Source organism: Protopterus annectens, chromosome 6.part1, assembly GCF_019279795.1.
Source record: "Protopterus annectens isolate FY-2018-M chromosome 6.part1, PAN1.0, whole genome shotgun sequence".
Classification (NCBI taxonomy): Eukaryota; Metazoa; Chordata; order Ceratodontiformes; family Protopteridae; genus Protopterus; species Protopterus annectens.
In genome coordinates this window covers 100,184,172-100,256,260 of record NC_056738.1, presented here as the reverse complement: position 1 = coordinate 100,256,260, position 72,089 = coordinate 100,184,172, and positions in this window count along the sequence as shown.

Sequence of the window (72,089 nt, the reverse complement as noted above, 5' to 3'; positions counted from 1 at the left end):
AATAGATGTAACACTAGCCTGATGGACAAACTTCTAAAAAATGTTGGTAGAATTCATATTTAAATAAACTCATCCAACCTATCAAGTCCATATCGCAAATAAAAATATATCATCCAAATATCTGAGGTAGGTTTTCATATACATATTGCATAGACTGGAAAAATAAATACATTTTCCCTCCACCACAAAATAATGTTTGCATAAACTGCAGCACATCTGAGTCCCATTGCTACTCCTTGTTTCTGGTGAAAATTAATCACCTTCAAAAAAAATTTTGTTCATAACAATATCCATAAAATTCATCATTAATGCCATCTTATCTTTAGAAAATGTGTTCCTTGTTGAAACTGTCAGTCCAAAACATTGTATTTCCACAGAAAGTGAAATATAAGAAAATAAATTACATATGTCAAACTTATCTTTCTTATAATGTAACGACCTTAAGTCCTTCCCACATAATGTCTCAAGAACTTCTAGTAAGTGATGCAGGGGTGGATTATATTCACTCCTCTTTTTTAACTGAACCCCAGAATCATTATTTAAGTATTGTTGATGTATTAACCTCAAATTACGCTTCCTAGTATTACTTCTCAATTTGATTAAACTATTTACAATATCAAACTGCGAAGTCAGGATGAAAGTCAATCCTTTTGAAAACAATTCCAAAAAAGCAGAAGTAACATCATAATCACAATAAGTAAATACTTTAAATTTGTTCTAAAAAAAATTATCTAATCACTTGTAATTCCTGTTGCTCTGCCTACTTCCTCTTCACTGGCTATTTCCATAGGCTTTCCCATTGGTTGGAGCTCATTGGGGAACCTTATTCCAATTGATCACTTTCCCTGTCAGTCTTTTGGACCTCCTCAGGTGCCGTGTGTGTAAAATAAAATCACTTTCATCATCATTTTCAATACTACTGTCCCCAAATAAACGAGTTTCTGATAATCTCCTATGATTTGCTAAAAAGCATCCTGTTTACCACACTTTGAAAATTTTGGCATCAGATATTCTGTTCTTTTCATAATCATTTTTGCTGCATAATAACTTTTAGACATTGTTTTTTCATCAATATTCATATCCCTATCAACACATTCAAAAATGTTATTATATTGTTGTTTATATGTATCAAAACTTAGATCAGAAATGATGGATTTATCCAATTCATTAATTTCTTTCTTAAGCTTGTTCATAGTTCTGTTATTTGCTCAAATCAGGATTTCCATCATCTCAAGTCCTGTATGGTCACATTAATTAATTAATTTATTGACACTTGATTACCGGGAAAGTCCGAATGGGTAGGAGCCCATTTCCAGCAGAGGCCCTGGGAGAAAAGCTCCAAAGTATTACAAAACACTTTAAGAATATTAATTTTATAATCTTTAGAAATAACACAACAAACAAACACAAGTTAAATAATTCTACCAAATGAAACATTGGTTAAGAATAGATACAATTTATATGACAAAGATTTAATAGTTAGAGAAATTTCAGCCAGTTTATAGAGAAATTAAAGGTAAGTCAGTCTAATACAAACCAGAACTTCAATACAAACTAAGAGAAAAGCAGGCTTACAGTATATTTAGAGAGAAAGCCAAGGAAGAGAGATTGATAGAAGAAAGGAAGTGCGTGAAGAAGGGAAAATAAGAAGATGTAAGGTATGAATAGGTATTTGTCCAAATTTTAGGATATAGTTTATCCTAATGTTGAGTAAGAACACAGCCAGCCTTTGGCTAGGAAGCCTTTCAGAATGTTTGTGAAGGATGGGAGGGAGGATAATGACCTGAGGGATAGAGATAAGGAGTTCTAGGCCTTAGCAACATGGTATGAATACAGACAAGGCCTGGCAGATTTGATAGGTTTGTGGACAGACAGGAGTTTGTGGTCACTGGATCATAATGACCGAAAGGGAACATAGTTGTATAGAATTTTATTTAGTGCTGGACAAGCAGATGGATTCTGGATAATTTTATAGGTGATAAAAATCTATGTATATGTTGGCTGATGGAGTAGTTCTAACCAATTTAGGCTTTTTAGTGCTATACAGTGGTATGTTCTGAAAGGAGTATTTGCTTTAAATTTAGCAACTTTGTTATGGCATTGTTCAAGTTTTGATTTTTATGATGCCTGAAGGTTAGTAAGGATGGGAGCATCATAAAGAAGTGTGGGGAGGAAATAAGTAGTGGCAAGTTTAGCTTTAGTTGCATCAGTGAGACAGTCTTTGGCTTTATAAAACATCCCTAGTTTTTGAAGAGTTCTTATGCAATGTTTGTATATGCAGATCAAATTTAAGGTTATCATCCACTATCTTCCCTAATAATTTGCTATGAGAAGTGATTTTAAAGATTGTATTATCAAGAGAGAGGACTTTATTTTATTTTTTTTTTTTTTAATAGGAGAGGGATTTGGGGGGGGAAGTATTTTTTAGGGCTGATATTTCTATAAATATTTCTGTATCATTTTTAGGGTTGATATTTCAAATAATTCTGATAGCTCATTATGGAAAATAGAGCGAGGTTCTAAATTATTTGGATATTTCCAAATACAGAGTCTCTTAGGGACTCTTTTAAATCTTAAACACTCATTGAAAAAAGTGTTATCAAGTTGTAATACTTGAAATTTAGTTAGTTTATTTTTAAACAATTCTAATTGCTAACCTAGTGTTAATGTCAAGTTCTTAGAATTACTGACCTGTTTATTGTTTAGTATCGCAGTTTGATTTAACCATTTCACTAAGGATGGACTCTTGTTGTCGACAGTCTTATGGCAGGTTGATCCATTGTTGATCATGTCATTATCACCCCGTTGTAAATTCAGCTCAATCCGATCCATGTTCAGGATATGTGAGGAGAACAAGGATGCAGCTGTGGCATCATACTGCTGCTGGAAGTGTGCCCTAACCTTTCCCACCCCATGACAGCCTAGCAAGCTAAATAACTGCTGCCTAGAGGTGCAGATTGAGACTATTGGGGTTTGCATAATGGTTAAGGTGTTTACCTTATATATACAAGGTACAGGGTTAGATTCTCACAGAGGGTAGTTGGCTAGGTTTTGAGACTAGAGAGATTTGTTACCCTGCTTGTGCAACCTCTTAACCAAGTGGTATATGTCTTATAGCAAACAGCACACCCAGCTGTTAATGCTGGCATTTCAGGAGACTAGGCAGCATCCATTCCCCCAAGAAGGGTGAAATGGTACCAGCTGCTGAAGCCCCTCCTCTCCCATCCAATGTCTTTATTGTCCATGCTACTACTTGAACCCAAGTTGTCTGTGGTGCAGTAAGGGTTTCAACCCTTCTAACCAAGGGGCCAGACTGGTCTAAGAATACATTTTGATCAAAATAAATGCAATCTCTTTTTTTTTCAAACAAGAACATCTTTATTTGATATTAACAACAACAATTAAAAAAATTTAAAAAATAAAGATTAATAAGAAGCCAGCATACTCAATCAATCAAAGCACTGCACAAGTAGAACTATATACTGTCACATTCATGGTGGATCTGATCTATAGGAATACTTAAATAATGATATTTAAACTTCCACTCTAAGTAATTCAGCCAGGGCAACCATATGCTAACAAACTACTGCATACTTCCTACTATAGTTATTTTCTTTGAACTCTATAATGTTATTTATGATTTTTATCTGTTCCTGGTCAGTTGGAATGGCCAAAAGTTTCCCATTTCTGGTTATTGTTTTTTTTAGCACCTCGCTTTATCACTACGGGATTTCTGTTTGACCACTTGCCAATTATAGGTTGGACCAGCATATTTTCCTGAATGAGATCTACCTCTTCCTGCAAAATATCATTTATAATGTCACTTAGTGAATCTTCAAAGCCTGTCAGGGCCAAGCAAGTCAAAAGTTCTGCTTCCAATCTCCCAGTGCTCCTGAGTTGCATCTCCCACAAGCCCCAATCCCTGAAGGAGACATCCTACGAAACCTAATCAGAGTGTAAAAATATTTGTGAAGGCATTTCCATGTGAGGATTGTAAATGTTCTTAATCTCAAGCCTTCCCTGAGATGAAATAGATCACTTTACACTGTTGAGATGAGGTATTCTAATAGTTATTCCCATCTTGGCTTAGTTGTGTCTTCTTCCTTCAAATCTTCATCCATTAATTGTTTGTAGAGATAAGACATTTGACCCCTTTTAACTTCCCTATCTTGACTAACATCTACAATCCATTGGATAGCTACTGGTCAGGCACCATATTTGCTGTCCCATTGACTTTGCCTCTAGATGAGTTTGTCAGAGGTCATAAAACAAACTTAATAAACTATGTGTGTGTGTGTGTGTGTGTGTGTGTGTGTGTGTGTGTGTGTGTGTGTGTGTGTGTGTGTGTGTGTGTGTGTGTGAGTTGGGGGAGGGCATTTCTAATTTTTTCTTCATCTATTCCAGCCTAGTACATCTTGGTCTTCTAACATCTGTCTCCATTTCCCAGCAGTTGTCTGACCCAGCCTTGTCTTGGTGTCTATCTCATATTGGTAGGATGTCCTAATCCAAATTTCTTAATTCCCCCTTCTGTAATAGTTTCTTCATATCTTTTCCTAACTCCAAAAGAATACAGCATGTCCATGTGACCCTAGCTTATTCCCCATTCCATAGGACGTTTCTCGTTCAGTTCTATAAGCTGACCATATCTGGCCCCTAGGATAACACTAGAAAGCCTGCCCCAAATACAATATATGAGGTAGTACTTGCCAATTTAAAACTTGAATTTGATGAACAAATTCTTGGTTTAATGCTTTCCACTTGAGCAAGTTGTTCTTAATTTGGTTTAACATACCTGAATTTGTTTCATTAATAAACTACCAGTATTTCTTACCAGACCCCACAATATTTAAATCTGTCTTAGCATTTAATGTGTTACTGGGATCCCAAGACTCATTCTGGCTGTGGATTATTTACAACTAGTGCTTTTGGGGTTTTTTTGTGTTGATCTTGTATCCTGATATTTCACCAAATGCTTAAGCAATGGCATTAAAGTGCTTATACATTCTTCCTGGATTTGTTAAAGTAAGAATTATGCCATCCATATACAAAGATAGTTTAATATCTAACTGTCCCCATTTAAATCCTCTGAAACCTAATTTCCTCAGCAAATGTTTCTGATTGTAAATATATCACAAATTGCAATGGGGAAAGGGAACAACCCAGTTATGTCCCTCTTGAAATTATGAGTGTATCAGAAAGGATGGCCATAGTTTTCACATAAGTCAAGGAACCCTTGTATATAGATCACATCAAGGAGCCTCACTGTTCTAGTACACCAGCTTTTTTTTCATGACTGCAAAAAGGTAAGCCCATTCAACCTGGTCAAAAACGTTCTCCACATCCAGGTTAAGAATTAATGTCAGAACTCTCATCTTGTTTGCTTTCTGGATGACAAGTAAAGTGTGGATAATATCCCTCTTCTCTGTATGAAACCACATTAGTCTAGGTGTATTATTTTTGGCATGATATTATTTAGACACCTAGCTAATATAGTTGTAAATAATTTATAATCATAGTTTAAAATTATTATTGGTTGATATGAGCTAGCTAACAATGGCTCTACCTTCTTTACTGATAGTTACTCACTTTAATTTCTCCAAATCTTTTGGGTTTCTAATACTATGACAGAAATGGACCCCATTTCTAAGTCAAAGTACGATTAAAGTTCATGAAATTAGTATTGTTTCAGTCTTTGTTGTCAGCCAAAAGTGCTCCTTGCAGCACTCGCAATGTGCCCAGTAATGACTCCTTCTGTAATTCATATGGGGTTACATGGATTGGTAACATACCTAAATATGATTGTAAACCTTTTTATATAAGTCCCATTGCTCCACCTACTACTGGAACTGTCTGGGTATCTTTCTTCCACATTGCTCTCATTTCTGCCTCCAGATCCTGATATTTTATGACTTTGTGTCTCTCTGTATGCAAGACACTGCAGTCACTGGGTGTAGCAATTTCAATGACCAATGCTACTTTTGTCTTCTTTTCTTGGACCACTATATCCAGTTTTCTAGCATCTATCTTTTGAACTGTTGGTAATGGGTGAGCCCATGTGATATAAACTTCATTACTTTCTATGATGCTTTGTGGCTCATGTTTTCAGTGTTTTTCAGCCACTTCAATACCATAATAAAGTGTTGGCAGTTGAAAAGTGTTTTCTAGCTGAAGGCCCGTTCCACCCCCTATTGTCTATCCAAACTAAGCCTGTGACCCCTACTATAGCCCCCCTAGTTGCTTGCTCCCTATCTGCCCCCCCATCTCACTCCAGTACTCAAACTTTTACAGTCTGACCTCTTCTACTTGACCAACTGGAAAGTTACCTATAGTCACCAAGCCTCTGGCAAGACTACCTGTTCCATTGTTTGAACACCAGCCTATCTTTGTTCCCTCCATAAAACACAGTCTGCTGCCAAAAAGCTTATAGATTGTATCTGTAAGTCACCTACCTGTACGTCTTGGTGCAACCTCGCTCCATTCACCCTCGCTAATCATCGGGCTCACTCCACTCCCCTACCCTGCCCTCATTTGCCACTCGCCCCCACTACTCGTATATTTATCCTTACCCCACATCACCTGACTCACCTGCTACACCCACCACCCAAATGCAGAAATACAACTCTGCAACAGTTAGTCACACCCACCCTCCACTAAGCCACCATCCCCTTGTCCTCCAACCAACCAATTTCTAAGCACACTCTACTACTCCTGTAAACCAACACTTCTCATACCCCTTCTCTCCTCCCCCGTCCACATCTCTGCACTACATAGACCTCACTGACACCATGACACCAACCCCCCACTCCAATTACCATAGCATCCCATACTTCTGCTTTCCCTATCCATCTGTCTCTGCTTAATCTCCATTAGTAGCACTTATCACTACCCACTCATATGCTCTGTAACAAATCCCCCAACTTTCCCCATACCATAAGTAACCCCTCCATACTTACAAACACACACCCAGTTACCCATCACCCTTTCCTCTTTCAACTCACCTCCCCAATGCATTACACCTCACAATCCAAAAAACACCCCAACCTCAAACATCACTTCTTAATGGTACTCTGCCTTAAAACCATTACCAACATTGTAGCTCAACTACTACTAGTTGGGGGCATCCACCCCAACCCCAGTCCAACAACTAGCTCCAATGGCACACCCAACCCCAACCTCCCTTTCAAGCACAGACCCACTGACATGCTTATACTAAACCTAAGCATTCATAGTATCTTGAACAAAATAGAAGAGTTACATTAAGCTATCTCTCCATATAACCCAGATATAATGGTTATTACAGAAACATGGCTTAAACCCCATATTAAAGACAACTCTATAACCCCACCTGGCTTTAACATATTAAGTGTAGATAGAGCACAAAGAAGAGGAGGTGGCATCATCCTTCTTTAATGTCCAGCTTCTTCAAAAAGAAATACAAATTTCAACAATGCTGAGACCCTATTCACCAAACTCCTACTAAACCAGCACAAACAACTAAACTTACTCACTATCTATATTCCACCAGGAAACACCCTTAATACCCTAGAATCTATACTCCATTGGGCATCCCACTCCCTCTCCCAAGAAACTATAGTCCTAGACAACACCAACATCGACTGGAACAGCACACACTCACCAACAGCCACCAACCACATAAACCTATATAACTTCACTCAACTCATATACTCACCCACAAGAACTGACAAGACCACCAAAAGAGAATCCACCTTGGATTTGGATCCTCACTAACCAACCCAACACTGTCCACCAATGTGGGACACTACCCAACTCCCTCAGTGACAACAATCCAACTTTTCTCCTTTGACACAAACTTAGATGTACCAACCCACCCTTCCTGCTACAAACCCGCTCCCGAAAAAACATCCCCCTAAAATCCTGCAACTGGGATCCCCTAAAAACCCTCCCACTGGATAATGTAGTAGAATACTTTAATTCCACATTCTTAGAGATTCTAAACCAATTATCCCCACTCAAAACAATTAGGGTACACAGTAACCCTAACCCTGGCTAGAGAAAGACAGAAAGATCTTAGGGATAGGGACAAAGCTTGGAAAACCTGGCAACAACACAAAACTCCTGAAACTGGGGAAAACTTTTCTGAACTTATAAATAAAGCAAAAAAGCAGGTCAAGATAGACAAATAAAAAACATTATATTTCCTTACAAAGAAAATACAGTAACAACCCACAAAAAGTCTGGGCTGCAGTGAACAACATCCTCCAGCTCGGAAAAGCCACTACACCGCCGCCAAACATCAAAGGTACTGACCTTAACATATCTTCAAACTTCAATAATTACTTTACCTCGTCCATACTGAAACTAGTGAATGATATATCACCCATAACCCAACCACAATCCCCAAAATGCCAAAATAACTCCACCCCTTCTGACTCAAACCAGTACCACCATCAACCGTTCAAAAACTCTTAGCAAAACTCAAACCAACCACCCCCACTGCCGACCATCTACCAGCCGAATATCTCCAAATTGCATCCAAGGACATTGCCTACCCCATCTCCCTACTAATTAATAGGTCTTTTTCTACATGCACCATTCCATCTTTGTGGAAAACCTCATATATCATCCCCCTCCACAAGGGTGGCCCCTCTACTGACCTCTCCAACTACTGCCCCATTGCGATCCTATCCCCCTTATCTATGATCTTAGAAAGATTTATCCAACACCAACTTCTTACCCGCCTACTAACCAACAACCTACTATCTAAAACCCAACATGTATTCAGACCATCCAATAGCACCAACACTGCCCTAATTAACTTCTCCAGTACCATAAACTCATACAGGAACCAAGGGAAACTGGTTTCCGACACCTTCCTAGGCTTGTCCAAGGTGTTTGACACAGTTTCCCATAACAAACTCCTTACCTGCCTCTCCGAACTTAACCTTGATAACCCCACTCTACACTGGTTCAACAGTCATCTAAGCAACCGCTCACAATATGTCCAATGGGCCAACTCCCTATCCCCCTCACTCCCCATCACATGCAGCATCCCTCAAGGCTCAGTCCTAGGCCCCCTTCTCTTTAACATATTTACAAACAATTTCCACCTAGCAACCACTACAGCTGATATTATTCAGTATGCAGATGACACAACCCTAATCTGCTCAGCACCCATCCATCTACTACAAAGTAAAGCCCAAGCATTCTTCACTGAGATAGAGAACTGGCTATATAACTACCAACTGATACTAAACCCAAAAAAACACAGCTAATATTATTCCACCCAACTAAACACTGTGACCCCACCTTCACCATCCTGTCAGCCAATAGCAGCCTCATCACCCCAGTAGCTTAGGCTAAACTACTGAGTCAATATTGATCAACAACTGGAATACAATAAGCACATATCCCAAACTATCTGTAAAGTCCATAAAAAGCTAGGATGTCTGTATCGTAGCAAACAGTTCCTAACCCCCAAATCTAGAACTACCATAGCCAGAACTAATCTCTTATCAACGTTACTCTATGCCTCCCCAGTTCTAACCAACATCAATAAAACCAACTTGAACAAACTCTCAACTAGCTACAACAAAGTAGTTAGGTTCTCTGCCAATGCTAAATCAGACTTCCACCACTGTCGATCCCTACTTAAGCTACACTGGTTAGAATTTCCAAACCTACTATGCTACCACCAACTCATCATAGCTCACCAAATTCTATACCATCCAGAGAGAACCCCTGCCCTAGCTGGCATAGTAAACTTCCACAACTCCATCAGAGAACTATGATCAAATAAGTCCCTGATTTAAGTAAATTCATGCAAGAACAGCTCTGTAGAAGCCCTATTCTCCCATGAGGTTGCAAAAGCATGGAACGCCCTCCTACCTGAACTCAGGATACAAAATCAAACAAGCACATTTAAGGACCTCTTTAAATCCCACTTCTATGCTAACCCTCTTTGCAACTACAAAGACTCCCCACCCAAAATACTCATCGCATTGTAGACAGGCTACCCCCTGAAGCCTCAGATGCTTACAATATACTACCATCTATGTGCATTCTACATTTTGTAAATATTGTAAATATGTACCTGCTTCTGGGTACCTCATGTTCACATATTGTACTACTATTGTAAGACTTGTGAACTCCTGACTGTACTATGAGTTTGTTTTTGCATTTAACTGTTTTCTGCCTCGTATGTTAGCATTTTACCACTTGTTATCCAGCTACTATTATTGAAGTCTACTGTCACTCTTTATTAACCTATGTATTTCACCTTGTAACTTCTTGGAGCTTTTCTCCCCAGGACTCTGCAGTAAACAGACACCTGTTGTCAAGTCAGATTTATCCTGGTAAAACAAATGTTAAATACATAAATGTTAAATAAATAATGTTTGCACAATCCCCAGTGCAACAGTCTTGCCACATTATTATGCCTTTCAGTATACAGTCCTTCTGCCATTAGTATGTCACACCCAGCAATGAGGTGTGCGACTGTTTCCAATTCGGTTTTACAAAACCTACATTTGTCTTTTTCTCCCACATGTTCAATGGACTTTGTAAATCAGTGCGTACATAGCCCACTATCTTGGGCTGCCAGTATTAACCTTTCATCTCTTGGTTTGAATTCACCTCATTCCTGTGTGTGTTCCTGATCAACCTGAGGTTCTTCCAGAAGTTTTCTATACTTGCAACTATATTTATGCTTTTTCCACATTTCTTGCCTTCTCATCTGGTCCTTCCCCTTATATTCTTTCTTTTGTTTTTTGGCACATTCATTTGCTGCCTGATTTTTATCTACTTCTGGTTTGATTTCCATTCCTGCTTGATGCCAATATGCTTCTGCTAGATTAAGCAGAGAAGTCATCTTAGATTTATTCTCCTCATGTTTCAAGACTTTCATTACATTTGGGTCTTGTGAGGTCAGCAGCTATGTGTGGAGTCCCACGATTGCAGATCTATACATGTAATCAATTTCAAGGAGACACATTCTTCCTTCAGAACTGAGAATATATAATCTTGGCATATACTGATTTTTGTAAATAAGCAAGAAGCATCCTTCTTGTTTTCCTGTCTATTCTATCCAACACATTTTGGGGCCAGTCAATCACTCCAAAACTGTAAGTTAGGACAGGAAGAGCAAATTGGTTTATAGCCTGGATTTTGTTTCTAGATGTCAACACTGTTTTCAGAATTAATTTAAGTCTTTTAAAGTATTCCTTACTAAGTTTTATTCACATTTGTTCGTGTTTTATTGTTGATCCTTCATCAATCCTCAAATATTTATACACTCCCTCTTGCTCAAGTTTTTTTATATCACATTCTTGTCCCAAACTGATGTTTTCCTGGGGCTGCAGTTTTCCTGCTTTAATGGCTGCTTTTGCACACTTATCAAGACCAAATGACATTCTTATATCATCTGAAAAAGTTTTGCCAACCTGTAGCTGTGCTTTCAGTTCCTCATCTGATGAGCTATACAGTTTTAAATCATTGACAAAGAGAAGATGAGAAGTCTTTACACTGTTGTTTTTTAGGAGCCAAATTGTAGCCATGGCCTAAGTTAAGTAAACATCTTAATGGGTTAATGGCATGGCAGAATAGCAATGGCGACAGAGAGTCACCCTGGAATATCCCCCTTTGAATTTTTATCCCTGGGATAATAATCTGTCCTTTATCATGGCTTAATTGCAAAGTGGTCTGCCACTGTTTTATGGTCACTGTAATGTAGTTGATCAGTGTAGGGTGTATCTTATACATTTTTAAGCACTCTTTTATCCATGAATGTGGGATACTATCGAATGCTTTTTTATAGTCAATCCATGCCATACTTAAATTCTTCCCCTTTTTACAGTTCTCCAGTATGACTTTATCTAATCCTTTGTCCTTTGTTCCATATGACTTTCTTTTATTGCCCTTTTATTCTACAGCCATAATTGCGTTTTATTCTAAATGACTATAAACTCAGTTGGCATCAATTCCCGTGTATAGTTTATATGTCGTCAGAAGGCAAGTTATTGGTCGATAATTTTTAGGGTAGCTTGCAGGTTCATTCTTAAGAAGGAGCATTGTTTTGCCTGTTGTTAGCCAGGTTGGTGTCTGTTCGGGGTTCGCATATAAATAGTTCTTACTCATGGCTAAATCCTCATGCAAAGAAGTTAATACTTTTAACCAAACGTTAGGTACTGTATCTGGGCCTGGGGTTTTCCAGTTAGAGGCTTTTCTTAACTTTGTTCATAGGTTCATACTAGGCTATCTGCCCTAGGGCATTTATAAGCCTAGCCAGAGTGTGTTTGGCTTTCGCCACCCATTTTAAATGAATTTTGCTATGCCCTTTTTCGAGGTTAGTATACTGTGCCTCTGTCTAACAGTGACACAGAAGTGATACCCGGGGTAAACCTACTATCTCCCATCCACTCATCAAGATTCCTCTTGAAGAGAGTCAATGAGTGACTCTGCCTAACCTGGATTGGGATTTTATTCCAGAGTGAAGGGAGCCTCTGGGTTATGAATCTGTCCCTCCAGTATGTCCTATTTATTTCAGTTCTGAGGTTCAAGTCTCTCGAGCGCGTAGCTCGATGGGATTTGGATTTTCTGAGGTGCAGCATGTCCATTAATTCCGGGTTGCACATGGCTTTATATGTCAGGCACAGATCGCCTCTGAGCAGGCGGTATGCCACTGAGTAGAGCTGGAGTTTCTTTAACCGGGCAGCATATGGCATCTGTTTGAGCCCTTTGATCCTCTTGGTGAGGTACTTTTGGGGTCTTTCCAGTTGCTGCAGGTGTCTGGTAAGGTACATCCCAAAGGGGCATTGTACTCAATTATGGGCCTGATGAGGGATGAGTAAAGAGGCACGATGACCTCCCCTGATCTAGATGTGAATCCCTTCATGATTAGGTGGGCTATATAAAATGTTTTTCTAACCACTTTGGCCACATGGTTGTCAAATGAGAGATTGCTATCAACTTGGGTCCCCAGGTCCCTAATTACTTCTTCCGTACTTAATGGATTACCACCTATGTGGTAATTTGTGGGCACTTTGTTTTTGCCAAAGGGGATGACTATATACTTTTTGGCATTTAGCTTGAAGCCATGGCTCTGGCACCAGTTGTCTGTTTCTATGAGGCCCTTTTGTAGGATGCTTGTGTCAGCTGGAGAGTCGATTATGGCGCCCAGTTTGCAGTCATCTGCGAACTTGGTCAGCCACAGTCCTTCCATGTTAGCCTGTATCACCGAGAAATATATACCGAACAAGAGAGGTCCCAGGACTGAGCCTTGTGAGACGCCACTTGTAACTGGTTTGGAGTCTGACATGGCTCCAGCAATTCTAACCATGTGGGTTCTGTCCTTGAGCCAGTTTGCAACCCATCTAGTGACATAGGGGTTTATATTTAAGCTGGTGAGCTTATCTATAATGCCCAAGTGGGGTATTGTATTGAAGGCTTTTGCAAGGTCCAGGTAGGCTGTGTGGACCACCTTCCCCTCGTCAATGGCCTTGGTGACTGTTTCAAAGAAATCAACCAGGTTTAGGAGGCAGGATCTGCCCTTAACAAAGCCGAACTGGGTAGGATCCAGTGTCTGTAGGTCCCCAATATCTTTATTTATGAGGTCCATGATGATCCTTTCCATAGCTTTGCAGACCAAGCTAGTCAGGCTTATGGGGCGATAGTTTCCAGGATCCGTTGAGGCACCACCTTTGTGGAGAGCGACCACTGTTGCTGTACGCCACTCTTTGGGTACATATCCTGTAGTAAGGCTGAGATTGCACAGTAGTTTTATGTTTGGGTTTAGTTCTTCTTGGAGTTCATGTAGGATGCAGCCCGGGACACCGTCTGGTCCCATTGATGCTGTGTTTTTTGCTTTGGAGAGGGCGGCTCTTACCTGAGCATCTGAGATGTCAGGGGGGCAGCACTCTGCTGGGATAGATATTTGCCCTTTTAGTGGGGAAGGGGGGGAGAAGTTTGCGCTGAACCTGTCAGCTAGGATGTTAGCAATGTCTGTGGGTTTGGTGTATTTTTTGTCATTTTGGACTAATTCTGAGCATATCTGGGAATTCCCACCCAGGTTCCTAACATAACTAAAGAAAGCCTTGTGATTATCCTTAGTGTCCTGTGCAATTTTTCTCTGGAAGCTGGCCTTAGACGATTTTATGAGTTTTTTTATTTTTTGTCTCAATCTCTCTGGCTGTTATTTTATCCCATTTCATATCCTGCACATTTAAACTTCTTATTCTTTCTTTTATCCATTCTTCATATCTTCTATCCATTTAGCATATTTTGTTATGTTCCACAGGATCTTCATAGATACTTCTCCAAAATGTATCTACTTCCTCTTTTTTTGGCAGTCTTTCAATTCCTTTTATCTTATTTCCCAATAAATTGCTTATTTTGTACTTTTCCTTTATATTTATCTGTGTATCTTCTAAGTTTTTCCTCTTGTGCTGAAATTTTTAGTTTATTTGCAGAAATGCATGATAGATCCTGGTGTGTTCTAATACTGTGCATTACTTTAATCACATCTATCTTTCTCAGTATTTTTGTTGATGTATTCTCTCTTCTATAGTCTTCTAAGAGTGACACTTCTTGTCTTAATTGCTTTATAGGTTTCTCTATTCGATACTTCCATGATGGTATTTGATTTCTCCCCTTCCTTTCCCTCACTACCCTGTGTTCTTGTGGTAGAACTTTATCAGTTATTAATTTAGCAGCACAGTAATATATCTTGTTTACTTCTGTTATATCGCATGGATCTCTATGGACAGTTCTAATTACTGCATTCATTTGTTTTATCAGACTTCTGACTTTTGGGATTATATTGACCTTCTGCAGTCTATTTCTGTCATTGATCTTAATATATGTATCCGTGTCTATTAAATCAAGGAAGTCTTCTCTTAGCTCATTTTCTTCCAAAATGAGGGCACATCCCTTGTTTTCCATTTTCTGTGGACATTCTATAGAAAGTTCTATATCATCTTCCTGTGGCACCTTCTCTTCATTTTCATCCTGTGCCATCTGTTGCTCTGTTATATGGGAACTCACTGACCTATCACTTCTCAACATTGACTGCATCAGAGTTTCCACAGTCTCCTGTTCCTTTCCTAGTTGTTTACCTTCAAGTGAATGTTTATACTGATTCCCTGTGGAAGGCTCCAAAATATCTTGATATGGCAACTCACTGGCCTATCACTTCTCAACATTGACTGCATCAGAGTTTCCACAGTCTCATGTTCCTTTCCTAATTGACTACCTTCAAGTGAATGCTTCTACTGATTTCCTGTAGAAGGCTCCAAAATATCTTGATATGGCAACTGACCAATTGCTTCCTCTTCCACTGGTTTCACCTTAATTTGGCTATCCATTGCTCTATCCTGTTGTGGTGCTTTCTGCATTCGATTTTCTACACTGAATCCTTCACTTTGCAGGTTCTCCATAATCTCACTTTATATTTCTTTAACTTCTCCATTACTAATCTCCTTTTCTACTTTTCCTCTTTGTCTTCTTATTTTTTGTATTGTAAAGTTTTCCATGTCCGTATTCCTTTGCCTGTATTTCTCTTCAAATATCTTTGGTGCTGCTCTTTTTGTATTGGTTAGTTTTGCTTTCCCCTTTGCATAAATATTACACCTTATTAAATCTCTTTTTCTTTCTCATGTCCATATTTCCTCTTCAGATGTTTCCTGATCTTCCTGTTTCTCCTTACTTTGGGGACTCACTCCATCATGCTGTGATGTAACCTGTATTAGACCTTCTACACCAAATCCTTCACTTCACAGGCACTCCATAACTTCAACTTCTATTTTTTAACTTCTGCTTTACTAATCTTCTTTTCTATGTTCCATCTTTGTGATATTATTTTTTAATTGTAAAATTTTCCATATCCAGATGCCTTTGGCTGTATTTCTCTTCAAATATCTTTGGGGCTGCCTTCTTTATATTGATTAATGTGGCTTTCTCCTTTGCATAAATATTACACCATATCAAATCTCTCTTTCTTTCCCATGCCCATATTTCTTTTTTATATTGTTCAAATATTTCTGGGTTTTGTTGTTTATATTTTCACACTTCCTCAGATATTTATTTTTCCAAACAGATCAACGTTTCTTGATCTATATACTGTTTATCATAAATCTGTTGTATTAATGAACGCAACTATTCATTTGAAGCTTCTGACAGTTTTTCTTGCATAAGTGTTTTTCTTTCCTCTAATTTGTCTCTTAATCATTTTGTATATCTTGTGTCTGGAAATTCTGGGCTTTTTGCATACTAGTAACAATACATAATTTCTTTCTTATCCCCAACAGTCCACTCTATCGTCTTTATGGCTCTTCTTTGTCCTATCAGTTTTTGTGGACTGCTACTTCCTTCTACAACAGGGGGGCCATCCTCCCCCTGAGCATGGCCTGGCCCCATTGTAGAAATGTTTCCATATTTTGAGGATTCTACACTGTCATTTTTTCTAGTCCTGGCACCAGTGCGCCTGCCAGGATTGGACACTTTTTTATCCTGGGTCTTGTGCACCCAGCTAGCTCTTTTAATTTTTGACCTACTTCTGTCCATTTTATATGTTCTATAAATACAGTCTATATATCAGTGTCGCCTTGGTGAGATTTTGTGAAAATAGGATCCATCTTGCAAAGGTACTCACCAAGACTTGAGGATGAATTAAATTTCAGCACTACTCCTCTCCTCTGCTTGCTGACTTTTCATCTCTCCATTCGGACCCTGTTAATGTTAGACCTTCCTTCTGTCTGTTAAGATCTAGACTCTTTTGAGTTAGATTTGTCCATATTGTGACTAGTTTATTACCCCTAACTTCCAAACTTATACAGAGATTCCATCTGTGCCGGAGGATTTGCCTGAAGCTTCACTGTTAAGAGCTCCACGAACCTCCTCCTCCTCCTCCTCAGCAATCTCCTTTGTTAAGAATTTTTGTTGATACCCCAACAAACTTGGCATTATTAATGAATTGAAATACTTTCTAACTGAAGCCAATATTTCTTCCCCCTTCTGACTGAGTAGCGTATAATTCTTCAAAGTAATCCCTAAATATGTCGGCTACATGTGACATTGTGGACCCCAGTTAATTTTATTTTATTTATTAATTTTATTTATTTTATTTTTATTTTACATTTGTGTACCGGGATAGTCAGACTGGACACAGGTCCGTTTTCAGCGGAGGCCCGGGGAGAAAAGCTCCACAAATAATTACTTTACATTCTCTTGGTTAACATTACCAGTAAGACAGAACCTTAGTTAACCTTAGTATGATATAAGACAGTATTCATGGAGACAGTTACAAAGTTAGTTACATTACAATAGTAATATTTGCAGATAGTTACAAAGTTAGTTACATTACAATAGTAATATTTGCAAGGTACAGGATATTTTGGCTCAGAGTACAGTATGTTTGTTGAATATGGATAAAAACAGTAGTTTAATATGAGATTTGTAGAAGTATTTGCTAAAATTGGTGCAAAAAGGGGTAAGATGGTAGAGCATAATTGGTGTTATAGCTTTGTGTCACTAAGCTATTAGTGGTTGAGGACAATGGTGTTTGTTTAAGTGAGTACTAATAGTCGTGACTTGTTTGGTCTAGCCTGGGGGAAGACATGGACATTGCCAGTTTTGCATAAAATGTGATTTGATGCTTTTTTTGAAAAGGGAAGGTGAGGATATTGAGGTTAGGTGATTGGGTAGTTGGTTCCATGTTTTAGCAATACAGCAGGCATACAGGGATTTGCCAGCTTCATTTTTGTGCTTGGTGACCTTTATGTGGTTTTGTTGAGTTGATCTTAGGTTTCTGGAGGGAATATAGTGTTGAATTAATTGCTGCAAGGCTGGGGTTTTCATAGGAAGGTAGTAGAACTTATGGACAGTGGTGAGTTGGTTGAGTAGAAGGATTTGGGGTAACTCAAGCCAGTTGAGTTGCTTGAAGGATTGGCAATGATGGGACCTATATGTGGCTTCATTAGCAAATTTGGCAATTTTGTTGTAGCATGATTCAATTTTTGAAAGTTCTGCTTGGTGAAGGTTTGTTAAGATTGGGGAGGCATACAGAAGTATACATAACAGATGAGTTCTGGCTATGGTGGCTTTTGTGTGTCTGGTCATGTAGCTGTGGTTTCTATAAAGGAGTCTGATCTTTTTATTGACTTTCTTAATTGTTTGAGAGATATGGATGTCATATTTAAGTTTATTATCAATTACTACTCCTAAGAGCTTGGTGTGAGGTGTAGGTGTAATGGTAGTGTTGTTTTTGGATATTATTGAAAATTTATTGTTTATGGGGGGGGGTCTACTTGGGCTAAAAAGAATAAGTTTTCTTTGGGTTAAGTAACAATTTGGTGTTGGTGAACCATTCTTCGGCAAGGGTAAAGTTATTTTGGGTTATAATTTGGAGTTTATCAAGGGTGTTAGCTGCACTTATTATAGTGGTATCATTTGCGTATTGGACTTTTGAGGCGGAGGGTAGGGATGGTGCTATGTCATTAGTAAATAATGAGAATAATAGTGGGCCAAGGATGGATCCTTGTGGTACACCAATGGTTATTGGGAGTAGGGGTGACAGGTGGTTTTCCCAGAGAACAGCTTGTTGTCGGTTAGATAAGTAGCTACTGAACCAGGATAAGGTGGAAGAGTTTATGTTAAAAGTAGCAAGTTTTTCTAGTAGTAGACTGTGGTTCACCATATCAAAGGCTTTTGATAGGTCTAGGAATACTGAGGATACAAACAGGCTGTTGTTTCTGTAGGTATTAATATTATTTGAGAAGGATAGCAAAGCTGTGGTAGAACTGTGTGATGGTCTGAATCCATGTTGGGATTGTGATAATAGATTGTTGTGAAGCAGAAATTTCATTAGTTGTGAGTGGACTACTCTCTCTAGAATCTTTGATAGGGGTGATAGTATTGCAATAGAGCGGTAGTTAGTAAGTTCAAGGGATTGTCCCCCTTTATGTAATGGTATTATGTGTGATATTTTCCATGATTTAGGTACTTTGGATTCAGTTATAGATCTGTTGATGAGAATGGATACAGGATAGGCTATGGCCTCTGCAGTGATTTGTAGGAATTCTGCTGGTAATTTGTCTACTGCTGGGGTTGTTGGCTTCAGTTTTTTGAGGAGTTTGGTAATAGTTGTAGTTTTGACTGGTTCTAGGGAAAACTTAGGTGTATTATCATCTGAGTTGGAGGGGGTGGGGGTTGTAGTTGATGTTGTGTGAGAGCTAGTTGTTTGGGTATTGGCTAGGGCTTGGATGGTTTCAGTAAAGTATTTGTTAAAGTGGGTGGAGATGTTATGTAGATTGTTTGGTAGTATGGGGCAGGAGTGGTAGGTTTTCCAGGGTGTAATAGGTTGTTAATTGATGCCCAACATTTTTGAGGGTTGTGAGAGTGTTTTTCCTGTAGTTTTTTATAGTATGTAGTTTTGTCAATTTTTATGTGTTTTTTTGGCTTGATTCTGTAGTTCATGATATTTTTGTTTTAGTCTTGGGGTATTTTAATCGGTATTACCAGCTTGTAATTGGTGAACCTTCCTCTCAGTAATGTATTGCTTGAGTCTGCCAGTCAGTGCCCTCATAGTCCTTGGGGTATTCACTAAGTACTCATCTCTAAGAGAATTCTGTTGCATAAGCACCCTGCTGTCTTCTGCCGCTTGCATGTCAGCCAGTAGAAACTGCATTGCACCTCTTCTTCTGGTGATAGGTTTGGCTTTTTTTCTGTAAACCATTTATTTTGTGGAAAATAATATCTCTTTTTGCTCAGTTTCTTAACAGTAAAATAATCTTGGAACTCATTCTTTAGAACCCCTTTGAAACTATTCCAGCACTGCAGTAGATCTGAGTCCAGCTGTTGCAGTTTCTGAGCTAATGTGCCCTGCACCCATTTTCTAAAGTGATCAAGTTTTAAAAAGTATGTTGGAAATCTCCAGTGTATCTCTAAGTAAATGACCAATAACCTAATATAGGCACATGATCTGAGATAATGACAGAGATCTCCTTCATTTTCTCCACATGTTCCTGAGAGATCACTGCTTTATCAGTCCTAGACTATCGCTGATAATGATCTGAATAAAAGGTATACTCTGAGTTAGGGTTAAGCTTCTTAAGGCTGGATACATCTAATAGACTCATTTCATCTAGAAACTTCTTACGTTTCTTTTCTGTGCTAGTTAGTTGCCTTTCTTACCCCCCTCCGATGCATCCTTCTCAAGAAAAATCATGCTCAAGTCAGCAACAGTTAATAGTAAGCCCAGACAAAAATAAAGTATATCCAACGTCAACTGCCTGAAAGACAAAAGAGAGGCTCTAGAAGGGAGATAAATGATGCTATATTATATTCCCAAGTGCATCTCCTTTCACTGCAACAAGCCTAGCATGGTCATCTTGTAATTGGTTAATTATTTTAAAGGGGAGATTTTTTTTATTTTCAGTATTATGACCTGCCTTTTCCTGAAGCATTCACAACTTGCCCCTCATAATATCTCAAACCCCTTAATTACTAACTTTTCATGCCCTTGGGTTCCTAGATGTGTCTGTTGCAAAGCAGCAAAATTAACCTTTTCTATCTTCAAAGTACTAATAATTTGCACTGATTAGTCAAGCCGTCATTCCATGTTATAAAGCTGCAATTGTGCATCACAGGTAAACTGTAAGTGGATAGTATCCAGTCTAATAAGTGTTCTCTTCTGGAAGCATGCCCTGATCTAATAACCAAGGTTTTACATTACTTTCCTCCGCTTCTTACACCAATCTCTTGATTACTGTAAATGAGTCAGTTAAATTCAGAGAAATATCACTATAGCAAATTCCCTGGCATTCCCTTAAAAACATGCTGCTGGCATATAAGACCATATCCAATTAAAAAAGGGCAACAAATAAGTATAACAAACAATGATAACAGAAATTCAGTCAACCATCTGCTATAACTTGATTTCAATCCCTTTGTCTTCCAGGGTAAGAGCATCTGTTTGAGAAATGGTATAATCACAGGCTCCCTTCCCATCTCCTAAGTAAGCACCACCATTCAGTTGCAAGACTCTGTCTGATCCACCTCAGCATATCAGGAAGCACTATCAAAAATAAAGGAAAAGGATATGCTCTTGTCTCTATTGTCACTGACTAAATATAGGACAAGTTAATATAACACTGAGTTAAATCATATGCTGAGTTATACTCTAAAATGAGACCCACAATATAACTTTATTCTGGGAGAGTATTCATGATCATTAAATTTAGCTGATAAATTATTGGAGTAGTCACCAGTATCATCTTTTCCAGCCTCATCCAATAACTAGGGACTGACTAATCATCTGATCTGTACAGTGAATGAATAATTGTACCCAATGTTCACCTAATAAGTTCTAAAATCTGTGATATACAAAACTATACTTAACTGATAATAATGAGGATTAAGAACAGAGACAGAAACCAACAAAAAGTATGTTGGCTTTGTAGGTACTGCCCCCTATTCTGGGCTATACTATGTGTCACATTTGTTTATAGAGAAAAAGTGCACTTCTAGGAAATTTAAGCATGCACAAAACCACAGTTTACACAATTGCAACTAAGACTGGTAAGTCAGAATATTTCCATATGGGAATAATAAACTAAGAAATGATTTAGAGATCATTAATGTTGACTGCCACAACATATCAGAAATTCAACACCTTCTGTAGTGACAGCTGATGTATAACATATGTAGCAAGCAGATATCAAGTCTGCTTATGGCATCATTTTTGTGCAAGATCTCATTTGGGACTTGCTGTGTTGATTTTTGCACAGCTTCCGCTCTTGGGTTAAGTGCTCCATATTTTTTAAAGAAGAGAAACAGTGTGCCTAGGAGCTTCTGGACCCCTGTAGACAGATCTGCAGTCCCATCTTGCTCTACCTGTAGACAGATCTGCAGTCCCAGCTTCCTCTGACTCCTTTTCTGTTCCAGTTTGCATGTTCCCATTCCGGATTGTAAACAATTTAAAGCCTCCTAAACCAAGGCAAACATTTAGAAGGTTCCCAGTAAAAAAAAAATGTTTACGGAGGCAGGGTAGTTGAATTTAAATCTAAAACCTTGTTGCCTGCTCCTGCTTAGAATGGGAGTGAATTCTGTACATCTCTTCTAGTAGCAGAAGAAAAGTCCTGATCTACAAATGCCATTGCACTCTCACATAAAAGTTCCTGTACCAGTTTCTATAATAAGGAAAGAACATTTTCCCTAATGTGGTTGGTGGCAGTCCTTACAATCATGTGCCAAGGAGCTGTCTGATCTTATCACAGGATTCATGGTGTCCTGTTGGCTCTTTCAAGAATTAGTTCTTCCTTATTGATGTTAGTCCATTTGTCAGCTTTTTTATAATAAAGAATCTGTCGGGTCTTCCTTCCAGTCCTTGCAGGATACCAAAAACATAAATACATTTTTTCCTATGAACCCCAGCTTCTTGCTCTATTAACATGGCATTAATCAGCTCCAGTCTGGCTTCATTGGTAGATATCTTTGATTTAAGTAGTTCATTCTCATTAATGAATGACAGTATAATATCTGAGTGCTCATTGACTGTCTCTGTAATTTGTTTTAGTAATAGGTCATTCTCCTTCATGCAGCTACCATTTTCATCATGTATTTTCTTTGTTAATGACCAACGTCACCATTAGTTCAATGGACTCTGCCTATTACATGGTCAGTGTTGAAGCAGTCTTGTTGCCTCTTGGTTTGCAACTTGAGAAGCTGGCCCTTGCTCTTTCCTTTATGCTTCACTTTCTGTTTCATCATAGGGCTAGCTATACCCAATAGGTTAAATTCAAGTATTCCTCTTTGATACAGATGGAATTAATCGAAAAAAAAATTATAGACAGCAGTGTAATGAAAGATTATAGCTGCAATATGATCAAGTGTTGCACTCACGATCATGTCATACTGGAAATACAAAATAAATATGATTTCTTAGCAAAGTTCAGCAGCAACTCAAAACTCTGCTTCTGATCAGTCTCTTTTTCAGTCACAAATGGCAGACAAGTATGCATAATGGGCTCTGTTCCTTCTGAATTATTCATCAGTTTGGTTAAACTGAATTATGCCTTGAACAGTTTTGCCTCAGTAAAGAATGAAGGGCCTCATACTCATCTTCAAGCAAGTCTGTCAGCTTTTTACAAAGCATATATTGACACATATATTTTAGTAACCTACATAATAGCTCACATGTTGCAGATGTCTTGAATCATTTCACTCCTGGCTATCTCCCAGAAGACAAAATTAGTCATTCAGGCAAATATTTCTCCAAACAAGAAATTATATATACAATTTCTATTCTCAAACCAGGTAAAGCACTGGGTTTTGATGACTCTGATGTTTCATTTTATATATTAGGTCATAATTACCTAATCCCTATATTGATGATCATATTAAGGTTATGGTATTTCTGATAAATATCTAAATCAGTTCAAAACATTTTATTTTAAAAAAGTCTTACATCTGCTACATATTACAAACTACTGGCACAACTCACTCATTTGGGTAAAAAAACTACATTATTTTTGCTAGCTGATTTAATTTTGTAGCAAATCTTGTAATCTGAAAGTGTCAGTCTGGTTTCATGGAAACCAAATACAAGATAATATTATGTTAGAATTAATTCCCTATCACAACATAAACATGACTAAACAGCAAGCTGTTTTCACCTTAGATGCAAAATGTTTGTTTGGGTATATGTACCCTTCCTTTTGTGCTAAATAGATTTGGTTTTCCTAGGCATTATATGTCTAGCCCATCAAAGTTCTTTATGATTTAACTTCACTTTACCTTTTATTAATGGTCAACTATATAATCTAATTACAATTTTAACTGTTAAAAGGCAAAGGTTCCCTATGTCACTCTACCTCATTATTCTGTTTTCGGAACAATTAATTGCAAGAATTTATAGTAATCCTAAAATCAAACATATTTTTGATAATTTTATGAGAAGCTTCACTTGTTTTGTGGACGATGTTTTACTATGCTTTCAAAATTCTAATGGCACTATTCTGAAAATATTAGCAGTAACAATAAACTATGGTAAAGCCTATAATTATAAACAACCTACAAAAATCCATTCTTTTTTCCTGCAGCAATTCAGTTATAGAAATTATTCCCACGATCACTTTTCCATTAATATTTCACTAAATTAGTTAAAACCAAGAAATGAACACAATGCCCCTAACTTTAATACCATTTAATGATCACTTCCTTCTTGTTCAATCACAGACTTCATCAGAACACTACATTCATTTCTTGGTTTTAACTAGTTTGTTACTTGTGTGAATTTCACTAAATGAGCTGCAGTACTTTGGTTTTGTGTACAAACAGGACTCCCATTCACCTGTTTCTATTAATTTTGACTCAGCTATGAATAAAATTAATGCAATTTTGAATAATGGCAGCAAATTAAAATGTTGACTTTAACTAGATTTTCATTTATTAAAATTAATATCTTTCCAAGGCTCTTCTGTTTCTGTTAATTTGATTTCATGTATTTCCCAAACTGTTTTCAATTCAGTGAATAAAACTGTTGTTAATTTTATATGGCAATATAAAGATCTGTCAGATCCTAAGGAAAATGTGAATTAAAAATCTATCAAACACTAGGGAGAAATATTGATTCAAACTTTGAAATCTCAAGCTGTTTTATATTGTCACAACAATGGTAAAATTATTTATGACTTGCAATCACTTCATTTCCTCACAGAATAATACCCTTCTATGGTTCATTATGATGAAGTGATTAAAGCAACATCTGGAAATTTTGTATATATCCACATGTTCAGCTAAATCATTGGGAAATATGCAAAAATCCTCCTTTTTGAAAGTTTTGATTGTTGATACTCCAGCCATGATTAAAAATCTGGGCCTGTTCAATGAATTTTAGCTACTACAGTCTTTGGCACACAATCTTAATCTGTAATAAATAACTCAATGCTAAATATCCTCTAATTAAAATGGTTTATCTGTATTACCTATTAGACATCAGTGAACTGATCTGTAATGTAATTTTGAGAAGTAGAAGTAGCCAGTAGAATCTCAGCAGAAGCTTGACTCTCTCTCTCTACCTATATTAACATGATTAGAGTAACAGTGTGAAAATATTCCAGTTTATTTAAATGTAGTATTAGGAGATGGGGCCTAGTCTCCTGAATGCTGACTGATCTTAAGGGGAAAAAGTCATTTAACTTTTTTGTATAACTCTATTTTGATCAGATTACTACTCTAAAATTTATATCTTCAGCTATTAGTCAACTTATTTTCAGATGATAACTATAAATCCTGGCTGGTCTCTTACCTGGTATAATGTATATGAATGTCTGTGTTAATACTCATACACTACCAAAAGAAATACTATTTTAGTGCTTTCATCCATTTTATTACAGAACTTCATCAGAAATACATACAATCCAAACTCCCAACATATATAGTCCCTTTTGTGTTAATCAATCATCTAATAGAAACATTGCAAAACTCAATTAACAATAAAATACTCTAAAATTATTTCATAAAATACTTTTCTTTAAAAAATTATTATCCACCACATTTAAAAGTCTTATCAAGGGCTTTCAAATACTAAAAACATTCATAATTTCCCCCACTGTCAAACGTAAAACACTATTAATTGAGACGTTGTCATTGATACCAGGTGGGGGTGTGCAGCATCCAATCTCACCTGACAAAATAGATCCCATTTTTCCAAAAAAGCTTCTCAATCCTCTCCCAGGACATTTTGGATTATAAGTCAAGTTCTCAGTGAAAGATAAGGATGATTAAAGCTAATTTTAAATGGAGGTTTGTGTGGTAATAGAAATAGTAATGAAATTAATGGTGATTTCAGGTTGGCTATGCTTCTACTGACTATTGTGAGTAAAAACTGGGATGGGGTAATTGGGTGTACTGAATTGTTGAAGAAGCTTGGTGATCAACCGAGGTTTGTGTATAAGAAAGGAAGAAATTTGACAAACATTTTTGCGATTAAACTTATTCCTGGTAAAGGTAAAGCAAGATGTCAAAATGTGGAACTTGCTCACAGTGCAGGTATATTTATACATACATACATACATACATACATACATACATACATACATACAAATGTTTCAAGCACGGACATTATTGCCCTTCTAGCTTGCCAATATACCAAAACACTTGTTCCCATAGTAAATGTCCAGGCTGTTCTTTAAAAAATATCTAAACTAGTACTTGTTTTAATGTAATTTGGTAGTCTGTTCCAAGCATCAGCTACTCTGTCAGAGAACCCATTAGTACACTTTTCCTTATATAATCTTCTACATAGGTTATCTGATGATTCTTTAGTACTTTTTGATAACCCCAAACATTCCCATAAGTAGTTGTCCCTAAATGCCCTATATACCTGAATAAGATCTCTTCTTAAATATCTGTAAGAGACACTGTACAAGTTCAGATATTTTAGTCTTTCATAATAACTTAGATTTTTCACATCTATGGATGCCCTTGGTATATTTCCGCTGTACTCTTTCCAGTTTATGCATGCTTGTTTTCCTATAGGGTTTCCACATTGTTATTCCTTACTCAAGTTTGGGTCTAATGTAACTAACAAACAATGACTTCATTATGTTTGATTTCCTAGACTTTATAAATCTTTTTATACAACCTATAGTTCTATAACTATTATTAGCCAGTTGGTTGATATGATTAGAAAAACTCATAGCTGAATCTACCCACATACCCAGATCCTTAAATGAGTCTACAGTTTCAATCACTGTGTGCTGTATTAAATATTCACATTTCAGTTTATGTCTTCCAAATATCATATGCTTAGTTTTTGATGTATTTATCAACATATTATTCTCCTGTGCCCAAACGGTCAATTTAGTCAAATTATTTTGCAGACATACCTAATCTGTAACACCTGTAATCAGTTTACCCAGTTTCAGGTCATCAGCATATAGAATGTAGAACAACTCAGGTGAAAAAGTAAGGTCTTTTCTATTAGAAAAGTGTGAATTAATATGGCAGTTAAGATTAAATTCTTACACAGATCCAGGTTTGAATGAAATCACTTCACTGTCATGTATTTTAAAACTGAAAAGTCTTTTGCGTTAAATTATATTTAATAGTTTTTAAGTATTTGTATAGTGTGAATAGATACATTTTATGACTTTTTTTACATCTTGTATTTTATATGTGTAGTATAATTAATAGGTAAGGTATAAAGAGCGAGGAGCGTCCTGAAACTAATTTGACCAGTAAGCTTTTTTGTTATTTCATACCTTTGTGTATTGTAACTGTTATAGGCTGGTTGTCATGTCAATCTTATTTTAAAAAATGTATTTAACTCTCTTGTTTTGCATAGCTGATTTGTCTGATGAAGTCTACCATATTGGCAAGGTAGACGAAAAGCGCTTCACATCTGTTTGGAGTAAAGTTTAGTGGTTTATTCATTTGTGCACCGGTGCCATCATTTATTTATTAAGGTCTGAAAGATGTAATTTAAACAAGTCAGGGCTAATGACAGAGCCCTGTGGGATACCTTGACTGTAACCAAGGATTTCACCTGTCCAGTTGATGTGTGATACTTGCCATGTCCTATTTGTAAGCCATGCTGCTATCCATCTTATCAACAGTACATCAATACCTAGTTGTACTAATTTATTGATCAGTGTTTTGTGTATGACCCTGTCAAATGCTGAAGTTAAATCTATATAAATCACATCACAGCACAATTTTGCATTCATAGCTGTTATTATATTGTTATAGAACATCATGTTACAAGTGGTAATAGCTCTATTTTCAACATATGCATGCTGATATATGGTTTCAAGTCCCAACTTATCCAGTTCTGACAATAACTTATCCAGTATTACCTTCTCCATTATTTTTCAACAACATGAAAGTAGACTTAAGGGTCTACATGATTCTGGGTTTGTCCTACTCCCCTTTCCCTTAAAGACAGGTTTAATAACTGCATGTCTCCAATCTTGAGGAATCTCCCCATATTTATATGACCTAGTGAATAACAGATGTAATGGTAGTGTAAGTTCTTGCTGAAGTGTTCTCAGGTCATTGTTACTTATTCTGTCTCCTCCTTGCACTTTGTTTGGATCCAGTTTGCGCAGTTCTTTTTCAATATAATCTAATTTGATTCCAGTAAATGGGGTTACCTGGATGTCACTAGGGCAACTTACCACCCCTTTTGTAGAGCCAAACTGTTTTGCATAAGATTTTGTAAATATATCTATAATCTGTTATGTCTGGGAATAAATTTTAGAATCTGCACACAGTTTATCAATTTGTGTATCTTTACTCCTTCCACATCTTATGTATCTATAAAAATGTTTCCTATTATGCTCAATATCTTTATATAAATTTTCTTCAAATTTTTCTTGATCTTATCTAACACTATGCTTAATCTGTTTGTCCAGCTTGTTTATTTCAGTTTTCAAAGTTGTAGTTCGACCTCTCTTCCAGTTCTTATATTTTTGTCTCTCACCTTAATCAGATATTTTGTTCTTATGGAAATATACCCCCCTGATGTTGCATGCCTAGATCCTGATGTTAAACATTTTTTTGACTTTTTGCACTCAAACAATTTCTTTTTCAAAACTTTCCACATTCCATCTACAGTTTTTCCACTGAACACCTCACTCCATTTAGTTTTACATAGTAACTGTTTTGCCTCCCTATAATCTGTAATTAACCTTATATGCATTGGTTTAGATTTCAGTTTGGCAGAATTATCTAGCAACAAATTAACCTTAATAACCCCATGATCACTGCACATCAATGGTGGTAAAACTTGACTTGAAGTTATAGTAATTTCTTTGGGAACACAAACAATATCTAGAATATTCTGTCTCCTGGTAGGTTTTTTTACAATCTGAAGCATTTGTTCTTTCTGAATATACTCTGTGAATAATTTATTAATAACGTTGCTGAATCTATATTATTCTGGTAAATTTAAGTCCCCAGCTAATATTATTCTTCCCTCCTGTGTTTCATGTAAGAAATGTATGAATTCTTCTAGGTCATCTGCACTTGACTTTGGTGGTCTATACACTCCAACAATTGTTATATATTCCAGGGTTGTTGTTATTGTCACAGTTAAACAGTCTATAGTATTGGTGTTATTATTGAACATGTAATAATCACAGGTATCATAGCTATCTTTAATCACTATCATAACACCTCCACCTGATTTTTTGTTAGAATGTCTGTTACAGTAAAAACATTTATACCCTGTCAGAATTGGTTTCCAGTCATTGCTCTTTAACCATGTTACATAAACAATAACAACATCAATCTTGTGGGAACGTAGCAAATTTTCCAATAGAAAAACATTATTATTAATGCTCCTAGCATTAACAACCATCAGAGATGCATCAAATGTTGCTATCTGTGAACTGTTACATTTTTGACCTGGCAAAAATCCTGGGTAGTGTTTGTCAAATATTGCAGAATATCTGCCGCAAAATGTCTCTCCCCTGATCTAGACAAATGCCTATCATCCTGCCTGAACAAATGTCTGCCCAAAACAAGGCTTAGATGCTGTACACATTTCCATTTTTTAAAACAGCACATTCTTTTCATGTAGGTGTTTATCCAGAAAATCTTTTCATTCACAGTGACCTGACTATCCTTTCTATAGGTGATTTCTGAAAAATATGTCCTAACACCAGTACAAGCTATACTATCTAGGAAGGCTGTCAGTTCCCGACTAACAGTCAGAGAATCTTTATTGGTGACATCATTTGTACCAACATGAATAAAAACAGATCCATACTTCCTTACATTAAGGCATTCCAAGGCTTGTTTCACATCTTCTATTTTTGCTCTTGGCAAGCATAATACTACTCGATGTTCATTATCATCTCTGCAAATATGTGTATCATTTCCTCTAATAACTGAATCTCCAATTACAAGAATATCTTTGGTGATCATCTCTGAAGAATCTTCAGCTTCTAATACAGTCATTTCTGCTCTATGAATTGTTACAAAGGATAGATCTTCATCACTATTAGTCTTACTAATTCCACTGTTTTCACTGCGTATTAAATTCTCATGCAGCTGGTATTGTAAATCCACAGCTTAAGCCATGTAGTCAACATCTGTCTTTCTCTTCTTTTTTCTTACAGTAATGTTCTTTAATCTTCAATCCTTCGATGAATGTGTCGATGTCACAGTGGCCTCTTTCCCAAGAGTTTTAAAGGGTAACAGCAAGTTTAATTGCAATACTGAAGGGGTGGTTTATCTGGCCCAATGTTTATCCTATGTTGCATTTTAAGCTGAAATTTGAAAAAAAGTACTACTTTCCAGGGCTATATCTCATATCTCGGTGTCCTTTTAGTAGTGTGCTCACCACTCTGTAACAGTCTAGACTGAGAATCCTTCCCCACTGAAGCTGCTGCTTGGATTCTGTACCCTATACTACCCCCACAACATCACAGTTAAAGGAAATGCTAAGTTAATAGTGCCTGCAGTTCTCTAATAGACTAGAATGAGAATCCTTCTCCAATGAAGCTGCTTCTTGGATTCTGCACTTTATACTACCCCCACAACATCCTAGTTTCAGGAAGTGCTAAGTTAATAGTGCCTGCAGTTCTCATGCAGACTAGATTGAGAATCCTTCCCCACTGAAGCTGCTGCTTGGATTCTCTTACCCCTCCAACATTGCAGTTTCAGGAAGCACTAAGTTAATATTGCCTGCACTGTATGTTTCATAAAAATATTAATCAGTGTCTGTTATATTATAGGTTATGCTAGTGGTGTGCACACTACCAGGACTGTTTCATTAGTTTCCCTCCTTCCTTCACCCATAAAATATTGCATTTTTTCACTCTCTCCATTTGGCTCAAAGTAAAGGAATACAACCCCTACTAAAGATAACTAACCCTACTTCTTTTGATCTCTGGGTTTGTCCTACCCTTTCCCCTTAAAGACAGGTTTAATAACTTTGCATGTCTCCAATCTTGAGGAATCTCCCCGCTATTTATATGACCTAGTGAATAACAGATGTAATGGTAGTGTGTAGGATTCTTGCTGAAGTGTTCTCAGGTCATTGTTACTTATCCTGTCTCCTCCCTTGCACTTGTTTGGATCCAGTTTACAGTCTTTCAATATAATCTAATTTGATTCCAGTAAATGGGGTTACCTGGGATGTCACTTCAGGGCAGCTTACCACCCTTGTAGAGCTAAAATTGTTTTGGGTCTTAAGATTTTGTAAATATATCTGATAATCTGTTATGTCTGGGAATAAATTTTTAGAATCTGCACACAGTTTATCAATTTGTGTGTATCTTTACTCCTTCCACATCTTATGGTATCTATAAAATGTTTCCTATTATGCTCAATATCTTTATATAAATTTTCTTCAAATTTTTCTTGATCTTATCTAACACTTATGCTTAATCTGTTTGTCCAGCTTGTTTATTTCAGTTTTCCAGTTAATAGTTCGATTTCTCTTCCATTTCTTGGCATATTTTGTCTCTCACCTTAATCAGATATTTTGTTCTTAGAAGTGGAAGCCATACCCCCTGATGTTTACATGCCTAGATCCTGATGTTAAACATTTTTTGACTTTTTGCAGTCAAACAATTTCTCTTTCAAAACTTTCCACATTCCATCTACAGTTTTCCACTTCGGAACACCTCTTACTCCATTTAGTTTTCACATTGTAACTGTTTTGCTTCCCTATAATCTGTAATTAACCTTATATGCATTGGTTTAGATTTCAGTTTGGCAGAATTATCTAGCAACAAATTAACCTTAATAACCCCATGATCACTGCACATCAATGGTGGTAAAACTTGACTTGAAGTTATAGTAATTTATTTGGGAACACAAACAATATCTAGAATATTCTGTCTCCTGGTAGGTTTTTACAATCCTGAAGCATTTGTTCTTTCTGAATATACTCTGTGAATAATTTATTTGATAACGTTGCTGAATCTATATTATTCTGGTAAATTTAAGTCCTCAGCTAATATTATTCTTCCCTCCTGTGTTTCATGTAAGAAATGTATGAATTCTTCTAGGTCATCTGCACTTGACTTTTAGTGGTCTATACACTCCAACAATTGTTATATATTCCAGGGTTGTCGTTACTGTCACAGTTACACAGTCTATAGTATTGGTGTTATTATTGAACATGTAATAATCACAGGTATCATAGCTATCTTTAATCACTATCATAACACCTCCACCTGATTTTTTGTTAGAATGTCTGTTACAGTAAAAACATTTATACCCTGTCAGAATTGGTTTCCAGTCATTGCTCTTTAACCATGTTACATAAACAATAATAACATCAATCTTGTGGGAGCGTAGCAAATTTTCCAATAGAAAAACAGTATTATTAATGCTCCTAGCATTAACAACCATCGGAGATGCATCAAATGTTGCTATCTGTGAACTGTTACATTTTGACCTGGCAAAATCCTGGGTAGTGTTTGTCGGAAATATTGCGGGAATATCACGCACAAAATGTCTCTCCCCTGATCTTAGACAAATGCTCTATCATCCTGCCTGAACAAATGTCTGCCCAAAACAAGGCTTGGATGCTGTACACATTTCCATTTTTTAAAACAGCACATTCTTTTCATGTAGGTGTTTATCCAGAAAATCTTTTCATTCACAGTGACCTGACTATCCTTTTCTATAGGTGATTTCTTGAAAAAATATGTCCCTAACACCAGTACAAGCTATACTGCTACTATCTTAGGAGGGCTGTCAGTTTCCACGACTAACAGTCAAGAATCTTTTTGGTGACATCTTGCCTTAACATGAATAAAAACAGATCCATACTTCCTTACATTAAGGCATTCCAAGGCTTGTTTCACATCTTCTATTTTTGCTTAGCTTGAAGCATAATACTACTTGATGTTCATTATCATCTCTGCAAATATGTGTATCATTTCCTCTAATAACTGAATCTCCAATTGCAAGAATATCTTTGGTGATCATCTCTGAAGAATCTTCTTAAGCTTCTAATACAGTCATTTCTGCTCTATCAATTGTTTACAAGGATAGATCTTCATCACTATTAGTCTTACTTAATTCCACTGTTTCTTCACTGCGTATTAGAAATTCTCATCCAGCTGGTATTGTAAATCCACAGCTTAAGCTTATGATCAACATCTGTCTTTCTCTTCTTTTTTCTCTTACAGTAATGTTCTTTAATCTTCAATCCTTACCCATTCAAGATATGTGAAACGATGTCACAGTGGCCTTTTCCCAAGAGTTTTAAAGGGTAACAGCAAGTTTAATTGCAATACTGAAGGGGTGGTTTATCTGGCCCAATGTTTATCCTATGTTGCATTTTAAGCTGAAATTTGAAAAAAAAGTACTACTTTCCAGGGCTATATCTCGTATCTCGGTTTCCCTTTAGTAGTGTGCTCACCACTCTGTAACAGTCTAGACTGAGAATCCTTCCCCACTGGGCTAGCCTGGATTCTGTACCCTATACTACCCCCACAACATCACAGTTTCAGGAAATGCTAAGTTAATAGTGCCTGCAGTTCTCTAATAGACTAGAATGAGAATCCTTCTCCAATGAAGCTGCTTCTTGGATTCTGCACTTTATACTACCCCACTACAAATATCCTAGTTTCAGGAAGTGCTTCAAGTTAATAGTGCCTGCAGTTTCTCATATGCAGAACTAGATTGAGAATCCTTCCCCACACAAGCTGCTGCTTGGATTCTCTTGCCTCCAACATTGCAGTTTCAGGAAGCACTCAAGTTAATGGTGCCTGCTGCACATGTTTCCATAAAAATATTAATCAGTGTCTGTTTATATTACAGGATTATGCTAGTGATGCATTTTTTACTACCAGGACTGTTTCATTAGTGTCCCTCCTTCCTTCACCCATAAAATATTGCATTTTTTCACTCTCTCCATTTGGCTCAAAGTAAAGGAATACAACCCCTACTAAAGATAACTAACCCTACTTTCTCTACTTTACAGTGGATTAAAGTGGAAGCTTGATAACTAGTTTAAGGGCAATAAGGCACTGCCCTGGGTCATGCTGTATTAGTTGATTGTTTTTCTTCTGTGACACAGCCTGTTCTGCCTCATGGTTTGACCTGCTCCATTCGGGCTCACTACACTACCCTACCCTACCCCCATTCCCAGACACCCCCACTATCCCTAAATTTATACTCAATCATCTGCACACCCACTTTAAGCCACATCCAATCTTTGCAAATAAACCAACAGTAATTACTTAATCACTCACTTCCAACCTCAAACTAGCTCATTAAGTAGTCCCATCCTTTTTCTATACTTTTCACACCTTCCTTACACTGCACCTTAATACTACCAATAAAACATTACACTAAATATTAACATAATGTTACTCCAACTTACAACACTCATTCCTTACTTATAACTACTTGTCTTTCTACATTATTCCATTATCTCCATATTACAACTATCTATTCTCCCAGCAACCCAACCTACACCCAGCACAAAATCCCACTATGTAACATTATCATATCTTCTGAACTATTTAACACCATTACAGAACTCATTTCATTCAAACACTTACACTTAAAAGTAAATCCAAGTCCACCACAAAAATATACTAAATTACTTATCAAACTTTCTTATCTATTTCCAGTTATTACAAACCATATTAAATTATTCGGCCACTTACACCCTAACCCAGGTAACCAATCCCAAACACACACATAACCAACTGACCACTCCAACATTTCCAAACACTAATAATCACACAGTAACTCTGATCTACTATTATTAAGTATGAATCTCATAAGCCTACCCAGAATATTCATGAATTTCATGCAACCCTATCCCACTATTCCCCAGATATATCGACCCTAACAGAAACTCAGCTAAAATCCCACAGTCAAGATAATGAAATCTTTATCCATGGCTTTTTTCTTACAGTAATGTTCTTCAATCTTTCTATGAATGTGTCAATGTCACAGTGGCCTTTTCCCAAGAGTTTTAAAGGGTAACAGCAAGTTTAATTGCAATACTGAAGGGGTGGTTTATCTGGCCCAGATAAATATATTTATATATATATATATATATATATATATATATATATATATATATATATATATATATATAATATCCACAGACAAGATAGGACCCATAAACATGGTGGTGGCATAGCAATATTATACAAGGATAATCTCAAACATGAAAGACTTGATAACAATCCCGCCAACCTAGCTAATTTAGAAATACTCATCTCCTGACTTCATATAAACCCTAACAAGCACATCAACATAATAGCCATCTTCATCCCACCAGGTAACAAACCATTCATCATCAAGGACTCCCTTTGCAGGTGTTCATCAACACTCAGTCAGGAAACTAGAATAATGGGGGAATTCAATATTCACTGGACTACATGCTCCTCATAATCCTTCAAACTTAATAAACCTTCATAGTTTTAGTCAACTAATACAGACTCCCACTAGATATGACATGCATAGCCTAATTAATGAAAACCCACTCTGTTACCAGTCAGGCTATCTTCCAGACAGCCCAAGTGATCACCTGCCCACCTATGTACTAAAACAGTGCACATGCCTTCCAAAAACCACCCTCTAAATATTTGTAACAAAAGAAACCTCTTCCCTGACTCCTTCAAAACTCTTTTACACCAATGTGACTGGTTCCCACTAAAACACCTCCACCTAGACCTAGCAGTTCATTATTTCAATGAAAAATTCCTCACAATCTTAAACAATCTAGTACCCCTCAAGAAGATATGTGTAAAATCCAAACCCATACTGTGGCTTACTATTGAAACAAAAATTATCCTCAAACAGAGAGACAGAGCATGGCACCTATACCAGAGGACCAAAAAAACAAATATCTCTTCATACCTACCACCAATTATGAAATCAAGCCAAAAAACAAATTAAACTTGTGAAAAACAATACTATACAGCAATTCAAGAAAAGCACCAAAATAATCCCCAGAAATTTTGGGGAGCTATTAACTAATTGCTAAAACCTAGCCAATCCACTACCCCCAGCTCCATCCACAACAAACTCCACTAATAATTTAATACACAGTTTATCATCTCTATTCTGTCTCTTATTAAGAATGACAGCAATACCCCTCTAACTGCCCCACAAATCTGGAAAGTAATCTTAACTTCTTCTCCATAAATCTGATACAAACCTCAACAATAAAAAATACCTATCTAAACTTAAAACTTCCTCACTCACCGCTGACCAACTCCCTAGTTAATTTCTTGAACTGGCTGTAGATGTCATCTTCTACCCCATATCAATCTTAATCAACTGAACAATAACAGAAAAACACATCCCTAAACTTTGGAAAGTTTCCTACATAATCCCCCTCCACAAAGGCAGCACCTCCACTAAGTTCACTAATTACAGGCCAATTGCTATTCTCTCACAGATAGCAAAAATACTTGAAAAATGTGTATGTTCTCTACTACTTGACCATCTCCTAAAAAACAATCTTTTATCCACATCCCAACATGTTTTTTGACCAAAACATAGTACAATAACAGCTTTAGTTAGTTTTATTAACACACTCAACTAGAACAGAAACAATAGCCTACTTGCCTCATCCATTTTTCTTGATATGTCAAAGGCGTATGATACACTTTCACATCAAAAGTTTATTAATGAACTAGCTGCCTTAAACCTTTCCCAGTCTGCCCTATCCTGGTTTGCCAGCTATCTATCTGACTGGCAAGAGGCAATCAAGTGACAAAATGAATTTTTAACTCTATTACCTGTCTCCATGGGTGCACTTCAAGGTTCAGGCTTTGGTCCACTCCTTTTCTCCATTTTTATAAACTCTATGCAGCCACTCAGAATGTAGCCATAATCCAATATCCTGATGATTCCTCCCTCATATGCGTAGCTCCCACTCTTCCTGAATTCCTACAAAAAAAAAAAAAAAAAAAACACAGCAATCCATCCTAGATATTGAACAATACATTTCAGACTGTCAACTTATTCTCAACCCCAACAAAACAAAGCTTGTGCTCTTTACCAGTAGCAAAAAAAAACAGACCACTATCCCCCATTTACAGTCTACTCATCAAACAGTACATTAATAGAGCCAGTTAATCACACAAAGCTCCTGGGTGTCATGATAGACAATGACCTTAAATTTGACAAACACTTACCACTAATAATTCAAAAGGTCCACTTTAAGTTAGGCTCTCTATGTAGAATCAAGCCATTCTTAACTTGACACCACCAGACAGTCCATCTCCAGAACACATTGACTCACCACACTTTTATATGCCTCACCAGTATTTACAAACCTAAGAAAAGCACACTTAAATAAATTGGAGTCATGCTATAATAAAATAGCCAGGTTTGCCACTAACCATCCATCCAGATCATATCACTGCTCAGCACTACACCAGCTAAAATGGTTGGAACGTCCTAATCTACTGATCTTTAACCAGCTAGCTCTAGCACACTCCATCCTGCGCTACCCAGACAACTGTCCAGTCCTTAGTGACCTTGACCAACCCCACACCAACTGTAGGCCACTAAGATCATCCTAAAACATCCTACTGAAGGTAACTAAACCCAATAATAGCCATGGTGACTCCCCATACGCCAACAAAATATCAAAATCTTGGAATACTATGCCTCAAAACATACTCAATATATCCAAATCTTCCAAATTCGAGATATTGCTTAGACAACACCTAAACAATGCCTGGCTCTACTTCTACACTAAACCAGGCTAAACTCCCTCTCTTTCTATCTATTTAAAAATGCTTCTCTGCTAGTACAATTCCTCCACCTTTATCTCGTGTTATATAGCTCTGCTTTTTACTACCTGCTCTATATACGTAAAGCTTTTTACTTTTTATGTCATACTTTGTCTATTCTATATCTCCTTTACCAGAGTAATCTGCAATGTACCATTTTTGTATCACTGTTACAACTGTACGTAAATAACTATATAAATATGCTTTTAAGTCTTTATAATTTCTTAAACTTTGTATTTGTTATAATTGTTTTAAATTTTGTACTTCTCAAGTATACTGTGGTGTTTTTCTCCCGGGACCTCCTCTGAAAATAGGCCAACAACCCAGTTGGACTTCACTGATAAATAATAATAAGTTGGAAAGACTGAGAGGTCCTTAAGACAAAGGATTTATAAGCATTTATATGCCATGAGGAAAAAAGATGGGAGAAATTTACTGCATAGGCACAGCATTGTTCTGTAAGGATTTGAAATATATATATTTTTATTTTGAAAGTATGTTCCACAAAATGTGTGGTACTTTGGTTGTTGCTGATCATTTTGCATGTTTTATATTGGATAAGAATTTGTCAAGCTGTAAAGACAGTGAAATAGATGTTTGTTGGGTTTTTAGAACAGATAAGTTATTGAGAATCCAAGTAGAGGTCCTTCAGTAGATCTAATTTTAACTATAGCTGTCTAGCCTCCTGCATTTTTCATGTTTATGTTGGAAATGATGGAAGATTCATGGGAATTTTTGAAGAAGTTATCTGTCATTAACACTAACAATCTTGATTTAGATTTTTTTCGCTACAATTGACATTGTTTCACCTTACAGTAACATTCCCAATGATAAAACTGTAGAGATGATTGGGACTTTTTGGGGAGGACATTCTTCCATAACCAATTCTAACATAAACTGTTTACGTACTCTGTTATATTTACTGTTGCAAAATAAAATTTTCTTGTTTGAGCAGAACATTTTTAAACAAATATCAGGGGTAGCAATGGGTGCAGTGTATGCAAATTTAGTACTGGAAGAATGGGAAGAAAAGTTTTGAAGAACTAATCTTTTCTTCCAGAAAAATGTAATTTTTTTATACTCATTTTATAGATGATTAAATCCCTCTAACTGCCCCACAAATCTGGAAAGTAATCTTAACTCCTTCTCCATAAATCTGATACAAACCTCAACAATAAAAAATACCTATCTAAACTTAAACCTTCCTCCCTCACCGCTGACCAACTCCCTAGTGAATTTCTTGAACTGGCTGTAGATGTCATCTTCTACCCCATATCAATCTTAATCAACTGAACAATAACAGAAAAACACATCCCTAAACTTTGGAAAGTTTCCTACATAATCCCCCTCCACAAAGGCAGCACCTCCACTGAGTTCACTAATTACAGGCCAATCGCTATTCTCTCACAGATGGCAAAAATACTTGAAAAATGTGTATGTTCTCTACTACTTGACCATCTCCTAAAAAACAACCTTTTATCCACATCCCAACATGGTTTTCGACCAAAACATAGTACAATAACAGCTTTAGTTAGTTTTATTAACACACTCAACTAGAGCAGAAACAATAGCCTACTTGCCTCATCCATTTTTCTTGATATGTCAAAGGCCTATGATACACTTTCACATCAAAAGTTTATTAATGAACTAGCTGCCTTAAACCTTTCCCAGTCTGCCCTACCCTAGTTTGCCAGCTATCTATCTGACTGGCAAGAGGCAATCAAGTGACAAAATTAATTTTTAACTCTATTACCTGTCTCCATGGGTGTACCTCAAGGTTCAGGCTTTGGACCACTCCTTTTCTCCATTTTTATAAACTCTATGCAGCCACTCAGAATGTAGCCATAATCCAATATCCTGATGATTCCTCCCTCATATGCGCAGCTCCCACTCTTCCTGAATTCCTACAAAAAAAAAAAAACACAGCAATCCATCCTAGATATTGAACAATACCTTTCAGACTGTCAACTTATTCTCAACCCCAACAAAACAAAGCTCGTGCTCTTTACCAGTAGCAAAAAAAAACAGAGCACTATCCCCCATTTACAGTCTACTCATCAAACAGTACATTAATAGAGCCACACTTTTATATGCCTCACCAGTATTTACAAACCTAAGAAAAGCACACTTAAATAAATTGGAGTCATGCTATAATAAAATAGCCAGGTTTGCCACTAACCATCCATCCAGATCATATCACTGCTCAGCACTACACCAGCTAAAATGGTTGGAACGTCCTAATCTACTGGTCTTTAACCAGCTAGCTCTAGCACACTCCATCCTGCACTACCCAGACAACTGTCCAGCCCTTAGTGACCTTGTCCAACCCCACACCAACTGTAGGCTACTAAGATCATCCTAAAACATCCTACTGAAGGTAACTAAACCCAATAATAGCCATGGTGACTCCCCATACTCCAACAAAATATCAAAATCTTGGAATACTATGCTTCAAAACATACTCAATATATCCAAATCTTCCAAACTCAAGATATTGCTTAGACAACACCTAAACAATGCCTGGCTCTACTTCTACACTAAACCAGGCTAAACTCCCTCTCTTTCTATCTATTTAAAAATGCTTCTCTGCTAGTACAATTCCTCCACCTTTATCTCGTGTTATATAGCTCTGCTTTTTACTACCTGCGCTATATACGTAAAGCTTTTTACTTTTTATGTCATACTTTGTCTATTCTATATCTCCTTTACCAGAGTAATCTGCAATGTACCATTTTTGTATCACTGTTACAACTGTACGTAAATAACTATATAAATATGCTTTTAAGTCTTTATAATTTCTTAAACTTTGTATTTGTTATAATTGTTTTAAATTTTGTACTTCTCGAGTATGCTGTGGTGTTTTTCTCCCGGGACCTTCTCTGAAAATAGGCCAACAACCCAGTTGGACTTCACTGATAAATAATAATAAGTTGGAAAGACTAAGAGGTCCTTAAGACAAAGGATTTATAAGCATTTATATGCCATGAGGAAAAAAGATGGGAGAAATTTACTGCATAGGCACAGCATTGTCTGTAAGGATTTAAAAATATATATATTTTTTATTTTGGAAAGTGTTCCACAAAATGTGTGGTACTTTGGTTGTTGCTGATCATTTTGCATGTTTTATATTGGATAAGAATTTGTCAAGCTGTAAAGACAGTGAAATAGATGTTTGTTGGGTTTTTAGAACAGATAAGTTATTGAGAATCCAAGTAGAGGTCCTTCAGTAGATTTGATTTTAACTATAGCTGTCTAGCCTCCTGCATTTTTCATGTTTATGTTGGAAATGATGAGGGAAGATTCATGGGAATTTTTGAAGAAGTTATCTGTCATTAACACTAACAATCTTGATTTAGATTTTTTTCGCTACAATTGACATTGTTTCACCTTACAGTAACATTCCCAATGATAAAACTGTAGAGATGATTGAGACTTTTTGGGGAGGACATTCTTCCGTAACCAATTCTAACATAAACTGTTTACATACTCTGTTATATTTACTGTTACAAAATAAAATTTTCTTGTTTGAGCAGAACATTTTTAAACAAATATCAGGGGTAGCAATGGGTGCAGTGTATGCAAATTTAGTACTGGAAGAATGGGAAGAAAAGTTTTGAAGAACTAATCTTTTCTTCCAGAAAAATGTAATTTTTTTATACTCATTTTATAGATGATTTATGTTTCCTTGTGAAGGGGACAAAATTATTTTGACACCTTTAGGCAATATTATAGAAGCCACTATGGATTGTTTGAGATTTACTTGGCATACATATGAAAAAGTGATTAATTATTTAGACTTGACCATTTATAGAGATGGTGAGCATTTCACATTCAGAGTTTTTAGAAAAGATACTTTTATGAATCGATATTTATGTTTTTCAAGTGTACATCCATTTTTATGAAAAAGAATATATTTAAGGGACAATATATGAGAGTTGCTAGGTTGACATCAGATGATAAGATTTTGGTTAGATGATGTCACTGAGGGAGAAAATATTTCTTGGAGAGAGGTTATCCTTCAACTTTATTGGATTTAGTATTCAAAGAAATCATTGAGGTTAGGGATACAACATTTTTACCTATTTTAACTAATCCAGAGAAGTGGCAAATTGATTATGTTGCACAAAGTAACACTAGTGTTGATATTTCTCTAAGCATTTCATATTCTTTGGATATTAAAAGCATTGTGGACATAATAAATGAAAATTGGACAGTATTGTTGTGTAATAATGAATTGAGTCATTTAAGGGGGCGGCAAAGGGAATTTACAAAAAAATGATACAACATGAAGTTACTGTTGAAAAAAAAAGAACGTTTGTAAAGTCCAATACTGCAATAAGTCAGTGCAGATTCATTACTAATACTTTTTTAATGTTAGTGAAAACAGCAAGGTTTTGGTGTGGTAAAACATTTTTCATGCAACTCTAAGGACCTTAGCTACCTGTGCTGCCTGTCCTGCCTATTATATTGGCAGAATAGTTAGCATAATTGCATTTTTCTGCTAAAATCCTATCAAACAAAAGTTTGTGTCCAGTGTCATCCTTCTTGGTAAGATCCTACCATAAAGCGATTACTTTTTAAGTCACCATCTCCCCTGCCCACCCCCCGTTGTTAGGGCCAAACAAGAAAACTCTCCTCAGAGCAGGTACTAGCAGCTTTACAGCTACCATCCCTTCAGTTGGAACTACCATTAATGTCCAAGCCTGCACCAAAAAACTATATGAGCACCTATACCTGACAGGACCAAATCGTCTTCCTCAAGCAAGAGTAAACCTGTCTGGTGGACAGCACCAATAAACAAACTCTATAATAAAAGGAAAAAATTGCCATCCAAGACCAAGAAGGAGCAGGTGCCAAATTGGAAGCAATCTCTCCTGTGTCTGAACAAGCAAACAAGGTCACTGGTGAAATTCTTTAAGGCTAACTTTGAGTCCAAATTGGGCACATCCACTAAGGACAATCACAAGGCCTTCTTCACATATGTCCACAATCTCAAAGGTAACACCCAAATCTGCTCTGAACTGGTGGTCTGTTACACCACACGCACAAACACCAAATGCCATTTATATATAGTCAACCTGCTAGCAGACAGATTCAGTGAAAATTTTCACCTTCTTTCTCCCCATCAGTAAACCAGGACATCCCCAGTACCTGCACCCCTTCCCTCATCACCATGGAGCAGGTCTTTAATGCCCTCTCAAAGACAAAAAATACAGTCTCCACTGGACCCGATAATATCCCTGGCTGTATCCTACATGAACTCAGGCATGAGCTGTCAGCTCCATTAGGCACCCTATTCAACCAAAGCCTGAACACCGTCTTCATTCCAGCTGAATGGAGGACAGCCACTGTCATCCCTCTACACAAAGGTGGAGCATCCACTGACCCAGGCAATTATAGGCCCATCAGCCTAACTAGGCTGATCTGCAAGACAATGGAACACATTATCATGGACCTTATAAACAAAGACATTAGCAGCCTCCAACTTGACCACACACAGTTTGGTTTTGTCAAAAGGAGATCATGCCTATTTAAACTTGGTCTACTTCTTCAAAACAATCACCAAAGCCATGGATGAGGGGAAGATGGTGGACATTGCATACCTTGACCTAGCCATAGCCTTCAATGCTATTCCCCACTCGAGCATAATAGATAAACTCTCCCAGCTAGGCATCAACCCATATGTTACCAGATGGGTAGCTAACTGGCTCACTGATAGAACCCACTCAGTCAAAATAGGGGAAGCCACCTCTAGTAATAGACCCGTAATGAGCAGTGTACTCCAAGGATCAGTGTTGGGGTCCCTATTGTTTGGGATATACTTTTCTGAGATGCAAGCCAAAACCAGTGGTCTGTGACTGACCAAGTTTGCAGATAACTGCAAGCTGGGCTCTGTCTTAAATTCCCCTAGTGATGTCAACATTCTCCATGAGGGCCTTACCCAAACTAATGACTGGTGCCAGAAATAAGGCCTCAGACGGAATGCCAAGAAATGCATCATTATCCCCTTTGGGGAAAATGGCATCCCCACTAATTATCACATTAATAACAACGTACTAAGCACACAATCAGTTGTGAGGGACTTGGACACCCAGGTTGATAGCAACCTGACTTTTTTTCCACCATGTTGCCTCTGTTGTATGGAAAGCTTTCTACATAGCCCACTTCATAAATAAGGATATTTCATCTAGAAACAAGGAGGTCATTACATCCCTGTACTCCTCCTTTATCAGATTATCAAGGACAATGCCCCCTTCGGTATGTACCTTGCCAAGTACATGCAGCAGCTGTAGAGACCACAGAGGTTCCTGACCAGGAAAATCCAGAGTCTCAAACACCTGTCCTATACAGATAGACTAAAAACCCTGTCCTTCTACTCAGTCTCATACAGACTGCTCAGAGGTGATCTGTGTCTGGCATACAAGACCATCTCAGACCCAGCCTTGATGAAGTTGCTGCATATCTGTAAGTCAAACTCCACTTGTGCAACCTGCACGCAAGGCCTTAACCTGGTCTGTAACATTAATAGAACTTGTTGGCAGGATAGATTTGTGTCCCAAAGACTCCCCCATCTGTGGAATAGACTCCCCCTTCATGTCAAACAGAGTACCTCTCTAGCACTCTTTAAGAGAAACCTGGACGACTAGATGGGAAACAGAAAATACACCCCTGGAATCCCATCTGTTTCCCTGCTGGACAGGGGAAACAGGTGCTGACTTTCAGGGAACATAGGGCAAATTCTTGGCTAGGCTTATAAGGGCTTCCAGGCCAATAGCCTAGTATCATCCTGTGAACCTATGAACTATGCCTGTTATTATCATCTCCATCTATGCTCCATGTCAGAACAAACTAAAAATTTTAATTCAAATTTTGTGACTACTGGGAAAATCTAAGATTCTCAACATGATATTGACATATGGCCAGAAATGGAGTCAAAATTTGATTTGGATGTAGCGTAGGTATGTTAGACGAGCTTACAGATACTTTTGACTTAAGTGATATGTTCAGACCGAAATGTCCTTCAAAATGAGAATACATTTTTAATTCTTTTTCATGTAAATCATGGTCATGTATAGACTTTTTCCTAATATGCAAAACTCTGGGCTCATTGGTTAATAATTTAAATGCTGAGCTTAAATCCTTCTCAGATCATTCCCTGATTGCATTACATATGAAACTTGTCAATTCTCAAAGATCTAATTCTAAATGGCAATCAAACACATTTTTATTACAGGATGACAGAGTGTGAAACCTTATAGAAACAATACTTCAGAACTTCTCTAGATTGCAGTTAGATGATAAAAGTTCCTATGATATTAGATTGGAGGTTTTCAAAGTCACCTTTAGAGGTCATTTAATCAATTTGGCTTCTATAACTGAGAAAAAAGTAAGACATGAACTCTTTAGGAAACCATGTCTGGAAATTAGACCATAAACTTCAAGACAATATGACTCATTAAAACAGAAACCTATTTAAGGCAGTCAAAGTTAACTAATATCAATGCATACTTCCAACCTATTATTTTTTAGTGCAAACTGTGTGCTAAATTTGTTGAATGGGGACAAATACCATGGAAACTTCTTGCTAATATTTTAAAACTTCCTTACCTGGCCAATACCATTTACATTCATCCAGTTCAAGCAAAATGGGACATCTATCATAGATACTAAAGACATGTTAAATGCCTTTTATTCAGTCTACCAGAATATTTACTTTAAGACCCATATATTATGAATAACCTTATCATTAAACATTTAAATAATTTAAATCAAAAGGTATACCCTCTGATTGCCTCTCTAAACTAGGCCAATATAAAAAAAAATCTAAAGTAAAAGTATCATAGGATTCAGAAAGGCTTACCATGAAGGGGAAGCCTTAATGTGGCCATTTTACCACACATGGTAAGCCTTTATAATTCTTAGTTTGCCCTACCATTGAGGTTTCCTTGCTGGTGGAGGCCTCAGTGCAGATCGCAGTCACACTGGTTGAGCCACATTCTAACGCAGCAATCCGAGGAAGTAACAAACGCTAATTAGTCCTGTACTTTCCACCAGAAATACATACTGTTCCTTATGTATGGTGCAGAATGATTCAGAGAATCACTTGACTGTGTAATTTTCTGAGAAAGAAGTAAACAACATCAAAAGACAGAGGTTAGACATTTAATCACATACAAGTAATTGTAATGCAGGCAAGGTGCAGGTAAGTTCAACAAAGATATGGGGATGGGAGAGGTGTTAGTCTGTATATGTTTTTGGATGTGTGTGTGTGTGTGTGTGTGTGTGTGTGTGTGTGTGTGTGTGTGTGTGTGTGTGTGTGTGTGCGTGTGTGTGCGTGTGTGTGTGTGTGTGTGTGTGTGTGTGTGTGTGTGTGTGTGTGTGTGTGTGTGTGTGTATGTCTTGGAGTATGTATGGTGGTGAATGGGTGACTGTTTGTTGTTGGGTGGATATGAGAGAGAGTGTGTGTGTGTGTATGTGTGTGTGTGTGTGTGTGTGTGTGTGTGTGTGTGTGTGTGTGTGTGCACTCGCACGCGCACGCATGGGCCACCAGGGAAAACACTACCACTATCAGGCCGGACAGCGATAATGTTAAACAAGGGTGATCCAGACATCTGTTAATAAGACAGTAATGAGGTCTTTTTCATTGCAGCTCTGGATTGCATTTTCTTGCCATCACATAAATTGACCTACATGAGGTAGGCAGTTTATGCAAGAAGGGAATCTTTCTGAATCCTATGATAATTAATATCCTTAATTTGAAAAGGCCTATTGCTCTGATGGCTTTGATGTAAATTTCTATAAGCTTGTTCTCATATCAGTCTAATGATACAACCGTATTAAGAGGTGTCAAGGACTAATGCTTAAACCAATCCAGAATGATCTTTATCCCAAAACCTAATTCAGATATTTCTCTAATAAAAGCATCAGTACAGGTATCAGAATAATTAATTCTTTTTAGCTAGATGCATCTGTTTATTTTCTTGTTTTAGAATGTCTAAATTTCAGACAGGTTTTACTGAATACAGAAATATTACAATTTAATGCTCAAACTTGTGGCTTACCGCAAAATAAGGAATTATGAGAATGAAACTGTTTTTGTTTCAAGTTCCTATAAGGCATATGATGGAGTCCACTATCTTTTTATGTTAAAACGGCTGCATAAATCAAAATTATTTTCATCATTTCTTCATATTTCATAATTGCTATACAGTTCAGCATCACCCTGTCTAGCAATAAATGGAAACATCTCATCACTGGTTAGGAGTATGTCGGTATCAGACAAGATTGCCTCTTCTCATCCTAGCTGTTCTTTCTGTCACTTGAAACACTCTTTGACAAGATGCCCCAACAGCCCCTAGTTGCAGGAATAAAATTAGCATATTATGTTATTAAAATAACCTCCATAGATAACCTTCTTTGTTTAGAAAATTCTACAGCTTCATTGAACCATCTGTTAAAATTTGATGACAACTGCAACACTGTTTCTAATTACACACTAAATTTAGACAAGTTAATGATTTTCTTGTTAGATACAGGTAATTATACTCAAAATTGTAGTTGCTCTCAGCATTAGATTATTTCACTAAATGGGATCAAATTTCTGGGTAATAAATGTGAACCAGATCAGCAAGTCTTTCTTTTGGTCAAATATAAGCAACTCTCTGGGGAAAGTAAGATAAGACCTTGGCAGATGGGTAAAAATAAAATCAAACTTATTGTCTAAAAATGTATCTTCTTAAAATAGGAGAATTTTCAAAAATGTCTATTTTCTCAACAGTTCTGTTTCAAGAATTTATATTCATTACTTTAAATTTATTAGCAGTTTTCTTTTTGACTGTGTAATCCCACTAGGCTAGTACTCTATTTTCAGGGGGGACTCACAATGGTATTTAGGCATCAGGGAATATCCACTATTTTTTTTTTTTTGATAGGTGCTGTGGGATCTTTTACATCCAGCTGAGCTGATACTCCATTAGACAGAGGTCTCATTTTAATACCTCATCTGAAGGACAGCACATTCAGAAGTGTAGTGATCCATCTACCTTGTGTGGAAATAGAACCCACAGCCTTCTGCATCAAAGCTTTATCTTGAATTATAGGTGCCTAATATACAATTTCATTACTAAATCCCTCATTTTATTAAACGTTTAATAAGTTTTGGCCATGTATACATTTTTGATCTAAAATACCTTTCTTGACTAAAACCCTAAGATCTTCTATTAAAGATTTAAAAACTGATCACAAAGTATTACTTGTCAATAGATATCACCTGATATCTATTTAAAATACAAAGACAACTCATAGTTGATACAAAAAAACAAACTAGTCATTAGGCCTATGCTTTGAACTTAAACTGTGTCAGTCTTTGAATAGCAGTCCTGATATCAGCATTAATAGTCTTCCTTTAAGGGTCTTAGACTTTCCAAAGCTTAAAGATAGGACACAACTGCATTTAATAAAAAAAAAAAAAAAAAAAATAGAAGAGGATACCATGCAGATGTGATTAAAGCCTGAAATCAGACGTCATTCACTCCCTAACCTTAGCTTAGCTTAGCTTTAGTACCTTAGACACCACTATTACCTGCTCCCTCCCTGACATATTCATAAATGAGCAAAACTACAGATAGTGGGTATATGTTTGTCTAAACTTCCATGTGGAAATGCCACCTCATTTTTGTACAATAGTATAATAAATTAATCTTTATACTCTGCTACACATTTTCAAACGTCTGATCTGATCCACTCAAGAATGATGGTACAATACAGACTGGGAATATGAATGGAAATTTGCTTACAAACATGTTTTCATTTCTAAATTTAAGCATCATTACTTTATGGTTGGTTATAACATCTTCTTTACTCCCCACTAGTCTCATTAGGAATTCTAATTTCTCTCTTCTATGACTTCTATTTTAATACTGAAGCTTATTCTTTCCATATATTTTGGAATTGCTCCAAATGAATCCTATATGGTTAAATCTTCTCTGAGGCCTTAAGAAAATAGGCATACTATAGTTTGAATAAAAATGGTATAACTGCATTTTAAATATACGTCTTCAGAGTGTAAGTACTGCAAGCATTGTTTTGATCCATATTTTAAGTACCTAGTCTGACTCCACAACAGCTAGGCTGTACGGGCTTAGTAAATATTTATAATATTTTGCTGAATGTTAACTACAGTCACAGCTATACTGCTGGTCGATGGACACATGAACTGTCATCTATGATGTCCAAGCAGGCACTGACTGACTGAAGGCTATGCAGCTTGCTTATCGCTGATGGCAACCACCAGAAAGGAAGCAGCATAATGTATAGAAATGATACAGAACACACATGACTCGACCCACTCACGCATAAGAAAGGAACAGTAAAGTCTAAAACAGTTCAAAGTTCAAAACAATGTAGAGGCACTTTCTGAAAAGATGCTTTTTCCTTCTTTCTTTCTTTTTTTTTTAATGCTAACCCATGGCTTCTCACTACAGATGATGTGTGTTAACAAGTAACTCCAGTGCATAAACTGGTATCAGTCATCCTTTCCACCATTCGTTCAGCATTCTTTGGGACGTAACATTTAAACATTATGAAATAAGAATGTCTGCAAGCAGTAGAAGGCATCATTGAGCAAAGAGAGTATATCAAGAGAACATACATGTATATAAAAAGGAAAATTGCAGAGTGACTCATGAGTTCTAAATAGTCTATTGAAAGAAAAGCAAAGTGTACATAGGCACATATAAACATTGCGATATAGTTGCCGATGTGTCAGCATTGACAACAGATAAGTGGGAGGTAAATGCAAGGATGCAGAAATAAGGAAGATGTGCACTACACCTAAACAAGCAATTTTTATTAGGAATTCATGAAAGTTTGTTGCATGGCATAATGTATACAGATTTGTATCCAGTGTCTTTAAACAAGTGCTGTTCATGAATGCTAGTTTTCCAGGGTATTATATAGGTCAAACTGGAATAAGGGACTTGTTTCGCACTAGTTCATATTATGGAGTCAGTTATAGTAAAGAAGATTGTTAATAAGCCTTCAGGTGTGTTATACACCAATTACTAGTGATTCTTGAAGAAAAATTCCTGCGGAGTACCAGGACTGTCTACACACCAATATGGTGCCGTATCCCCAGCCATTCTTTTACGGTCTGCAGTATGGCACTGTGACCCCAGCAGGTGACTTCCTTTTTCTGTACAATGGCCAGTTCATATTTCTGGGGTGTTTTTTTTGCTATGTTTCAACAGAGAAGGAGGGAGGGATGGTGCATCTGATTACTTCTTCACTAATGGTCAGTTTTGTTTTTATCGTACAATGATACATCCCCTGTCTGCTCTGCAGATGACTTTCCTTTACTGTTAGGACTGTAATATAATAGTACACACATTTTACATTTTTTTGCTCATGGTGAAATGTATGATTTTCGTTCTTCCTTTAAAAAAAATGCAGGGGTTTAGGTCATTAAATAATCCCTTACATGAAGTAAGAGATGTTTTAAGTCATTAAATAATGCCTTCTAAAAATGCATATCAGTACAGATTCCCTTACGCTGTCCATCATTTAAGTAAAGATTATGTCGATATTAAGTGTTCTACATTGTGAGTGCCTGGGAGTTTGCCCCTAACTCTTGATGGTTAGCTATTACAAACTCGAAGTTACTGAACTTCGAATACCATATGGTCGACACCATATGATCGAAGTTCAGTAACTTCGAATACATAATAAAAAAATAAAAGGAATGGCAACTAATTGCTGTAAGCAGGGGGGCAAGCCCCCCTGCACCCCCCATGGGAGGGGGTTGCACCCTCCTACACCCCCCACTACTTAAATATACCAACTTTGAGATCGCACTTCAGTGCAATACAGTGCGGAAACAGAAAATTTCCGTTTCCTACACTGTAGCACGATCTCGGAGTTGGTATATTTAAGTATTGGGGGTGTGGGGGTGCAGGGGGGCTTGTCCCCCTGCTTACAGCACTTACTCTTGTTTTCTTTCATTTTTTAATTTTTTTATTGCGTATTTGAAGTTACTGAACTTTGATCATATGGTGTCGACCATATGGTGCTCGAAGTTCAGTAACTTTGACTTTATAATATAGACCCACTCCTGATATAACAGGATGCAAGCTGTAGTGCACTAGCAACAGTGGAAGGAAGCCATATTAATTTATGTGAGCAGAATAGCATAACATACAGGCCCTTGTCCCCTCACCCCACACCAGAGGCTTGGCACAGCTTCAATGTAAGAATGTCAATGTTGCTAGGGGTTGTACTTAACAAAGGTATATTACTTGCACAGTTGTGTCTAATGTACATTACTTGCTCCAATATTATATGAACTTTGACCTGGTGACCAAATTAATGATATGATCTCCCAAGTCTGACAACCAGGACATGTATATCACCTGATGTTTGTATGTATGGAGAAAAACTGGAGACCTTCATAATCAAGATACTTGGCATGTTTTCTAAAAGCAGAGATAGTTGATTCCTTAAACATACTTTTAGCTGAACAGAATAATTTGTTTCCCTAAGAGTCAAGACTGCTTGATTACTAACAGATGGATAAAGACGTGAATTAGCTTGGCTACCTTTCAATCTGCATGATAGAGTGAATGGGAAATAAACAGAGAAACTAGTGGTCTTAAAACTTCATTGATGAACTCAGTCACAATAATTTCCAAAAATCATGAAAACAAGGTAGTGTTCCAAAGCAACAAGCTTTTATTCATCACAGACAAGTGATCCTCAGTAACAAAAATCAGGAATATTTTATAATGTTAAACATATCATCTTTTATACACTTAGAAGTAGGTGTGCAAAATATATGTATTGTTTACTTTTAAACCAGCCTGTTGAAGGCAAACAATATAAACAAGGATGTAAAAAGTGCAATTATACAACGACCCCCTATTAATATTCTAAAACATGCACGCTGATTGGTCAGCATGCACGTTGTAAATCAGAGTTAGACTAATGGAAAAAGGTCCGGTCGCCCGGACTTGTTCCATTAGTATAACTCTTTTTTTAAAGCAACGGAGAACGAGTTTAACATAGCGAGACAGCTTTAAAAAAAGTAATGGAGATCTTCCTATCTCTGTTGCTTTTTTAAAAGGTGTCTCGCTATGTTAAATGGGTTTAACATAGCGAGACAGCTTTAAAAAAAGCAATGGAGATTCTCTGTTGCTTTTTTAATGCTGTCTCACTATGTTAAACTCCTTTAACATAGCGAGACACTTTGTAAAAAGCAACGGAGATCTTGCTTTCTCCGTTGTTTTTTTTTAATCTGTCTCGCTATGTTAAATGGGTTTAACATAGTGAGACAGCTTTAAAAAAGCAACGGAGATTCTCTGTTGCTTTTTATAAATCTGTCTCGCTATGTTAAACTCCTTTAACATAGCTTGACAGTTTGTAAAAAGCAACAGAGATCTTGCTTTCTCCGTTGCGTCCGCCCACAGCTCTGATGTACTGCGTAAGCATACACATATGCAGTACATCAGAACTGCCGTAGAATACCAGACAGCTGCGGAAGGGCAGCAAGGAGGCATTATACAATGCCATTATTTAAGAAAAGTAATTTTTTTTTCTTAAATAATGTCATTGTATAATAGCAATAACCCACTTCTGGGTGTGGATAATGCTGGATTTACCCACGGTTGTCTTTGTTTGGCCACAAGAGCTTCACCCTCGTGATCAAACCACACCAACAGTGGGTAAATCCAGCATTACCCACACCCAGGCGTAATTGCTATATTACCCACCCCCACACACTACTACTGATTAGGTCAATGTAAATCCTAGTTAAGGAAAACAATACCTATCTATTTGCAACCCAAATTCCCAAATCAGGTATTAAGAAAAACATAACATACACATAAAAAGACTGACTTTTAACTAAAATCGCTTTTGGCTAACTAATGCAATAAAGCCTTCATCAGGTCTGTGACAGGAACTAAAATCATACACACAGGAAGATAAGTAAAAAGAGTTAACTAGATTCATACAAGAAAACACGCAGTTATCTAACCATAAACATTATCTAACTAGAACACTATAAATATAAATATATATCTGTCTAATATTTAATTTGTATTAGTGTCTATAAAAACAAGTTATTTATGGCTCAGAAAAAAATATTTAGAAAAAAAATTATTTCAGAAAAAAATATTTTATTTACAGGTCAGAAAAAGTGTCAGAAAGAATGTCAGTGCTTTGAAGTTAAAAAAACACTGTCATGACAGTTTTCATGTTTACAGCCCCCAAAACATGTTTATTCAATGAAAACCAGAAAAAAAAACTGTGAGGAAGCTGAATTTGAAACTTGTCTTTCACAGGGAAAATTACATGGAGGAAGATAAACCCATTGAATTAAAAATTAAAAGACCCAGTAGTTTTTGGCCCCCACTGCATCCCACACTTGCAGCCTTTGAGACAAAATGTGAGCTTGGCATAAAACGTCTCTCAAAAAACACTAAAATGTAAGTTTTATAATATTTCAAGAATGAGATATTAGCACTTAAGAATTTGAGCAATGATAGAACTAGCCGTGTTATGAAGGCAGACAAGGGTTGGGCATACAGGTTACAGATACTGACAGTTATATAATGAAAACAGAGAACATGTTGAACACACCTGAGTTTTAATCTAAACAATCCTTTGAGGAGGTTAAAACTGCATATATCGAATGGCAAAATAAGCTAATCACAAAGCTTAGTGAAGAACTTATGAGTGAAAACTTTTTTGAGTATTTGAGCATACCTCACCCCAAGTTACCTTTCTTTTTCAGGATTCCTAAACCCCATAAGAATAGGGATCCACATTACAGACCTGTTATTGCAAGTGGAGGTTCCATATCAGAGGTCACTGCCATATACTTAGATTTTATTCTACAGCCTCTTGTTGAAAATAAATTATCTTTCATTTTAGATTCACTTGATTTTTTAAGAAAAATAAAAGAAGTCTAGCTGAATGAACAAAGCATATTGGCAACTATTGACAATGAAGCTCTATACACTGTATTACCATACATGAGGCTTATAGCAGAAATAACAATGCTACACAAGGGCAAAGTGAATTCTTGGGAAAGCTAATAAACTTGGTGCTGAGTTACAATTTTTCAGTTTCAATGGCCAAGCTTACAAACAGATGAGGGGGATAGCAATGGGTGCAGCTATGGCCCCTAGCCTGGCCAATGTAGTCTTACCCAAGTGTGAGGAGGAATTTGTAATGCAAAGTGAATACTGAAGATTTATGACCAGCTACCTTTGCTTTACTGATGATGTATTCATAGTCTGTCAATGTCAGAAATCTAAACTCACCTCCTTCCTTAACTTTACCACTTCCATCAGCTCAGAGTCAGTGCAGTTCCTTGATATGACTGTCAGTATTGATAAAGACAGAGGAAGATTAATTAGTAACTTATACAGGAAGTCAACAACAGACAGAGACACTATGCACTCAGGAAAACTAAGCACAATGTAATAAAATCACAAGGCTCCAGATTAGCACGCATTATCACAGATTTGGTGCCTTTTCTCAAAAGTATGAATGATCTTGAAAATGATTTCTTAACCAGAGGATGTGAATCAAAACATGTTACCTATGATCCTGGATCTCATTAGAGAGTCTAAAATTAACAATGACCTAATATGGACTAGGCCTTTTAATAGAATTATGCAACGAGGCCACCCTAACCCAAAAGAAGAAACAAGTAAGAATAGTTGCATTCTAGCTTACACCTGTGATTTCAGTACAGGTAAAGCCATTGCTAAAAACTAGGCCATCCTCACTGACAATCAGCAGCTTGTGAGGGTTTTAGGAGGACACATTATTTTTGTACAGAAAAAGAACAGAAGCATACGTAGCTATGTGGAAAAGAAAAGGATAAATAAGAGACACCAGGATGACATGAGCACTAAAATTTGTGGGCCACCTAACTGCACTCTCTGTGAGTACTTGATGGTGTGCGACTCATTTGAAAGCCCCTATCTTAAAAAGATGGTGAAAACTTTAGCAGGTGGTAACTGTAATACTGAAAAAGTTGTATATAGGGCCATGTGTAATGACTGTCCTGCATTTCATGTGGGTAAGACTATGAATAAACTGAAAAGGAGGATCTCAGGTCATCCTTCTGACATCAGACGTAAATGTCAGAAGAAAGCCTCATCCAAACACTTAGAACACCCCAGACATTCTGGTTTTAAAATGATCATGCTGGACTGTGTAGAAATGGATGAACTTGAAGGGGATGTGAATGGTGTTTTGGAGAACAAAGAATTATGCTAGCAGTTGAAATTTAATGCATTCGGAAAACCAAGACTTAACTATTATTGCTCTGTGAAGAGTATGTTTAATTTATATAAGCTGACACACAATCTGTAAAGTGTTTTTAGTGTATTTTTGAGGAAATATTTTTATAGTTACTTTAGCCTCATTTCTGCTTTGATTAGATTAAGTACACTCTTGCATCACACCAGAGATTTAAACGGTACATTTAAAACACACATTTTTTTATGCCACTATTACCATGAAGTATTGGTATAATTCCCCCATTTAGCATACTTGTGTACACTCATGCACAAACCTGCACACTTTTATACATTACTAGTTTACTTCATCCACTATTTTTGTATGTTTTTTCTACTGACTTTCATTGAATAAACATATTTTAGGGCTGTAAACATGAAAACTGTCATGACAATTTTTTTACTGCAAAGCACTGACATGCCATCTGACATTTTTTCTGAGCTGTAAATAACTTAGTTTTTATAGACACTAATACAAATTAAATATTAGACAGATATACATTTATATTTATAGTGTTCTAGTTAGATAATGTTTATGGTTAGATAACCATGTTTTCTTGTATGAATCTAGTTATCTCTTTTTACTTATCTTCCTGTGTGTATCATTTTAGTTCTTGTCACAGACCTGACGAAGGCTTTATTGCATTAGCTATCTGAAAGCGATTTTAGTTAAAAGTCAGTCTCTTTATGTGTATGTTATGCTTTTCTTAGAGAATGGGAGACCTGTAGATTCAACCCTTAGCATCGTGTTAACCTACAGGTAATGCCAGCTGAAAAACTAGTCCGATGATTCATGGCAATGTATCAAGCTGCTGTGGAGCTTGTACTGAAAAAAACTAACAGCCACCATTATTTTACTCTTGTTTAGCAGCACTTTTGCTGTTTAGTGAATGTAAAATAAAATAAAAAGTAAAATAAAATAAAAAAGTGGGTTTGTGTGTGAAAGTGTATGTGTGTATGAGTGTGAGAGAGAGATCAGTTGAGCTACTATTTTACACTTGCTAAGCAGCAAAAATACATGAAACAAAGTGTGCGTGTGTGTGTGCGTGTGTGTGTGCGTGTGTGTGTGTGTGTGTGTGTGTGTGTGTGTGTGTGTGTGTGTGTGTGTATATGAGTAAACAGTGAGAGTGATCTCTGGCAGCAGCAGTAAAGAGGTTTCCATACCTCTTAGTTCAACATATCTGGATACCTCTCAGCTATCCAGAATTATAAAGAATGTACAGATTTTTGCCTTATATTTTGGTCTGCTTCTAATAAAATTCATGGTTTTCTGTCAAATGGCTGAGGACTGAAGTCACCAAATAATGATACACATTTGAGTTTCAGACGTCATATACTCCAGAAAATGCATGGTAACACAAAACCTATTATTCTAGCAACTTTTTTTAAGTTTATAAGAGCAATATTTAAACTATGTCCCTATTTTTGGGCTTTTCTACCCCCCTCATTATTTCAGTCTTTGTCCAGATTTCTTGTGCTAAGAGGTTGAGAAGTATGCTGGATAAACCTAAAAGAAATGGGAGAAAGGCTGAAAATATGAACATATATTAAATGATGATGTTATAAATTCACAATTCACACCAACATGGACATGTCACTGTCCATGTTGATGTGAATGACCTGAGACGTACCTCCCTGAACTACATGAAAAGAGGCATGGAGGAGCTCTCTTATCTTGTAGCCCAGGCAGGTATGACCCTAGCCCTGAGTAGCATCCTGCCATCACCCAGAATGATACTACAGTACAAGGACAAAATGACTGACTTCAACAATTGACTAAGCTTCTGGTGTCATTCTAAGGAGATCCAGTATCTGTCTGCCTGGGATGACATGATCGACAGACCACGATGCTTTGCCAGAGATGGCCTGCACCTGTCGCCCTTGGGATTCCGGGTACTGGCTAAGGCTCTTGCCACCCCTATAGTGCCTTTTTTAGGCAAGGTTCAAATGACAAATTCACCACCATAACAGGTACAAGCAAGCAAAATCTGAGGGTAATACTGCTCAATTCTAGAAGTCTAAACCTCAAAAATGCATTCACTTGAGGCACTCCTTAAAATGGAGAACATCGACATCTGTGCAGTGACAGAGACCTGGTTCACAGCTCCAGAGAGCACCTCTGCATTACCAGGATATAATTCATACCACATCTTTCGGGCACCCAACCTGGACCTAAACACTAAAGGTGGAGGAGTGTCCATATTCATTAAGGATATCCAGACCTCCAGGCTAGTTGCTCAGCATAATGCATCTGAGATTATCCAAGTGCAACTAAATCTGGGCCAGACTGCAATCCAAATTGTAGCTTGCTACAGATCCCCCACCATGCCCCAGGATTCCCACTCCTCATTTCTTGATACACTGGAAAATATTAGGGTACAACTCAACACCCTAATAATGGGTGATTTCAACTATCCCACCATTAACTGGGAAAACTACTCATGTACCAACTCTTTTGCTCAACGTTTTCTGGAATTCATAAATTCCAGTGCCTTGGATTAACTTATCCACACCCCCACCAGGGGCACCAATATCCTAGACCTGGTCATTACCAACATGGGTGACCAGTGTTCCACACCAGAGGTCAATTCCTCATTGATCAGATCCGACCACAAGCTAATCACCGTAGACATCCACATCCCACCCCCACCCCCCATTAGGGAAACCACTGTAAAAAAATTCTCCAAAGCTAACGTCACACTTCTTAAAAGAGAAGTGGCAAACTTCATGACACCCATGCAGGCGGACAATAAAGGTACGACTGCTGAATCCTACACAAATGCATTTTATAAGCACTTGCATGAGTGCATGGATCGTGCCATCCTTAACAGAGCCAAGATGCTCTCCTCCAAAAAAAGGAAGCCAATCTGGTGGTCCATTTCCATAAACAAACTCTACAACAGAAAAAAGAAACTGTTGCAAAAAAGAGTAAAATCCCATGATTGGAGGAACTCCCTGGTTAGCCTCAGTAAGAAGCTGAGGTCCCTCATAAAATCCTGCAAAGCTAGTTATGAAAACAAAATTGCCACTGATTCTAAAGACAACCACAAAGCAATTCTATAGTTATGTCAAGAATCTCAATGGCAACACTCAGATCTGCTCTGAGTTACAGCACAATGGCACTAAATACACTGAACTAACTGATATTCCCAACATCCTGGCAGATAAGTTCAGTGCTAACTTTATCCCCCTCTCACCCCCCTAAAGGGCCCATTTCTATACTGGAAGAATGCAAAGTTCCTGTAATCATGGCTGCACAGGGAAAAACCACACTCTCCAAAGCCAAGAACACAGCATCCATGGGACCTGACAACATCCCAGGCTGCATTCTACATGAACTACAGAACGAACTGGCACCCCACCTAAGTACCATGTTCAAGCATAGCCTCACCTCAGGCTTTGTGCCCACTGAATGGTGTACAGCTACGGTTATCCCACTCCACAAAGGGGGAGCCACCATGGACCCTGGGAGCTTCCTTCCCATTAGCCTGACGAGCCTGGTCTGCAAGGCCATGGAACGTATCATCATGGAACTTATAAACAAAGACATTGGTAATCTCCAAACTCTGGACTCCACCCAGTTTGGGTTTGTAAAAGCCACATCATGTCTCCTAAACCTGATAGATTTCTTTGAAACAGTCACTAAAGCGTAGACGAGGGTAAGGTGGTTCACACAGCCTATCTAGATCTCGCCCAGGCTTTCAACACCATCCCCCACTCTGGAATTATAGATAAACTCACTAAACTAGGTATAAATCCCTATCTCACAAGATAGGTTACCAACTGGCTCACTGACAAAACCCAGTAGCAGACTCCAAATCCGACTTCAGAACATTGACAAGTGGAGTACCACAGGGTTCAGTCCTGGGTCCTCTCCTGTTTGGTATCTACTTCTCTGAATTACAGGCTAACACAGAAGGTCTTTGGCTAACAAAGTTCACAGATGACTGCAAACTAGGAGTCATAATCGAAACTCCTAACGATGTGGACATCCTACAAAAGCACCTCACTGAGACAGATGCCTGGTGTCAAAGCCATGGCCTCAAGCTCAATACCAAAAAGTGCATTATCATCCCCTTTGGTAAAAACTCTGTACCCATAAACTACCACATAGGCGGTAATCTACTTAACCCCGAAAGTTTGTTAAGAGACCTTGGGACACAGGTAGACAGTAGTCTCCCCTTTGATAATCACATCGCTACAGTAGTCAGGAAATCATTCTACGTGGTACACCTCATCACAAAAGTTTTCTCATCCAGGAAAAAAGAGGTCATTATTCCCCTCTATTCGTCACTCATTAGAACCATTATAGAGTACAACGCCCCTTTTGCTATGTACCTCACAAGACATCTACAACAACTGGAAAGGCCACAGAAATACCTCACAAAGAGGATCACTGGCCTCAAACAAATGCCCTACACAGACCGTCTCAAAAAACTCCAGCTTTACTCCATTGCATATCGCCTACTCAGAGGCAATCTCTGCCTAACATACAAAGCTATGTCAAACCCAGAGCTGTTGGACATGATCCACTTAAAGAAATCCCTCCGAGCTACACGGTCTAGGGACCTAAACCTTGTCACCACAATAAACAAAATATACTGGAGGGATAGATTCCTGTCCCAGACACTTCCCATACTCTGGAAAAAACTACCTGTCTATATCAAACAAAGCTCCTCATTAGCACTCTTCAAGAAAAATCTTGATGATTGGATGGGAAATAGGAAATTCACCCCGGGGATCACTTCTGTGGCTCTGCTCGACAGGAGCACAGAAAAATAATTTTCTTGGGTGGTGAAAGCCAGGGTACCTTTTTGTCTAGGCTTATATAGGCCCTAGGGCCAATAGCCTAGTACCTACCTATGAACAATGTTACATCAATATTATGACTGGTGGTAGCATGAATTTTCTAAAGCAGAGGTGTGTGTGTGTGTGTGTGTGTGTGTGTGTGTGTGTGTGTGTGTGTGTGTGTGTGTGTGTGTGTGTGTGTGTGTGTGTGTGTGTGTGTGTGTGTGTGTGTGTGTGTCTGAGGGAGATTGACCAGTAGCAGTAGTAAAGAGGTTTGCATACCTCTCGAATTTCAGCTGAAGAAATCTGAATAAAGTCTAAAATAAAGAGGGAATAAAGGCTCAAAAATATGAACAGAATTTAATTACTACTTTTATAAAATAACAAACTTGCTTAAATAATAGGATTTGTGATAGCATGCATTTTCTAAAGGAAATAAATCTCTGAAACTCAAATGTATGTCATTATTTAGTGACAGTAATCATCAATGACAGGTGACAAACCAGACATTTTAGGAGTAAAGAATAAAAAAATAAAGTAAATAACTGAATATTTTTCTAAAATGTTACATTTTGGATATAAAATGCTTCTTCCAGCACCATTAACATATACTACAGCAAGTTTGAAACATTAGGTGGAAGAACTATTTTATATCAAAAATATTTAAAAAATAATATAGTATTAAAATAAAATAAATAACTAAGTAAAACACAACAATTTTGTAGACAGCCCATTCTCTAAGTGCAATAATGCCTTCCATGGTGTGTGTTATTGTGGAAATAATGCCCTTCCAGGGGTGTAGAGGCCCTCTGCCTACAGTGTCAGGCCTCAGAACATCCATGGGCGGGTGTAATTTCCACAATAGCACACACCCTGCTGTGCATTATTATTTGCTTAATACCTTATTTGGGAATTTGGGTTGCAAATAGATAGGTAGTGTTTTCCTTAACTAGGATTTAGTTTGACTTAATTAATAGTAGTGTGTGTGTGTGTGTGTGTGTGTGTGGGGGGGGGGTACTTGCTATTCAAAAATGCACTTTTTATGGCCCTGTTTATATTATTTACCTTGAATAGGCTCGTTTAAAATTAAAGAATATGTATATTTCCACATCTACTTCTTAGTGTACAAAAGCTGATAGGTTTAACATTCATAGGTTCATAGGTAGGTACTAGGCTATTGGCCCTGGGGCCTATACAAGCCCAGCCAAAAAGGTACCCTGGCTTTTGCCACCCAAGAAAATTATTTTCCTGTGCTACTATCGAGCAGAGCCACAGAAGTGATCCCCGGGGTGAGTTTCTGATTTCCCATCCAATCATCAAGATTTTTTTTGAAAAGTGCTAATGAGGAGCTTTGTTTGCTATAGATAGGTAGTTTATTCCAGAGTATGGGAAATCTCTGGGACAGGAATCTATCCCTCTGGCATGTTCTGTTTATTGTGGTGACAAGATTTAGGTCCCTAGAGCGTGTAGCTTGGAGGGATTGGGATTTCTTTAAGTGGAGCATGTCCAACAGCACTGGGTTTCACATAGCTTTGCATATTAGGCAGAGATCACTGATGAGTAGGCGATATGCGACAGAGTAAAGCTGGAGTTTTTTGAGACGGTCTGCGTAAGGCATCTGTTTGAGGCCAGTGATCCTCTTTGTGAGGTATTTCTACGGCCTTTCCAGTTGTTGTAGATGTATTGTGAGGTACATACCAAAAGGGGCGTTGTACTCTATAATGGGTCTAAGGAGTGATGAGTAGAGGGGAACAATGACCTCTTTTTTTCTGGATGAGAAACCTTTTGTGATGAGGTGTGCCATGTAGAAGGATTTACTGAATACTGTGGCAATGTGATTATCAAAGGAGAGACTACTGTCCACCTGTGTCCCAAGGTCTCTTATCACACTTTCGGTGTTAAGTATACTACTGCCTATGTTGTAGTTCATGGGTACAGAGTTTTTACCAAAGGGGATGACAATGCACTTTTTGGCATTGAGCTTGAGGCCATGGCTTTGACACCAGGCATCTGTTTCAGTGAGGCCCTTTTGTAGGATGTCCACATCGTTAGGAGTTTTGATTATGGCTCCTAGTTTGCAGTCATCTGTGAACTTCATTAGCCAAAGACCTTCTGTGTTAGCCTGTACTTCAGAGAAGTAGATACCAAACAGGAAAGGACCCAGGACTGAACCCTGTGGTACTCCACTTGTCACTGGTCTGAAGTCAGATTTGGAGTCTGCTACTTTCACAGTGTGGGTTCTGTCACTGAGCCAGTTGGCAACCCATCTTGTGACATAGGGATTTATACCTAGTTTAGTGAGTTTATCTATAATTCCAGAGTGGGGGATGGTGTCAAAAGCCTTGGCAAGATCTAGATAGGCTGTGTGAACCACCTTACCCTTGTCTACGGCTTTGGTGACTGCTTCAAAGAAGTCTATCAGGTTTAGGAGACATGATCTGCCTTTTACAAACCTGAACTGGGTGGGGTCCAGAGTTTGGAGGTTACCAATGTCTTTGTTTATAAGTTCCATGATGATACATTCCATGGCCTTGCAGACCAAGCTCGTCAGGCTAATGGGGCGGTAGTTCCCGGGGTCCATGGTGGCTCCCCTTGTGGAGTGGGATAACCGTCACTGTGCGCCATTCAGTAGGCACAAAGCCTGAGGTGAGGCTATGATTGAACATGGTACTTAGGTGGGGTGCTAGTTCGTTCTGTAGTTCATGTAGAACGCAGTCTGGGATGTTGTCTAGTCCTATGGATGCTGTGTTCTTGGCTTTGGAGCATGTGGTTTTTACCTATGCAGCCGTGATTACAGGAGCTTTGCATTCTTCTGGTATAGAGATGGGCTCTTTAGGGGGTGAGAGGGGGTAAAGTTAGCACTGAACCTATCTGCCAAGATGTTGGCAATATTAGTTGGGTCTGTATATTTAGTGTCATTGTGCTGTAACTCAGAGCAGATCTGAGTGTTGCCATTGAGATTCTTGACATAGCTATAGAATGCTTTGTGGTTGTCTTTAGAATCAGTGGCGATTTTGTTTTCATTACTAGCTTTGGAGGATTTTATCAGGGATTGCAGCTTCTTACTGAGGCTGACCAGGGAGCTCCTCCACTCATGGGATTTTACTCTGTTTTGCAACAGTTTCTTCCTTCTGTTGTACAGTTTGTTTATGACAGAGGACCACCAGATTGGCTTCCTTTTTTTGGAGGATAGCGTCTTGGTTCTCTTTGGGATAGCATGAACCATGCACTCATGTAAGTGCTTATAAAGTGTAATTGTGTAGGATTCAGTAGTTGTAACTGTATTGTCCATCTGCATGGGTGTCATGAAGTTCACCACTTCTGTCTTAAGAAGCCGTGAAGTTGGCTTTGGAGAAATTTTTTACCATGGTTTCCTTAATGGGGGGCGGGGGCAGGATGTGGATAGCTAGGGTAATTAGTTTATCGTCGGATCGGACTAATGAGGTGTTGACTTCAGGTGTGGAACACCAGTCACTCATGTTGGCAATGATTAGATCTAGGATATTGTTGCCCCTGGTGGGGGTGTGGATAAGTTGATCCAGGGCATTGGAGTTTATGAATTCCAGAAAGCGTTGAGCGAAGGAGTTGGTACATGAATAGTTTTCCCACTTAGTGGTGGGGTAGTTGAAATCACCCATTATTAGGGTGTTTGGTTGAAGTCTAATATTTTCCAGTACCTCAAGAAAAGAGGAGTGGGAATCCTGGGGCATGGTGGGTAATCTGTAGCAAGCTACAATTTGGATTGCAGTTTTGCCCAGAGTTAGTTGCACTTGGATAACCTTGGCTGCATTATGCTGAGCTACTAGCCTGGAGGTGTGGATATCCTTAATGAATATGGACACACCTCTGCCTTTGGTGTTCCGGTCCAGGTTACATGGCCGAAAAGTGTGGTATGAGTTATAGCCTGGTAGTGCAGGGGTGCTATCTGGAGCCTTAAACCAGGTCTTTGTCACTGCACAGATATCAATGTTCTCCATTTTAATGAGTGCCTCGAGTGAGTGCATTTTGAGATTTAGACTTCTAGCATTGAGTAGAATCACCCTCAGTCTTTGCTTGCCTGTTCCTGTTACAGTGGAATGGCACCAGAAGCTTAGCCAATTGTTGAAGTCAATCATTTTGTTCTTGTACTGCGGCATCATTCTGGATGACGGCAGAATGCTACTCAGGGCTAGGGTCATACCTGCCTGGGCTACAAGATCAGAGAGCTCTTCCATGTCTCTTTTCATGTAGTCCAGGGAGGTACGTCTCAGGTCATTCACACCAACATGGACAATAACAGAGTCATATTTGTACTTGTTGTGGAGTGACCTGAGTGCGTTGGTTATGTGGCGGATCCTGGCACCCTACAGGCAGCTGACAGTAACCTTCTCCTTGTTTAGTCTGGTGAGTGGGACATCAGTGTGCCTGACTGTCAAAGGAAAAATATACTTTAAAAATGATCAAAACACGGTAGGTTCAAGTTAAGGCACTTTAATCTTGCAGCAAGGAGACAAAAACGTGCTAATACAGAGTTTGTCTAACTAGAATCAGGAAATGCAGACATTTTTATACACTTTCTAATAAGACATTGCCTACTAAACTGACGTAGTGAATCACAAGTTTTGTCATCATCATTTTGTAGTGATTGTTTTTACAATATTCTGCTGGTACTATCAATTTTTATGAGAAACTTCCTAAGAAAAACAACGTGGCCTTGGCTACCACCGGTTAGATATATGCAATGTTACCATTCAAGGTACTATGGCTAATTCGAGCACAAAGCAAGTACAGATTGCAGTTCATTTCTCTAACAGTCCTTTGTCTATGTTATCTCTAACTTCTGCAGCTGTGTATGTACTCATACTTCGAAAAGAGCTGATTGTTTAAAATCATTACATTTACAGAATATAGCATTGTTCATTCATTTCTTCCTGACCTAGCAGATAATCACCTGCTTCTCAAGTACATTTCCAAAAGGCATAAACATGAATATTGCTGTGCTAGCAATTACTAGGTCAGAGGGCATCTTGCAAGTTTCAGAAAGCACACTGCAGTTTCAAAAAGCATCTTTTCGGTCTCATATGAAACTCAACTGTACATAGAACAGTGCATATAAAATAGAATGAAAAACGTGTTAACTTATTTAGTTTCTAATTAGCATTAAGCATACACACATTAATACATATTTTTCTGACATTTCCCTCCTGTTAATACTTTTTAATTCTATTTTCAAAAGAATAAACAGTTTGCTTCTTCTCCTAACCTCTTCCATTCAGGATTTGCAGTTAAGAAAGTCATTCAGTTTAAACTTATTAAAGTGTTTCACATTCTAACAATTCTTCAATTTCAGTACTTTGATACAAAGTCTCAGAAACTGATATATCTATAAATTATTTGATTAAGTTTTTCATGCAGGGAATACCACACAAATACATGCTCCTAATAGGAGTAATTCCACACAAATGGCAATCAGGATGTTCATTAGGATGGAACCCCACCCACCAAACAAATTCTGGAAAAAGTCCGTCAGAGGGTTTGGGCCTGGTTTGGTCATGGCCGACACTTGCTGTATCACTTCAAGGTGGTCATTTATCTCATGTTGATGATCAGGTATATACGCACAGCACTCTTCTTTGATTAAAGCGCATGTACCACCTCTCGCCGCTAGGGTGAAGTCAAGAGCCATTCGGTTCTGGAGCACTACAGTTCTCATAGTATTCATTTCATCGGTTATCAATTCAAGAGCAGAAAAAGTTGCATTACTCATTACTTCGAGAAGTTTAGACAGTTTTCGCAGCTCCCAAATCGATTTCACTGCGCCATATGCAGGTAATATGCCTGCCCACGATATGACAGCATCACTCAAGTCCATGTGCGTCAGTTTGGTACCCACAGTATGATGGTCATTCCAGTCCACCTCGATCTGTCCCACTGGATTTTCAGGCTTCCTGACAGCTTTCTTGGCCACATCTTGGGTATTTTGAATATTCCCCTGAGGCAAAACTGCAGTGTGTCGTATGGCCGGGACCAGGTACCCCAAAAAACAACTGCCGGACCAATTCTCAGGTAACCATTTATATGCTTTCTTACCAGACACAAAATAACAATCCTCTACCTTAGTAGTTACTTTGTTACGAAATGGCTGCCCTGCATGAAACATTTTCCTATCTATTACAGATAGTTGTTTAAAAAGCACAGGATTACGTTGCACTTGTTCAATAGTCTTATGCATGGACTCAAGAAATGAGTCATAATTTGAATTACAAGCTGTACCCATTTTGTTTGCTTTGGTATAACATTTATAATGTACAGTCACATTGCACCTGCTCCAACCCACTTGAATTGTGTCATTCTTATAAAAACATACAATTCCCTTTTGTGTCACAGGCAAATACAGTGCTACCTTATCATATGCTTTAATAGCTACGGTGTCATAAATCAAATTTTCCCAGGTCTCATTGACCGCTAGGGGGACTGCAGTCATTAATAACCCCCCGTATGCTGTTGGTATGGCTGTGCAAATCCAGCAGTTCGAAACATTAAAAGTCTCAGCATACACACGTGTAATTGTCTGATAAGTGTTAAAGTTTGGGTGCCAGTCTATGGTCAGCTCATCACGTTTAATCAGTTCAACTTTTGTGACAGGAAAAAGGAAAGGCCACAACAAAAAGATCAATGTTATCAGTATAGCTACCAGAATAATCATGCAAGTTTTCTGAGGTTGTTCTGCATCTCTGTTTGCTCTATACCTGGTCATTTTGTTCTCGTTGTACAACAGTAACAAGGTTTTTGTCCAGTTCAAAGTTTTTAACCAGTTTACAGTGTGTCAAATGAATCCAGGACGCTTGCTCCGCGATCTTGACTGCAATGGGTGTCAACAGTAGTACCTGGTACGGCCCTTCCCACTTCGGAGAACTCCAGTTTTTTCTCTTCACCACCTTCACCCAGACCCATGCGCCTGGGGCTACTGCTGCTTCCGATGGTCTTGTTTGCTCTTTATCTGAAACAGAATTTAACTGCAAAAGTTTGTTATTCAAAAATCGCCTCATATACCCTGCAAGTGAACTGTCAGCCTCCTGCTCTGCAGGCATGAGAGGTTTCCATTGAGGTGTATAATATGCCCTCCCAAACAGAACTTCAAAAGGAGTTAACCCTTTTGCATTTGGAACAGTTCTCATGCTCAACAGTGCCAGAGGTAAACAGTGCACCCAGTTCTTTTGTGTCTCACTAATCAATTTTCTAAGCTTGTTTTCAAAACCAAAACCCCATTATGCCTCTCTACTAATCCTGCAGATTGGGGTGGTATGCACAATGATTTTTCAGAGAAATCCCGAAATAATGGCTAAGTTGTTGTATAGTTTGATTTACAAAGTGTGTGCCATTGTCACTATAAATCTTTTCCAGTATGCCAAATCTAGGAATAATTTCTTTAACAAGGACTTTTGCAACAGTAGCTGCATCTGGATTTTTAGTTGGAAAAGCTTCCACCCATTTGGAAAACATATCTATAATGACAAGGCAGTACTTCTTATTTTCACATTAGTTCAGTTCTATAAAATCCATACAAATAGTATGGAACGGATGCGGTGGTATAGGGAAACTCCCTTGCGTAGGTTTCAATACCCCTTGTGCATGATGCTTGTTACAAACATGGCATGCTGCACAAAAATTTTTTGTGTAGTTTGTAAATCCATACGTCGTAAACACTCGATTCACTAACTGTACCATCCTCCCTGTTGAGACATGGCACTGCCCATGGCTCAACAAAGCTGCATATCTAAACAAGTTAGATGGTAAAATCGGTTTGTTTTCTTTGGAGATGTACAGTCCCTTCTCAGGGATTGCTCCTCGTTTTATCCACTTCTGTTTTTCTACATTTGTAGTAAGTGTTTGCATTGTTTTTAACATTTCTAAGTCTAAAATCTCAGATGGTTGTAATTCCTCACTTAAAAGAAAAACTTCTGAAGCTGAAGCTGCTTGTTTTGCAGCTGTATCAGCCCTTGCATTACCTTTTGAAATTCTATCCTGTTGCTTGGTATGGGCTACGCATTTGCAAATAGCTACTTTCTGAGGTAACTGAATAGAGTCTAACAAGTCTAAAATAAATTGCGCATGGTTAATTGGTTTACCAGTAGATGTTATCATTCCTCTATTTTTCCACTGCTGCACAAAAACATGTACAGTAGAAAAAGCATACTGACTGTCAGTAAAAATGTTTACTTTCTTACCTTTTGCTAAGGTACATGCCCTTGTCAAGGCAATCAATTCTGCTGCTTGTGCAGATAAGTTGTGTGGTAAAGACTTTGCTTCTAAAATCTCGGTATCAGAAACTACTGCATACCCCACTAGATTCTGTCCTGTAGGACCCCTCCTGCACGAGCCGTCCACATAGTATGTCACCTCAGCATCATCCAAGGGAACATCTGTAAGGTCTTTTCTAGGTAGTGTCTTTTGCTCAATCTCCTGCAGGCAGCAGTGTGGTTTGCCATCTGCAGGGGTTCAGAGCAAGGTTGACGGATTCAAAGTTGTGCATCGTTCAATTGTCATATGAGGTTGGCTCAACAGTATAGTCATACAGGAAAGGTGTCTAGCAGGAGAAAGATATGCTACTTTTTCTTGCAGTAAAATAATTGCGACTGCATGAGGCACTCTCAATGTGAGAGGGTGGAACAATACTACTGAGGCTGAAGCCTGCACTGCCATTGCAGCTGCGACTACTGCTTGTACACAGTGGGGCAAGGATCACGCCACTGGGTCTAGCTGTGATGAATAGTAAGCTATGGGGCATTGTTTGTCCCTATGCTGATGTGTTAACACTGATGTCATATAACCTTGCTTACAGTCTACAGTTTGGAAAAATCGCTTATGATAGTTTGGTAATCCTAAAACTAAGGAAGAAGCTATCAGTTGTTTCAGTTTGCAGAAAGCTGATTCTGCTTCTGGTGTCCACTGTAATAAATCTTGTGCTGCCATCGGCTTTTTGAATATCAAGTTAGTCAGTGGAGCAGATTCCAAGGCATAGTTTGGAATCCAACTCTGACAAAAGTTAGTAGTACCCAGGAAGGACATCATTTCCTTCTTGGTAGTTGGTTTAGATGCTTGTAATATTGCTGTTTTTCTGTCTTCATCTAATATTCTGCCTTCTTTGGATATTACATATCCCAGGTATTTGACCTGTTTTTTTCCAAAGTTGCAGTTTGTTTTTGTTTACCTTGTGTCCTTGAGTGGCTAGAAATTGTAATAATGCTATGGTATCCTCTCTGCATTCTTGCTGGGTGGGGACTGCCAGCAGAATGTCGTCTACATAAAGTAAAATCTGACTGCCTTTCGGTGGGATAAATCCTGCCAGGTTACTTGCCATTTCTTGTGAAAATATTGTTGGACTTTCACAATATCCCTGTGGTAGTCTTGTATATGTATACCGTTTCCCCTGAAATGTAAATGCAAACCAATGTTGGCTGTCTGGGTGTATTGGTATTGAGAAAAATGCATTGCTTATATCTACCACAGAAAAATACTTTTGTTGAGGTTTCAAATCATTCAATAAAGTGTATGGATCTGGCACCGTAGGTGCCCTGGGTATAACTGCATCATTTACAGCTTGTAAATCTTGGACCATACGCCATTCTCCATTTGCTTTCCTAACAGGAAATAACAGGGTGTATTACACAGTGAATCAGGAGATTCTATTAAGACTCCTTCCTTAAGTAAGGCTGCTATTATAGGTTTGATTCCTATTTCTGCATCCTTTCTTAAGGGATACTGTCTCTTTTGAGGTCTAAATGCTGATTTTGGCGTGATAGTAACTGGTCCTGCTGTACGAATAAGTCCTACATCTGATTTCCCTGCTGACCAGAGAGTCTCTGGTATGTCTCGTAAGGCTTTTTCCTCTTCCTCTAGTAAGAGTGCTACTCAGCTATCCTCACTTGCCTGTGAGTGCACAGCTGGGTGTTTCTGTGTTATCCAATTTAATTTCTGCTTTTGTACTCCTTGTTCAGAGAGTTCTAACTCTGTCTGTTTTTCCCACCTTGTGACTTTTTCTCCTAGGTCTGCCCACTTCAAATTTCTATCTTTAGTTAAACTTACATGTGGTAATCGATTAGATTTGTAAAGTGCTAGGAATTCCTGGGGCAATGAACAGCTTACTACACTGTTTCCTTCTGTGTCCCAGTACAAGTTTCATAATACTAACCTATTAGCATGGTTTCTAAACAGTTCTTGCTCATATTCTTTATCAGGTCCTGGTCTGTTACAGTAATATAGAGTGCAATGCAACAAATGCTGTTTATCAGTGTCAAGGGAGGGGGATTTACTGATGGCTACGTTCATCAGTTCTTTGGTTACTGCCCCTGGACCAGTCGTAACTAAGTCCTGGCTGTACCAATAAAATGTTTCACCCTCCGGTCGCACTACAAAAGTATCCATTTGTCACTGTGCTTCCATACCCTGCATAGTTGGAACTACAGCTATGCCAAATATCTGCATTAGGTCTCTGCCCAAGAGATTCACTGGGCATTTTGCAGAAACAACAAATTTTGCTTTTCTGGGTCATCCCTGAAAATGGGTCAGTTATCGCTATGTTGTGGGAGAGTGGCTCCCGATACAGCTGTCCATTAGCTGCTTTCACTAATATGTAGTCCAGTGATTCTGAATTTTCTGATAGTTTGGAAGGATGTATCAGGGTCCGTGAAGCCCGAGTCACACAGGAATTTGACTTCCCTCCCCTCTACCAGAAGTGTAACTTCCGGTTTTGTGTCTGCCAAGTAGAGCTCTAAGCTCAATAATGCTAAGTCCAAAATTTCATTTTCTTCATTATCTATGAATTCATGTACATCCTCTATTCCTTCTGTCACATCCTATACCCTTTCTATCACATTTGCATTTGTCTTTTCTTGTTTATTCCTATCCAGTGATTCTTGACTGTCATATAGTCATTCCTCACCCTCCTTGTCTTCTGTGGTTACCTTTTTATTTTGCCTGCAATCCCTTGCTAAATGTCCCTTTTTCCCGCATTTGAAACATTCACCCCTTTTATTTCTTTCTTCAAAGTCTTCTGATCACTTATCAGATTGTTTGTTAACCTGGGTATTTTTCTTACCCTTCTTCCCAGTTTGTACTACAAAGACTTCTGATCTGTCTTCTACTGCAAATACTTGAGTTTTCTTTTTCTTTTTGCTATTAAAATGCCTTTCGGCATGTCTTGCATATTCAAGTAATGACTGTAATCTACTTGTACGATGATCTACCATGTGCTTTGTAATAAAGCTGCTAATGGGCGCAATACTGCCTTTTAAAAATGCATTCTTTAGCTGTTGCTCATATGGGGAATCATGTGTTTGATCTTCAGGTACCTGCATTCCACAATGGTTATTAAAACATTCTAATAATCTGGCATAATATCTATCAACAGTTTCACCTTCTTGTTGTATACATTGATTAATGCAAGTCCAATCAGCCCTAGGCTTCCATTTCTCAGAGATTCGGTCTGTCAGACCTTTCACTCTGTTGTCCAGTTCTGAGTTACTATGTGGGAGTGGTCTAAGCTCTGCGTCACGGGGATTCCACTTGCCACTGATCATGTGCCAATCTGGACCTACGATTTGTCTAACTACTTTCTCTACTTCTTCTCCATTCAAATGGTAACTTAACCTCATGCCTTGTAAGTCTTCTAAGAATTTTCTAAAATTAACTTTTGGATGGGGAATTCCCTCTGTGGCTTTCCAGATGTCTTCCGGTGTCCACGGTCTATATACTAGAAGAGTTGGATCGTGTCATGCCTGTGGATTTGGTACTTCTATGAGTGGACATATCTCTTCCTCACTCATAGCTTGTGAATTTTTATTTATTTCATATAATTCAATATCCCCTCTCAAGTTGCGTGTTCGAGACCTGGTCTCGATAGGATCTCTGACAAACGGTTTTGATTTTGCAGGAACAGCTGGGTATAGCGGAGGTGGATCAGCTTGTCCACTCGCTTCATATTCTGGTAAGGGAAGCGGAGGGGGCGGAGGAGGGGCTGTTGCTATTACCAAGTTATTATCTTGTTTATCTAAGAACATTGCTTTTGAATTTTTAGTCTTTTGTTCCCTGCGGTTTGCTTCCTCAAGCCACCTGTGTGCCTGAGGGACTCCTAATTGTCGTTGCTTTTTTAGCTGTCCTTTCGCATCTGTTTTAAGTTGTCTAACAAGTTTAATAAGTGAAGGTTTATCTAAATTACCATCAAATTTGTATTTATCAACCCATTTTGTATAATACTTAACATTATCGGCATGCTGTAATTGCATATATTTCGCGTCTTCGGTCA